We start from the raw sequence: 72089 nt of genomic DNA, 5'->3' as shown, positions 1-72089 counted from the left end.
CAATTTTTTTGCCAAATGGTTGTGTCACACACATTTCAGAAACACCAAGCACAAATTGTTTGTAATTGTCAACACACCACGAGTAAAGTGCATATGCTGATAAGTACAGGGACATACCTACACTCTTTTGGAGTCATCTGCAGACTAACCCACTACCCTACTTATGGTCTACACTGACTAAGGAAGCTTACTGACATCATGTAGCCTGGGATAAAGCAACATGTACTGTGATATGAGCCACAATAAAGCACAACAAACCATTGTTGCCTTCTGAAGGGTAAACTCCTTTGACCTAACTGGACAGACATATTTACATCCAGCCACATTAACTCAATGCATATAGTCCCTACAGTCAACTAACATAGTACAGACTTCACTCTAAGATGTAAATGCCAAGACAACGAAAGGGCTGCCATGGGTGACACAGAAAGTATCTTCCCTTTGCATGTGTGGACATGTGGGCTACCTAAAGTAAACTCATACCGCTTCAGGGTGGGTTTGTATGGTATGTACTTGTAGAACAGAATACATCTTTTACCTTATGTGGCAATCCTACAGATATGGCATCCAACATACTAAGGTATCTTTGGTCTGATTGTTTGCATGTCACCAAGCTAATGAGTCACATGTCATGCTCTATCCTGAATCAACCAACTATCTCACTGTTGGTTTATCACTTGTGCAATACACCTGTACTGGACAAATATGACTTATGTAAAGGTGACAATAGAGCTGTGGGAGTAAGAGACCTGTTATACGTAAATGACACACATTAACAATGAGGCAAAATGCACATATTTATTAGGTCAGGGAGTTATCTCAGTACCCATTCCTAATGTAGTCAATGGACAAAGGCATTCAGGCCAAGTCTTGCTTCTGGAGACTCATTTTGGCCACATGCCAAATGGTCTACAGGGAGTGGGCCTTGTGCCACAGTTGCATAACCACAGTAATTCTATCCCAACCTGACCCATGTCCCATACTGGGAGATTCATGCCCTGATCTCTGTAGGCTGAGGATACAGACCCTACATTACACTCACATTCCATGCATGACAGTACATCATGTGCCCATCCTCTATGTGAGTTGTGGCTTGTGTGGCACTTAGAAGGGCGCAGTGAGTTTTATATGGTTCTCATACAACAGTTGGCAAGGCCAGATGTGAGCTGAGTGATCTGTAACACTATACACATTTCTCACAAGATACTCAAATGACACAAACCAGGACCAGCTTTAGCGCTTGTGGCTCCCGGTGCAGCAATCTTTTTTAGTGACCCGACTCCATGACCACCTCCTCGGATTGCCTCACTACCACCCAGCAAAATTGCCCCTCAACTCTCCATAGCCCTTCCCACATGCATTTCATTTTTTTTAAATGCTCGTAAGGGCTGGCTTTAACTAAGCCACTCAGCTATCTACATAAAACATAGTTCTGTTCTTTACAGCAGGCATATTAACCCTCTGCACTACTTTATGGCGAGTCAAAACTGCCACTGGACAAAACTCAGATCTCTCTCTCTAGCAAAAACATTACTCACACGAGTTATCTTGACATTTTAATTGCTTCCTGAAGGCTGGACACACAAGGAACTTTTCAGCAGGTGCTTTTAAATCACAAGTTTTGTAAGTCATTGCTAAACGCAGTGCCCCACTGTGGTCAGCGTCCCCCCCATCGAGGTCAGCACCCTCTGCAGCCGCACCACTCTCACCACCCTAAGGCCGGCCCTGACACAAACAGTATACATACACAGCTCATGCTGTGATGCACGTATATGTCATTTGACATTTACAACCATCATATTCAAAGATATGTTATTGTATGGCTGTAAAGTCTCCTTCCCTAAATATATGAATGCGACGCAAGGAGAATCAAGGCCTTATCACACATCACAAAACACAATGTTAATGTGAAGTACATCCCATGTATGGCACACAAAATGTGACAACAGGCACCCAAAAAGTCTTAATGGTACCTGCTCCCCTGGTGAGCCAAAGAGTTGACCACACGGGGAAAGTGCCTCCTCAACAAGCCTCTCCAGCTCCTCAGGAGAGAAGGCAGGGGCCCTTTCACCTGCTTGGCCTCACATGATTTCTCCCAGAGGCAGCACAGAGCAACTGAAGTGGTAGAGTTGTTGATGACAGCAGTGTCAGGAGTTTAGTGAGTGAATTAGCAAAATGCGCCACACATGTACGTCATGTAACCAGTCATCACTTCCAACAGGCACAGCAATTGGCCAGCAACCATCACAGGCAATAACGTAGGCCTATGGCTGTGTCTGCCGTGGTTGAAACCTCCGGCCACATAGTCAACTTCCGCCAGCTGCTGTGGGCGATTCCTAATGTCCAGTGAAGTAGGTCCGGCATCCACCATTTTGGCCATTGGAAATACAGTATTGGGTCCTGATAAGTACATCACAACACCAATATATGTGTCTGATCATCACAAACATTCTAGAGCAGCCTTGCTGTGTAGGTTCTACTGCACAATCACCAATGTAGTGTGTTGCTGTCCACATATGGCATATTACAGTGGTGCACTGTCCACCGCTGCTGACTACATGTTTGGCAGTTGGAAGAGACTGTTAAATTTCATGGGGCATTTGAGGAGCAGATAGTTGGGTGTCGGCCAAATCCATGTTGTGGAGACGTGTAGATAACCATTGTGGTCACACTTGGCCATTGTGTAGTTGACAGCTGGATGTGTAATGGGCATAATGTATTTCCTGTGAGAACTGCTTTGTCAGATGATTGTGGTGCTCTATATTATGTGTGTTGGTGTGGACACAGTGACTAATGCTCAAACCCATGTAATTTCACAAATAGGTACCAGAGGAGAGGGAGGAGGTGACAACCTCCAGTGTACTGTCCATTGCAGACATCCAAACCATGGAAGAGCATCATATCATCAAACAGTAACATCTGAATAGGCAAACAATTGTGGATTTTTGTTGTCAGTTAAAGCCAGATCTGATTCCTGAAAACACTAATCCAACATGGATGCTACCCATTGTTCAATTTGTGGAAGTATTACACTTCCTGACCACAAGGTCCTTCCAGTATATAGTGGCCTTATCCGGTGGTATGTCTCAACCTATGTTCAGTGGTATGTTAAGAGACGTCCTTTCAACAGTGATGAAACACATTGACAGCTATATCATGTTTCCCAGATGTGAGGATTTAGCCAATGTGAAGGCTGACTTCTATGGTTTTGCTTGTCTCCCACGTGTGGTGTAAGCCATTGATGGCATACATGTTGCCTTGGTATCACCTCAGGCCAATAAACAAGTCTAATGCAACAGGAACCACTTCCATTCCATCAACGTGCAAATTGTCTGCTTGCCAAATCTCTACATCTCAAACATCTGTGCCCTGTTTCCAGGTCCAGCCCATGATTCCTTAGTAATGAGGAACAGCACCATACCCCAGCTGATGTCACAGCTGCAACCAGAGAGGGCCTGACTTGTTGGTAAGTCACAACTGTCCTGATTTTGTGTGTGCAATGTCAGGTGCAACAATCATGAAGTGAGTGACTCATTGTGGCACTTATGTCTCATTCCTAAACAGGAGGCTCAGCATATACAAATTGTTCTTGGTTATTGACGCCATTGAGGAATCCAACTACGCCAAGAGAAGTCCGCTTCAATGAGGCCCCTGGAAGAACACGACAGACAGTGGAGCTGGCTTTTGGGCTCCTGGAGGCCAGATTTCGCTGTCCGGCAGGGCTGAGGGAGACGTCCTCTACTCACCCAAGAAAGTATGTCAGGTCACTGTGGCATGCTGCATGCTACATAACATTGCACTACAGAGGAATATCCCTTACATCCCAGAGGAGGGGGAGCCTTTAGTGCCACCGGGTGAGAATCCTGAAATGTCAAATTAAGATGATAGTGGTGAAGAGGAAGAAGCAGACTTGCAACAAGATCTCATCAACAGCTTCTTCTTATGAGTGTAAGTGTGTCATGCAATGTCATGACATTGACTGTGCAATGAACAGTAGTTGTGATAATGTGTGGAGTTTATTATTGGATATAGTTAGGGAGATGATATTCAGACAAAATCAGCCAAAGGGTGTTTGATGAGATAGACTTTTGACATATCTACATCTTGATGATTTTGCTTTGTTTGTGCCATTTTGTTTATAATGTACTTTCGTCTTCAGATGCTTGCTATATGACTTGTGTTATGTGTATGGTATCATAACTAAACGCCTTGTTTTGTTATTTGTTCAGGTATCTTCACCATGACATCTTTATGTGGGCATTTCACAGTTGTGGCATTGGCAAAAATATGATGCAGTTTGGACATACGCAGTGGACATGGATTGTTCCTGGGAATGTAGGTCACAGACTTTGGGTGTACAAGACCTGTGCCAAGACAGCTTGCACAGTGATAGGATGGCAGTTTGGAAGACTCCATTGAACTTGTTCCTTGTTGTGTGGTGGCCATGATGCAACATGTGTGTCATCATATGATCAGAAAGTATGTAGTCCTAGGCCAAAATCATGTTAATTTCTCTTCACATTGGCGTAACACTCTTTTTGTATGAACTGTATGTAGCTGTTGATGTGTTTTGTCATTGTAGGCCAAAGTGCCTGTAACACATCACTGACATTTATTTGAGTCATACCACCAGATGCTGAAGCAATGGATTGTCATGACCCTGTGATCAGATACTGTTGTATTGCCATCTGTCTGAGTCTTGCATTATACAATGTTGAATTCCTTTTGTGTGGTAGGGGAAATGGCTCCAGCTGATGACCACTTTAATGTGTGCCAATTCTACAGGACAATGTCTGATAAATTCTTTCCTTCCACGGTTCGAAGGTTTGTACCTGTAAATTAGATCATTTACCCAGTATGATTCAATCATGTATGATTTGCTATGTTTCAGACATATTGACAGCCTATGCCCTGAACAATTTTGTTGGAGGGTGGGTCATTAGTTGTGTGGCCTGCACAAGTAATGGGCCCGCACTTGACAACCACTGAGAACCAAACACCCCATTGTAGCACTTGACTCTGATGGGGTAGTGATGCAGAGCAGTCCAAGGCTTACTCAAGGGAGGTGGTGTGGGCTAGTAGTCATCATTCTCAAGCACACAAGAATAACACTCAGTAAATGATTGTCCAATCTGTGCTCTTTCTTTTGGCAAAGTAAAAGTACATTTATTACACACACACACTACTTAATACTATGCAACAATTTACAAGTGTACACATTCTGATGGAATTACTTTTGGATGACACTGCGTAATCATACTTGTCTCTCCCACAAGGAGATATAAACCAACAACCCACATGGCAAAACATTCACCTGTATTCCGAAGCAATATTTGACTGTAACTTGGAGTCAGAGCACCCAATCCTGGCAATAAAGCATTTCTACTTTGATCACGAGTGGCTGTCAGTCTCAAAATTCAAACATGCATCAACAAGAAACGTGTATAGGCAGTTTAGAATGATTTGTGCTGTTAAGATTACTCTCAGCATGATCTATGTAGTCTAACCACACCCCAAAATGGTGTGGGCAAAGGTTCATCATATTCCACATGGAAGCATTCAACATAAAATTGATGCACAGTTTGCACAGTCCCTAAAGGACATCACTTGGTGGTTAAACATTGTGTAATACCATGTTTCATCCCAAGATGGTGCCTTTTCATATGATGCTACGCATGTCATATCATTGGCTACAATACTGCAGCCACACATTTTTATGCAACTTAAGCACAACGTGCTGCACTTTAACCATAGTCCATAAAGGATTCATTTTCTATAAAAACGACTGCAATTACAGTCTTTCACCCCTAGAGAACGTTCATCATTGTAACAATCTGTTGTTATCACCATTCCAGTCAAAGGACTTCAGCCATGATCTTCACCCCTAAAGGGCACAGTTCCACCACCCTAAAACAAAAGTTCCTCCAGCTTGAGGGGTTATCCTTTCCAATTCCCCTGAAACTGATGGTGGGGCAGTTGATAACTCCTTGGTGGGAGGCTGCAGTCATCCTGCAGCTGCCCCCACACTTGATGAGGATTGTGGGTGGTGACTATACCCTCTTGGGCTCATCACCATGCCAAAACCATCCCCTTTTGGGCTTTCTGCATTACTGCTTCGCAAAGCATTATGGGGCGCTCCCTCTGGAGCGTGCATAACAAATGAGCAGCACTCCAGATGCTCCAGGGAGAGCCACGGTGGCGGTTTCCTTCATTCTATTTTGGTGTTTTTGGTGAGGGGTGTCCGGTCCCACCCAGACACCCTGCGGTCTTCAACAGCATTGGAAAGCAGCTCAGGGAGCCCACCCCAGCTGCTTTTGCAGCTCTTGCTTCCCAGCCAGCACATTCACGTGCTGCAGCGGGAGCCGGCTCTTCACTGGGAGTCTGCCCGCTCCAGCAGGTAGACCTGTTTAGTGCTGCAGCTGGGCTGTCCACATGGGGGAGTGTGGCGACACTCCCCTCTCCTTCTACATCCATCGGCGGCCCCTCTCATCATCTTCATGGGGGGGGGGCAAGTTCGTCTCCTGACTTTCCTTCTTTGTGGACCCCAGGCCAGGGTCCGGTGCCCCTCTCATCACCTTCATGGGGGCACAAAGGCATCCCCGACATTGGTTCTTTGTGGGGCCCCGAGATGGGGTCCGGGACCCATCCCCTCACCTTCGAAGGCATGCAATGGCGCTCCCTCACTACAGCATTTTCGCAGGGAACCTGAAACTGCACTCCCTGGCTTCACTCATCTTTGGGGGCAGACCTTAGGCCCTGGCCCACCTTAGGGGCAGGATTCCAGCACAGTGTCAGAGACCCATGCGTTTGCCACCCAACAGAGGTCAAAGCTCACCAAACTTTCTTCAGCTCATTTTGCTCCTGATGGCTAGCCCTTGCTACCTGGAGCACTTTCTTTAGGCATCCTTGCCTAGAAGGTTCCCAACTTCGTAGGGAGCCAGTCCCACTGACTCCCTACACCAACCTTTCATCAGGGTGCCTTCCTTTGTTCTGGGCAGCGTGCTCTCCTTGGGCCAGAGCCAAGTCTTTCCCCAACTGTTCCTCAGGGGGCATAAGGGGACCAGCTTACCTGGTCCTGGGGTGTGTACCAAAGGGTCTGGAGTCATTTAGGGGCAGAGTGCTTTACCATTGGGCAGTCCGGGGGTTCTTCTTTCTAGTTGTCCATTATGCCCGCCTTCAGTCCCAGTGTTCTGCAGAGAAGCACAGCGAGAGAGGCCAACCCCTGTGCAAGACCTTTTAAGTGGGGGCAGAAGGCACGTCTGTGCCTCTGGCCTATCCTGATGTGCCACACCACTTTTCCTCCCCTGTCTCAACCTTCCTGCACAGTCTTCTGGGATAACTCAAAAAGGCACGGTCCAGGAGTCAGTTGACACATCTGTTCTAAGAGACTCAGCCCCTCCTCCCTTACATTCCTGCCAGGGCCCCTCCCAATAATTCCTCCAAGGAGCCCCTCCTGGCTGAATAATTCAAGGTCCTGCTTCTGCAGCTGGACAGAGCAGTAATTTGCCTTAATCCTTAACTGAGTTAGAGAAGGATGACATTCATGGGAGACCCATAAGCTGAACAGATATGTTTTTGTAACCTACTGCATTATTCTTTTCATACAGGTTACAGTGTAGATTGGTGCGATCTAAAGTCTGTGGACCCTGGGGAACTGGAGTTGCGCCATAGGCCAGCCTTTCTGATTGACAGATTATGGAGTGTCACTACCATGAAAACAGTAAGCACACTGACTATCCCTAACATGTGTACACCCACCTCATAAGCCTACTCCAGGTCACCACCCACTCTGTATGGTCCCTTCTGCGTCAGGCTACCTAGATGTAGTTCTTGGGCTGTGCACGACAGGAACCCTCCATGTGCAGCCCTCACATGGGTACATAGGGGTGTGCACACGTGATCACATGTAACCAGGCCTGAGTCTCCTACCCTTGCTGCTTCTCAGCAGCCTTCGCGTATCAAGGCGGCACCGGTGGTAAATACGGGCAGTCTATTTTACCATGAGTTGACTGTGGGCGAGTCCTAAACTTTGATGCTCCATCACAGTAACAGTTAAAATATCAGGTGATCCAAAAGCAAAATATCAGGGTGAATCAGGTAGTCAGAACCATCCTCTCACAAATGTAATACATTTTCTTTTTTTTGACAAGACACTTGTATGCATGTGTTTATATGGAGTGTTGTAATCCTGAGCTGGACACTGTATACATGCAATATATCCCTGCTTGCACAAGTACCTTGGATCTTCATCGTATGGTTCCATCCATACGACACATCCACATAGCTAAATGTTACTGCAGACAGCAGATAATGAGTTTGTGATGTGTGATTTTTTTGCAATGCTACTCCATTAAAAAAGTGTGACAGAAATAAACAAAAATTTTAAGTGAAGTGGTCAGTCATGGTGAATGAAGTCATTGGAGTAGATGCCACACCACTGGAAGTCCAAAGTCCAGATTACTCCTCCTATTGAAAATGGAATATGGTTCAAGATCAGTCCACAGAGTGCATGTGTGCCACACAAAGGAGGACATTAAAAAAGAGGCTTCTTGCTGGCGGCCGTCAGTGTCCGCCCATCTACACCGCCTGGATTCTTGCATGGACGTCCCTGCTTGTTGGGGGGAGCAGCTGCAACAAAGGCAGAGGTGTCGGTGATTGGCTTGTGTCCCTGTGGCAGGGCATCCCTTCCCGTGGCTACTGCAGATGTACTTGGGACTGGTGTAGTTGCCCCAAAGGAAGGGGAAGATTGGGTTGGAAAAGCCCTGTTCAGGGTTGTATGGATGCCCCTCAGCACCCATGTTAGGGAAGCCATGTTTGAATTGTGGGCCTCCATTTGTTCGCACAGGTCCGTAGGCATTTTCCTCTGCAGCTGCTTCACCTCCTGGAGTTCAGTCAATAACCAGCCCATCATGCCTTGGGACTCATGATAGATTCCCAAGATTTGGCTGATGGTATCCTGGTCATACGTGGCCCCAGTAGCCTCACTCTGCCGGCTCAGAGCATCCGTCCCACATACCTTACCCTCATGAGCCTGTGCGCTTGTCACAGGCTCATGACTGGGTCCTGGAACCTCAGCCTCAAGAGTGTTGGTTTGGATCTCAGGATCTAGGACTGGGACTCACAAGATGTCGAAAACTGTGTCAGGTACACAGGTTGTGGGGTACGTTGTTGCCTGTGATGTTGATGCAACAGGTCTGGGAGGTATAGTTGTGGGCACAGTGAGACTCACATCTGATCAGGTTGCCCAGATGTGCTAGAACTGTCCTCCACCTCCACAAGTCCAGGAGTGTTGTGATAATTGAGGGCTTCATTCAGGGGTTAAGTAGTAGTCTGGTCAGTGGATGAGGTCTGCCAAAGGGTGTAATGCCAGCTCCACCTGTTGAGTGAGAAAGTACATTATTATTAGTTGAAATGTGCCATCTACCTTCAAAGGTTTTGTGTCACAGTAAGTGGAGGCAGTCTTAAGTTGTAGTTTAGCCCATTGTCCATATTACCATAGTATTAGAGTACTTGACATGACACGTGTGAAGCTTGCTTAGACAATTGGACTCAAGCAGCTCAGTAGATGTGCTTGATCATTTGAAGTTTGGATACGGAAATGACAATGATATTTAACCAACAGTGATACCAACACAGTGGAAAGGCAACATATGCATTTGACCATTTGGAGGCCTAATTGAGTGTGATACAACTTTGTAGTATCTGTCTCTGCAGGCATCATGTGTGCAGCGGTGTGTCAACGTGTTTGCACCGCTACCAATCTACTGATGCAGCTTAAGACCTTGGAATACTTGGTGTACAAGCTCAGTGAGGTGTCATTCCTGTTGTCACTAGTTTAATTTTGGGATACCAGGTCAAGATGGAGTTATTTAGACAGACACGTCTCTGACTTGAACATGATCTGTATTTTGCTCACTCCCAGGTGAGTCGAAGTCATTTGGGATTACAAACATAGGTATCTTTGTAAAAGTAAACACTGGGCTGGTGGTTAGAGTTACAGAAACAGGGCCTTTTGGGCTTGGCAGTCAGGTCACTCCTTCTACGTCACACACTAGGCAAATGGCATACTCCCAGGTGAGTAAACTTCACATGAGAGTATACACAAATGTGTCTTTGGAAAAGGGAACCCTAGGCTGGTGGATGGAGTTACAGGAACCAGGCCTATTGGGCCTTGTAGTCAGGTCAATCTATCTACTTCACACACTAGGCAAATGGTATACTCCCAGGTGAGTAAACTTCATTTAAGAGTACACACACAAGTGTCTGTGAGAAAGTAATCACTGGGCTGGTGGTAGGAGTTACAGGAACAGAGCTTCCTGGGAGTTGTAGTCAGGTCACTGCCTCTATTTCCTCCCAACACTTGACAAATGTTGGGTATTATAGATCTGTTGCTAGACTGCATTTAGGTTGGAGCATAATTTACAGGTTGAGACATACCACGAGTCCTGGGATGAATCGTTGTCATTAAAACAATTATAGGCACCATTTCAACTTATGGCATGTGATGGGCCTTGGTAGCTGTGATGTTAGGTCCTACAATACAAATTGACAGTCTTACATCTCAGATATTCTGGGTAAAGAATGTTGTTAGAGTCAATTAACAGCACAGTGGCAAAAGCTGAGCTGTGAGCATGCTTGCATTGCAGTTTTATGACTGTTTTTGTGTTGTAGCTCACCCGACTGAAATAAACGTAGTACACTGTTCCATAAATAAGGAATATGGGGCCAGATGTTTGAAAGCATTTTGCATTCGCAAACGGTGCGAATGCCCGTTTGCGAATGCAAAATGCCATTTCAGAATGTATGAAATACATTCTGAACGCAATTTTAAGGAATCGCAAAAATAGCGATTCCTTAAAATTGCGACCCTGTTTAGAGAGTCGCAAATTGCAACTCTCTAAATAAGAAATCGCAAATAAGGATTCCTTATTTGCGATTTCTTAGCACATGAATGAAGCAATTCCTAAATGCGATTTTGGCATTTAGGAATCGCTAATTACCACCAAATTGAACTTGGTGGTAACCATGTGCAAAATGTAAAATTGCATTTAAAATGAATTTTTTAATTGTACATGTAAAACACACATACCCTTTTGGCATGTGTGCACCTTACATGTCCCCAAAAACAATTTTGGGGTGCAGCAGAGGGGGCCTTAGCCCCCCAGCACCCTGGTGTTTAGCATTTCCAAAATTGCGATTTCTGGTTCAGAAATCGCAATTTTGGAAATGCAAAGAATTGGCAGATATGGGCCAACAGGCCCATAGCTGTGAATGGGGCCGGTAACACAATTTGCGATTCGGTAATAGCATTTGCGATTTTTAAGAAATTGCTATCACCGATTCGCAAATGTGATACATGGCACTTTGCGAGTCAGACATAGCAATTTCTTAAACATCGCTATTTCCGAATCGCAAAGGGCCATGATGATACATCTAGCCCATGGATACACATAGGGCTAGTGATAGTCAGTAGTTAAGGAGAGCCCTCACACACCCAATAGGATGTCAAGCTTCATCACTGGGCAATCTCCTTGTCAGACCGGCGCTTCAATGCCTGGCGGGCCACCCCTATTACAGTGGCGGTACTGAACCGGAGATCATCTGCCAAAATAGGTCAGACCTAGGATGAATACTGACTATCGGAATATGTAGGAGAGAAGGAAAAAAATAAAATTGGCTCAGAACCATAGGCATCACGTTTAATAAGTCAGGAATAGGTTCAGGCCAAGATTAAAAGTAAAAAGGGGGAGTGCTGATGGAAATAATGTTCCGCTGCACTCCACTCAAGGGAAATAGTTAGTGCCCCAAATCCTAATAATATTTGGTCAACATGTTTCGCATCTGAGTGGTCGCTATGATCCCGTGACGCTTCTTCAGAACCGTTGCTACTACTTCTCCTATACATATGTGAAAAAATAAGTGCTGGATGGTCACTTACTTAATGAGGACTGCCCTTCATAGTCAGTTGGTCCGCCAGTGGCCCTGTGTAAAAGTGAGAACAGAAAGGTACATTAGTGAAGGAATTAACGTGCGTGGTGAAAGACTAAAAAGAGTGATCAAACGATTAAAAAAACAGTCCCAGGCGTGGCAAGTAAGGAAATAACAAAATTGGCTCACCATCCCATTGCAGAGTATGGACTTCATAGGGATGCGCAAGACTCCAACCAAGAGAGTAATACTAGGCACAAAAACATTAGGAAAATCCAAAAGTTGGATGCACATTAAAAAGCTGCCACCTAAAGGTATCATGGTAAAATAGCTATAATCTCAGGTAAATCACTGTGTCCCTCCTAAATCAAATGCAAATAGCCATTGTGAGGACAGAACTAGTAAAGCCATGTCCAATCTTGAACAGCTGGGGTGGGTCTTACTAGCAGCTGTAAGCCGTACAGTCAAATTCATGAAATCACGGTTTGTGCGACAAGTCGAGTAAAGAAATAAAGGTAAATAAATAACAGCATGCTCGTCCTCTCAATCCAGAGCGAACATGGTCCTTAAGATAAGCGTTCAAAAAGACAGACAGTACTCACTATCTGTAGTCCCTGGTCTGCGGTGTAGACCTACCCTGGGCTGCGTCCCTGTAGACAATGAGGGAGCGCGGTCCCGGTGTTAATAAAGGAGAGCATGGGGACAGGATTAATCGTGTAAAACTAGGAAGTAGTTCAGGGCGTCGGAAATGCCGATCTTAACTCACCAAACTCCGCTCCCCAAGGTATTACTGTCAAGTCCTTAGGATGCAGGCTGGGCAAGGCTTTCCCTCCCAGGGAAAGAGTTGTAATGGAGCACTGGGAGGGCCACCTCAAGCCCCGTTTGCCTCTATCTGTTGAATGGGGGTTAGGGAATGCACCTTGCCCCACAGGTCATTCCACCTCTTCCTTATGTCCTTCTTTGTGCACAGGGTGGTGCTTACAGCAGTCACTCTGTCGACAATCCTTTGCCATAGTTCAGTTTTCCTACTGAGAGGAGCCTGCTGGACTTGGGCTTCAAACCATTGTGGTTATACACTATGATTTTATCCACCATGACTCTCAACTCATTCTCATAAAAATGTGGATTTTTGGTGCATGAAATAACGGAAAATAAAGTGGGTGACAATGACAAAGTAAATAAGTCAAGTGATATTGGGTACAAAAAATGAAAAACTAGTAGAAGTGTGTGAAAGGTGAAAAATGGATGGGCAAAACGGGCTAATTACAAAAAGTAATGTGGTCTCTGTCTTTCTCTGCTGCAGTGGAGAGATAAATATTCATGGTCTGTGAAAGGGTGTTGTTTATAGTGTGATTTGCAGGTATGTCTCCTGGGCCATAATGGTCAGCTGTGTTGTATTTGAATTAATCTAAAGTGCACTTGTCTGTTACTTTGCTGTACGCAGACCGCAATGGTCGACCGCCATTGGCTAACCGCTGCAAGGGGACAGCCAAGTCAACTGTGTGTTTATAATAGGCTCAGTGGTTGGCTGTGGCATTAATGGAGCAAGAGTACAGCCCACCATGGTAGCAGACTGCTGTGCTGCTGGCTGTCCGCCCTTTGGCTTGGTGGGTGGAGGTTCTGCCTGTGTATATCGTAACATGGTGATCTGAGGACTGCCAGCACAGCTGCCTTGTTCGGACTGTCGTCTTGGCGGTCTGACTGCTAAATTCATTCTCAGGCCCTTAGTCAGCATTCCGTTTGTGGTGATGTGGTGGACATGTGTGGGGGCTTTGTGAGGACATATGCACCTGCTGTCATAGTTTGTGGTAAAGAGACATTTATTTTAATGTCTTGTGGTGTCATGTGAGCATGTGTATGAGGTAGTAGGTAGAAAAAAAGCACTATGATGCAAATGCATACATGGTATATGAAGTGTGGCATGGTGTCATGTGTGGTTGTTTACTGGTGATGTATGGCAAAGAAGTTTTGTGTTGGTAACTACTAATTGTATAGAAAAAGTCTGAGCTTCTGGGTGTGTAAGATTTGTGGGGACGTGGCAGCATTGAGGTATAACAGGAGTGCAAAGTGTAGAGGAAGAGGGTTGGTGTGTTACTGAAAGAGCTTTAAGGAGGAGGAAGGTATAGAGTGAAGAAGTATGTTGGTTACAAAGGGATGCAAAATGTCCTGCAGTGAATTGGAAGAAGACAGTTAAATTGTCCTGCATAGGAGAAAGTGGTAATGAGGGAGAAGGAGAGAGCTATGAGAGGATCAGAGAAGTGTGGAAAAAAGAGTAAGGTAGGGTATGATGGTTAGAAGACAGGAAGAGAATGGGGTAATTTTAATTGAAATAGTTGACAGAGTATATAGAGAGAAAGTGGAAGGTCACTGCAGTGAGATGGTACAGAGGGAGAGAAGGAGTGAGAATGAAGACTGGTGGGAGAATGTATGTTACATTGATGCCAAGGGGAAGTGGTGCTGTAAGAAATTGGGTTAATGGTTGAAGGGGGTGAAACCCTGCTCAAGTAGCAACGACAATCCTTGTCAGGGTGAGCACAAGCAAACCCCAAATTAACCTGTGCTCAATCCTATGGTAGCTTAGCACAGGGCAGTTGGGCTTAACTTGGAGGCAATATGCAAAGTATTTATGCAGCACTTGAAACATAAAAAAGTGATATCATAACACAACTAAAATTCTATACCAATTTAGAAACATATAGCAAAATGTAACAAATAATTTGACACCAAAATGGCAAAAATCCAGTCAGTAGAACCAGAGACATGCGGTTTTAAATATGTACATGAAAATAGTGCCAAATAGTCTAAAGTGCACTCACGTGCGAGACCAAGAGAAAGTCACAAGTTCAGGACAAACAGAATGGCGCAGGGATAGGTTACAGGGCTCAGGTTAGTCCTACACAAAATGTACTTTCTCAGTCCAGCGCAAAGAGACGACTTCACCATGTAGGGGGCCATGAGGGGCAGGAAAGTTTTGCTGACTGTCATCGATGTAGTGCAAGCAGGAGGGCTGCCGGCTCGGACAGTCGTCACTTTAGAACAAAGATCCTGTTGTCGTCGCAAATGGTCGGGCTGGAGCTTTACATTGGTGCTCCTCGCAAGTAGTCGATGCTGTAGTGTGAGAAGAACCAAGTTAACAGATCTGTGGGTTGGCAGGCAGTGCACCCTACATGGTTTTGGCACCAATGGGCCCATTCATGGTTGGGGAGAGCATCAAAATTTCAATTTGCCATCATTTCAATTTCGTATCATTGAGGCTAGGGTCCAGGACCTGAGGAGCACCACTTGGGGAACAGGGGCAGACTCCAGCTGGATCTGGGTGCTGGTTCAGGTGGTTAGGACCCTGTTTTGCCCTTGTGACTCTGAAGAGAAGGCCACCAGACTAGCCTTTGGGGTCACTCTGGGAAACCTGAGTTCAGATACAATCCCTGTGACTCAGGCAGGAGGGCAGCAGGGCAGCAATCCAGCAAGGTGGCAGTCCAGCAAGGCAGTAGAACAGCAGGGCAGCAGTCCAACAGAGTGGCAGTGCTTTCAACAGCACAGCAATCCTTCTTGCTAGCAGAGTCTCCACAGACCAGAAGTGTACTGAAGAGTTGATGTCTGAGGTCCAATAGTTATACCAGGTTCCTCCTTTGAAATGGGAGAAACTTCTAGAGGTTTACCTTTGACGTCACTGATTTCCTACCTCTCCTACTCTGGTTCCGGACTACAGGGGGTATGCAGCCCTTAGTGTGGAGGCAGGACAAAGCCTATTCAAGTGCAAATAGGGGGGCACCCAGCTCCACCCTCTCAGTGATGGCCCATTTAGACACACCTAAACTCTCTATTATGTGTGGTTGTCTAGGAGGCATACACAAAGCCCAACTGTCAGCTACACCCAGTCATGTGACCAAGAGACAGACTACATGCTCTAAATGGCTTAGGCAATAAAATGCCAACTTTCTAAAAATGGCATTTTCAAAAGTGTAATTTAAAATCTAACTTCACTATAAGAAAGGAATTTTCAACACATTTCCAAAGACACCAAAAATGAACTGTTTACCTGTTCCCAGATGGAGGTTACAGGTTATTAAATGTAATAAGGTAACTCCAATGTTATCCTATGGTTGGGGTAAACTTGCAGTAGTGAAAAACAAATGGAAGTGTTTTTCTCTGCCGGGACATTTAAACGTAAAAGTAAATGTACAACCTTTTAAAAACACTGGACCCTGCCCTCAGGGCTGTCCAGGGCCTACCTTAGATGTAACATATGTATTAAAAAGGAAAGTTTGGGTCAGGCAAAAGGTTTCTTTTGCAAGGATGAAATGGCAGATTAAAACTACACACATAGGCTGCAATGGCAAGCCTCAGACAATTTACAAGGGCTTCTGAAGTGGGTGGCACAATCAGTGCTGCATTCCCACTGGTAAAATTTATTTTACAGGCCCTGGACTCATGAGGTACCACTTTACTAGGACCTACAAGTAAATTAAATAGGCCAAGTAAGTGTAAACTAACTCTTCCATGTTTAAAGAAGAGAGCACAAGCACTTTAGCAATGATTAACAAAACAAATTCAGAAAACAGAAGGTACAAGGCAAAAAGGTTTGGGGATGATCCTGCAGAAGGGGCTAAGCCCATCAGGTGCATAAACAGAAAGTGGGAGGGAGGGCACTTAAAGAGTGAGAGAGGGTGCTGGAAAGTAAAGAGTGAGAGAAAAAAGTGAGAAATGAAAAAATGAAAGAGATTACTGTTGCATGGTATGTAATTGTAATGTTTTGGGCTGAATTGAGACAGAATTGTGATGTTGATGCATAGGGGAGGTTGGGGCAGATATAGGTTATCAATGGAAATGTATTTGTTTATGATTAAACAATGACTGACAAAAGTAAGATAAGAAATGAGAGAGAAAGAGATGAAAGGGGTGTAGAAGGTTGGAAGGAGACAGTATGGCTTGTTAGGGGCAAGGAGAGGGATTATTGACATGTAAAATCCAAACATGTATTTGTTCTTTTGACCACCTTTTTAATTGTTTTGATAGAGGATGTGAATAGTATTACAAAGGATGGTAGTTAGCCAACTCTTTTAGTGTGGTGGTGCTTTTCTTAGGAAAATTTGAATTATTGCATCCTTCATTACATCAGATAGTAAGCTATCATTCAGGTTTGAATGTGCGAAGTTTCACATTTCGTCCTGGGCTATGGTTGGAGAACTGCATACTTTATTAAGTGAGCTGAGTTTACCAACCTGGCTTTCTGGAGAAGTTTGATAAATATTTTGGCCACAGAATTCTACTGATAAAAGAAGTGCATTGTGGATTCTGGGGACTTGGCTGGATCTCTTTTTGCTTTGGCAGAATGAGGTGTTTTCTGCACTTGCTGGACTGAAATGCCTAGGTATTAAATGTGGATTACAGCATGTCTGATCTGATAAATTTTCTGTTTGAAAAAGGCTAGGATTCCATACCATTTTGACACACAACGTCAGACAGTTAGACAGTCACAGGCGATCATTTCAGTCACTCAGCTGTTCGACCTTTGTGTCCAAGACGGCACTTTTCTTTGCTTTCATATACTGTGGATCAGACTTTCATAAAATCTAACTCTAAAGTCTAACTTAGTCGAATTCCAGTTCAGACTCAGGTTACTGGTTTCCCAAAGTGTTTATTTATTTACTGAGAGTGAGTAAGAGGGTGGAAGGCATGAAGGATGGATTATGATCGGTGGCCGCTCCTCTACTTTGGCAGAGGAGCGTTGCCCCCCTTTGCCAGCAGCAGCAGCTGCAAAATGTTTACAAGAAAACAATAATAAACTACGTTTATTAAAGCTTTCTTGTAAAAGGGGCGGGCCACAGGCTGTGGCGATCACGGAAGGGGGAGTGCACAGCACTCCCTCAGTGCGCATGTATGAATGGCCAGCCGTCTAGGGCCAACCAACACACATGCCCATTAGACTCTCTCTAATTTGGCAACACAGGCACTGTTGGAGGCCCTGGCAGCAGCATGAAAGCAGAGTTAGGATTGGACACAGGTTGAGAGCCTGTTCCTGCAGTCGAGGACAGAGGAGCAGGTTAGCTCGACAATAAAGGTAAGTTTTTTATTTTTTCATTAGTATATTTCCCTGCCCCCCACCACGCACCGCGCTACCCAACTCCTTTTCCCTCCCCTGAGCCACCACTAATTATAATACTAGACTCTGCAAAATGAATGGTTTATTAGGTCTTTTTGCATTTGGGATTGAAAAAACAAAGGCCGTGCTAATTTATCAGTTTGTCTTAAAAGTACTCAGAAGTAAACAATTTTGTTTTACTTTCTGAAGTGTGTATATATCTTCCCCTCACGTAGTCAGGGGAGAGTGATATCGTGAAAAACAAATCAACATTTTGTGAGAATATTTAGCAGCAGACATATTTGGGAGAGAAAGGTTTTCCCCTATCTGTAAGCTTTAGTGGGCTTTTCTACCGCAAAACGTATCTTGTTTTTTAACTATCTTATCAGGACATGCACTAGTGATAACAGAAGATGATGCATTAATACCAAATTCAATTCCAGCTGGAGAGGTCTGTTGTGGATTTTTGGTGCTAGAGTCTGTGTGCTGTAATGACTGTCTGAATCTGTCATGCCAGTGGCTTTTCCCCAAGGCACCAGCCCACCATCTGTGAAGGGTGGTACTGATATTGCTAGCAGAGTCAAAGCCCCTCATTTAGTGGGTCCGTTCATCAGCGCCTAAGATATTCATCTTTAGTTCTACCAAGTATAGAGCTTTTGCTGATGGCAGCAAGACCCAATACCAGATACGATTTTAATTTATTGGTTAATTTGCAGTTTCATATAGTGCGAACAAGATTTGAACTGGTGACAGAGCACGTCACCTAAGATCCAATACTATACATAAGCACATAGGATTTGCTGCATTGTAGTGTACTCAGTTTCCCAGGCATGCCACATGATCAAAATCTCAATGAGGTACAAAGGGGAGATCTTGTAGAGATTCAGCAGTCAAAAATTAGGCAAAACCATAGGGCCCTGATTTATACTTTTTGGAGCAAAACTGCACTAATGTAGTTTTGCACCAAAAAGTTTAGCACCGGCTTGCACCTTTTCTGAGCACCAGCCGGGCACCATATTTCTGGAATGGTGCAAGCCGGGGCAAAGGGTAGACTAGCGTAAAAAAAAAATAATGTTAGCTGGGTGTGCCTAAAGTCCTGATTTATACCTTTTGGTGCAAAACCGCACTAACGCAGTTTTGCACCACAAAGTTTACCACCGGCTTGCACCATTTCTTTGCACCAGCCGGTCACCATATTTATGGAATGGTGCAAGCCGGTGCAAAGGGTAGGCTAGCGTATTTTTTTTTTACGTTAGACGGGTGGGGCTGGCGGTATGAAAGAAGGGGCTTTTGCACAAAAAATTGACGTTAGGCAGGTTAGAGTAAAAAATAATGACTCTAACCTACCTAGTGTCATTTGCTGATGCAAAACCATCCATACCACATGACTCCTGTCTTAGAAAAGAAAGGAGTCATGCTCACCACCCCAATGGCCAGCACAGGTGACCAGGGTCCCCTGGCATTGGCCATTGCACCCAGTGCCATGTAGGGGGCCCATTTAAGAGACCCCAATGGCATTTAAAAAAATTAAATAAGATACTTTCCTGTACTTACCTATACTTACCTGGGATAGGGTCCCTCATCCTCTGCTGTCCCTCTGGTGTGTGTAGGGGTGGCCATGGAGCCTGGGGAGGGAACCTGTGGGCTTATTCCATGGTGCTCCACCATGGAAATAGGCCCACAGGTACCCTAACGCCTGCCGTGATCCAGGCATTTTTTGACCCTTCCTCCCTCCCGTGTGTGATTTTAGCATGGGGGGATAAATATGGCACTCGGGCCATAGAGCAATTTTTAGCACGGGAACGCCTACTTTGCATCTCATTGACGCAAAGTAGGTTTCCACGTCCAAAACATGAGTAAAATCAATGACGCAAATTTGGGGCAAAACAAGCATAAATATGCCCCTAGGTATTTTATTTATTTATTGCACAATTAATAAAAATCATTGCAATTAGCGAAGAAAGTTTAAAAAAAATTAACAAATCTAAAACACTATAAAAAGAAACATCTAAAAGACAGGATGAAATATTAAAAATCCAAAGACAGTTAAAAAAGAGTGCGCGTTCTGCAATGTGTATCATCACAGGGGCAGAGAGCATAAAGGAAATAACCCACCTCTGCTCCTTACCAAAATGGAGGTCCTGCGTCATATCAACTCACTGTTTTATTATACCTACTCATGAGTCTAGCCAACAATAATTAAGTCAGTAGCACACTGACATGCTGTGCAGGTTTCTCATGCAATGAGGTACTTGAACAGCAGTAGAATCCAAACATGAGATGAGCAAGTTAGAGTGTTGAGCTCCATTGTCCTTCTTGGTTATTTGTCACATGCTTAAAGAGGCGTTCAACTTTCAATATAAATTTAGCAAAGCATGCCATATTTTGAGGTGTCAACCCTTTAAGATAGAACAGAATTGCATGATGGCATGACCTAATGCTGTTGGCATGGATTTAAGACGTCTGGCATGTTGAGGCCAATTTCTTCACTTTAATGAATTTAGTTACCTGTCTTAGCAGCAAAGCATATGTGAAGAGGAACCATCTTGTAACAGTGCTTGCTCTTGGAGACCAAATTCCAGTCTGATTTGCGCTAGAGAGGAACTGTGTGGCAATGAAAAAATAGGCAAAAACTTGACTCTGCACTTTCTTCATGAAGTAGTCAAATTTGTTGGGAAAAAAATTCAGTCTGTATGCCAGAGTGGGCAGAAACTTTGACTTGATCACTGTGAGCAGTGGAATCCACGTTGGACTTTGCAATTTAATAGACAGTGCTTGTAAAGATGCGATTTGAGAAGCCATCCTTGCTTTCAGGGCGTTTAGGTGCAGGCAGTGTAGCCAAACAACGAGGTATTGCTTCTTCTGCCGTCTGGCCGATCCTCACAGAGCCATTGGTTTTTCGCACAAAATACAATGAGAACATCCAAACATGTTGTTTTCCCTTTTGCTACGCACAGCCCTCTCATCACCAAAGAGCTGCAAGCAGTACTCCCCAAGCTGCACAGAATGTCAATGTTCAAGGCCATCTAGACACTTGAGCACAATTGTTGTATTCCAGAATTTTTCTATTTCTAGAAAATGTGGTTTGGTGTTTGGATTGATGGGCAATGTTTGTGATGTATTTTATATTATAGGTATGCATTGTTTTACTTCAAGTAATAGGTTGCTTCTTTCAAGCCTTGCACTTCATCCTACTTCTTCTGTTTTGCACTGCACCAACTTTCTACCAGTACATGCACTGTTGCTGTTTTCTTCCTGGAACAGTACGATTCCTTCTCATTGGAGAATCTTCACTGCATGCTCTTCTTCTACCTTTCAGTACATACACTACATCCTCTTCCTTACGTGACTTGCAGTGTATGTTATTTGTGTATCCTACCAGGACATGCACTGAATCTTCTTTCTTCATGTTCTTTCTAGAGTCTACTGTCCTTCCACTATTTGGACCTGCACTGTTTGGACTTTTTCCAGTCCCTGTACTGTCTACACTCCTAGTTTCCTCCCTCCTGGACCTGCACTACTTGTAACACCTCTAGTATGGAGCAATTTCCCTCAATTTCCAGCCCTGCCCTCTACTCCTCCTCACACTATTGTATGCAACCTCTTCTTAAAAACTGCCTCTCTTTTAATGTTCATAGTGGGTATTGGAGGCGGCACGTTCTGGTTGGTTGAGGCGAGGATCTAGCCAGGCAGAATCTAACAATACCACCAGGGGTGGGGGATTACATTCATTCTGTAACCTGCGCTCACCCCTGGGAAGCTTGGCACAGAGCAGTCAAGCTTCTCACAGAGGCAATGTGTAAAGCATTGGCACAGCACTACCACACAACAATTACACTGAGTGTCACAAAATAGACTTCACACGCGGTGTATGTAAATACATTTTGTATTAACCACACATTAGTTAACACAACATGAATTTCAAGTATCTCTGGGCATTAATCACATTCAGAAATAAAACTAGTAGTACTAGGCCCAACTGAGTGTATACAACACTAGCAGAATGTACATGTGAGAAAAAATAATACTTTCCCTCCCAGCACCCTCACATGATGCAACTATATTGACAGCACAAGAGCCACCCTAGCAATCACTCCAATTCAATATCAAACAGTTACAGGAGGCATCCCGGTTCCAATGATAGAGCAAGACATACATACAGGGAATCTCAGCACTTTTAAAATAGCTCGGCAGCCTAAGCTGCACAGTTAAACTTCAATGTCCACTGTATTGGTAAATAACATGCACAACATTCCTGCCATGCGGTATAGTCAATCCCAGAAAATCACTCCTGCACACTCGCTCCGTACCAACAGTGTCATGCAGACTAGTATGCATGCACTTGCACACACTCACTTCCAGCACCCTAATGCAGTGCTCTGACATTCGGAAGGTAGGTTGTCAACGAGTTTGTAGACCCATCTTGGACCCAAACCTCTGTGTGCACCCCACAGTTCAGGGTCCCTGTCCTGCATTTCTGCCTGTGTCTCTCTAAGTTGCGGAAGTGTGGTACTCCTAGTTATACTGAAGTGTGCCTTTGAAGTTGGGAGAGGTCCAATGGGTTCCCCTTTGAGCCACAGATATCTCCTCTGGATTTAAGTCCTGTCTGCTATGGGGCAGTGGAATGAGAATTTTAATCTTTAGTGGGGTCAGATCTGGCTCTGAGAAGTCAACTGTCAAAACCTCTCCTTCTAATCTATCCTGCCAGACGCTCAAATGGCAGAGGTCTGTTGTTCCAGTTACCCAAGTTTTATAGCTGTTGCTGATGAATGCACAGATGTGTTTTCCCTCAGCCTCCAGAGAAATAAAGCTGAATTAAAAAGGCACTTCAAATGAGAACACCAATGTGAAAGTGTGCACCTACTGGTATGTGCCACTTCCTAACATATGTAGGGAGGGCGTGAACACTTTTACACTGTAGTTACAGTTGGAAAGTATCCACGGGCCTAAGGCCACTCGAAGAGGATGAGAAAAACCTCAGGGAAGAGCTGACCTCTTCGGTAGGGAAACCCATGTGGGGGTTCTCACTCCCCTACCAGGGCATGGGACACACTTGTGTACCTGCCCTGCCTTCTGTCTACCACCTGCTGTGCCCTCCTGGGGTGTCTAGGGGTAGCAGAAGGCCTACTCAGGGTTGGCTAATGTAAGGGAGATGCAACCTTGAGTGCAGGCGCACCTTCACCTCCACTGGCCTGTGCGATCCGGCCTAATGCATGTTGGCCAGGCTATTTTGGTAGGTGGCATATTCAGTGCAGCATCCCACTAGTGGCCTGGGCCGTACCTGCCCTGGATATGTGGTGTACCTTTTCACAGGGCACTCCTGGCTACACCAATCACGCAAGTGCCCCTTACTGGCATGGGTACGAATGGCACACACACTTTCCTGCTGTAGTACAGTGGGAAAGTGCTCAGAGTCCTAAGGCTATGCAAAGAGAATCTGCAAAACTGGGAGGAAAAAGCAAAAAGTTTCAGGGAAATCCCCTAAGAAGGGTCAATGGATATGGCATCACAGCTGTCAAGAACCAGCCTCGGGGCTCAGGCACACCAGCAAGAACAATCCATGAGCTGCCATTTAGCAATATCAGTGATGTCCTACAGACCCTTATCATAACTGATGCTGAGGGGTCTCAAGCACTTTAGGGTTCCATCAACATCACATCCTTCAGCTCCATGTCCCAGGCTGACTCCTTGTCAAGTATAATTATGTAGTTTGAAATATTTGCCTTCGTTACTGATCAAAAAAAGACCATATAATAGCTATAAAAGGAAGAGCAGTCAGTTTAAAATGACTTAGCCCAACATGGCCGGCTCCCACATTTCCCAAGGGAGCCACAGGGAACATATTCTGAAAAAGACCCAGAATGGCCTGAATTCTCCCTATTGCGGAGGCGCATGCCAAACACCTCAATCACCAGGATCAGCAAAAATGTCTCCAGCCAATGGGGAAGTGTGAGGTGTCAAGAAAATGCTGCCTCTCTTTTGCATCAATCTCGGCAACCAAAGCCAAAGTTACAAAGTTACAATAAGCACAGAAGCAAGCTACCCATACACAAGAATATAAGGAGATATTTTAAATAAACCGCACAATATGAATCTGCACACAAAAAAATCTACTCCTATATGTATACACCTTTGTTTCAATTACAGTTTTCAAGAATTAATAATTTTTGACACATCTAAGAATTCTCAAAGACTAGGTTGCAGCTCTCACAGCCATCTCAGGGCCCTGGCTCTCCTCCTCTGGCATGTGAGGGATAGCCTGTCTGAGATTCTAGCCATTTCGCTCAATGCAGAAAAGGCACTTGACCCACACAAGATGTTGAGGGAATCACCACAGCTGTGGGCAAGGTTAAGGCACTGCTTTACGCAGACAACATCCTAGCTCTCCTGTTCAACCCACAGACCACCATAGCGATGATGATGTCCATTATTGAAGGCTTCTCTGTCCTCTTGGGTTGCAAAATTAACCGGCCCAAAAGCGAGGCCCTTCCTATCACTAGAGCTACCACTTGTTCCTGTATACGGGGCTATCATATGACATGGTTGCCAGAGGGCCTGCAAAACACGGGAGTCTGTGTCAACAGAGGGCTTTTTTGAATGGTGGAGGATAATGTCCTTACTCTCCTTCAATGCTCCAAGCTAGACTATCTGAAGTGGTCGCACCTTGACTTGTCCCTGTGGTGTAGGATCCAAAGACTGCAAATGACTGCGTACCCCAATTCAACTACCTCTTTGATATGCTCCCCCTTCAGATCGTCATGGCACGCATTGAGGCAGGCATCAGATACTACATATGGAGTGGGCGGAAAGGCAGGCTACACTTGGACCATTTGAGGGTGAACACGAGAGTAGGTGGCTTAAGACTACCTCACATGAGCTTCTACAGTCTGACCTTCTACCTATCACAGCTTGCTCCATATCTGCACCCAGGCCACGAGATACCATTCCACCGAGAGCACTATCTTCTCCACTGTCCCTGCTAAGTATTGCCACGTTACCTTTCCACAGCCGATCTAATTGTATCCTTGAACTATTGGCATCATTTAAGGGTCCCCAGGAGTCGCAGTTGTGACCCCTGGCTTAGCCTCATGGGCGTAACAATTAGTGCCAAAAACACAGTGGAGGCTTGCATGCCCGGCACCAGGCTCCAGCCTCCTTTTCTGCTATTATTTTTAGTACAATAATAGTGATGAATGATCTATCATTCACTATTAGTGTAATACAAAAAGTGGAGCAGCAGGATCTGGAATGGAACCTTCATTGGCATCTTAGGTAAGTAAATTGAAAAACTTTTCAGTTCATGCTATGTGAGTGCAGGTGTGTGCAGGTGTGTGAGATGGAATTTGGGTGGTAGAGTGTGAGTGTATGTGAGCATGTATGTTAATATGTGGGATAGTGTGTGTGTGTGTGTGTGAAAGTGAGTGAGTGAGAAAGTATAGGTGAGTGAGGGTGAGTGAGCAAGAGAGTGCAAATGAGTGAGTCAGGGTGACAGTGAGTGTATGAACTGTGATGTCATGAGGGTTAAGGTCATGTGACATCACTTCCTGTGATGTCATTAAGGTAAACGGGTATATGATGTCACTTCTATCACCCCTAGCATTTTGGTGAATCAACGCCCATGGTTTGAACCTGCTGTTGGCTGCAAGAGCAGCTGCATGGAGAGATGTACGCAAACTAGTGGATATTTTCACCTTCTTACATCACAAGGCCCTCTATGGCTTGACTTGGACTTGGCATGACTGGGGATTGTAGCGGATTGATAACCTCTTTAAGGAAAGGTGACTTAAATCAGTCTGACCCCTTTGCGCAGGATGTGGGCCCGGACCAGTGGCCTGTGGAGTTACAACCAATTGTTTTCTGTGTCTGCAGCCTGCCCCAGTGAAACTGCATTTGTCCCCTTTTCTAAGTTACCTCCAGATACAAGGCCAATATGAGAGAGTGATATTGGGCCTTAAGGGGGATCCTCATCAAACTCCTCCATTCTCTCCCAGTCCTTACTGTCACAAGACTGCATTGGCAACCACTCCTAGGAAAAGCTTATAGACCAGATGCTTGGGGGTCCATGCTCCTGGCAAACACAGAGTCCTACAGTGAAATTCCTGTATTTTAAATTCTGAATAATTGGTAATGGTCTCCCTCAAAACTGAAATGGGCTAAGCTCCTAGTCCACAAACGTTGCTGGCAATGCAATGAAGATCACTGTGATTTGTTCCACATCCTTGGGTTATGCCTGGCTCTCTCCATCTTTTGGATGCAGTTGTGGAATTTACTTAGGCACTGTAATGTCGCAATATTATTGCCTTCCCCCCCACAATGGTGCTTGCCTCCCCCAGAGCATGCTCAGACGCACTTCTCCTAGTGATGGGTTGGATGTTCACAGTTTTTTGCTGAAACGGTCAATGTGAGGGCACTGGCCGTCAGCTTGTTCCTCTTCAAGATGTTATGTGGTCAAGAAGACCATTCTGCCTATTTTTGTACTATAGTTTGGACTCTGGTTGTAAACCTGAATGTTATGTACCGTGTTTTTGCCCGGGAACTCAACCAGACATTGTATGTTGTTACTTATAAAATGGATTCAAAAATTATACAAAAAAATAATTCTCAAATAATTTGAGGAGTACTCTGGAGAAGCTGCAATAGTTGCACTTTCCATGTGTATTCATATATGTTAAGATACACAGTGCACATTTGCAATTGTGTAAACACTTTTTTAGAAATGCAAAAAGAAGAGATGGTGGACAGAATGCTGAGCAATGCAAACATTCACCCCCAGTCACAAAAATCTGGATTTAATCCATTGTGGGCAAAAAAACAATGGCTTAAACCCAGATCTTTGTGACTGGGGGTGAATGTTTGCATTGTTCAGCATTCCGTCCATCATCTGTTCTTTTTGCATTTGTTGCCCCAAGTGGGAAGGGAATGCCCAGACGTGGGTCCTGTGATCACTGCACCACTGGATTCAAGCTATCCTAGCTGACGAAGGGTGATACCCTGAAACTGGTCCTAGGATGCCTGTTTCCAGTCCAGTGTGGACCTGGCTTGGCATTCCGGGCTGGGCTGTTCCCATGAGGAACAGGGTCAAGACTGATTTGCGTATGGTTCGGTCCAAACTGGGGTGGCGTGGTGAGCAAAAAAACATTGGATTAAACTCAGATCATTGTGACTGGGGGTGAATGTTTGCACTGTTCAGCATTCCGTTCATCATCTGTTTTTTTTACACTTTTTTCAAAAGCAGGTTTGTACTTACTATTTTTTAAATTCTTTATTGAGAAAATAGATTATGCCCTCCCTATACACCCATACCAATTTCGGGGCCGTTTACTCCCTATTTACACCATGGAAAACGACATAGGGCCTCATTTACGAGAGCCTAGTGGCACACTGCTCCACCGGAGCACCATTTTTTTTTTACGCTCCGGTGGCGCAGTGTGCCAGCCCATATTTACAAAGCCACGCAAAGCCACCTTACATGGCTTTTCAGCGTCTTGTAAATATGGACCCTTTCCACGCTTTATATTGCGTGAAAGGTGTGTTCCGTGGGTGTTGCTTGGGGTCTTCCCAAGCAACACCCATGGTACCAGGAGGAATCTGACGTATTCCTAGATTTGCAAGTCTGGAAATGAGTTAGATTCCTACGCCACCTCAAGGGTGGAGTAAGAATGACACAACTGAGAAAAATATCTTTATCTCTCCTTGTTTTTTCCTCTTTCTGTGGGGCTTATTTACAAGTATTCCCTCCTGCACAAAAACCTTCATCCCCACAATGCATGCACCCTTGCACCATGTTGCAAGACTGACTGTGTTGGCGCTAGGCAGCAATTTGTTCATTAGTGCAAGGGGAGAGGACAGAAAGGTGCCATATCTAGTCTAAATGGCGCTTTCCTGGCTCTCCCCAGTAGAGCACGGCAGCAAGGCATTCACTGTGCTGCCTTGTGCCATGCGCTACGTCAATGAGGCCCTGTGTACCGGATGACAAACCATCGTCCATGGCCAGGTCACATGTAACTGTACAAATGTCCAATGCTATGTCAAATAACTCACATCTCACATGTGAAGTATAATGCTACACACAGACATCACTTGCCATGCTACTGAGGCAGGAGCCTTGGATGGAAGTTCTTCATGCATACTCAAAATACATCCTGAAATCTAAGAGGTACACATGCAACCCCTAATGCAAGTGTGAATGTGTACTCGCTAAGCAAGTCGTGTGTAAGTCCAGGTGTATTGGCTCCAAATTGGAAGGAGGCCCCAAGTAATGTGTACCAGTTCTTACCTCAAAAACGTAAATGGAAATTGTGCAGCTGGACTGCAGATTAACACCCCCAGGTATGCAGGATACATGCATTGTGTGCACTCGTTGGGCACAATTCCCTCACACATGTACACAATGTCACTGCACTGTGACATGCAAACATGGATTGGGAAATGACAGTTGTCACATGAGGTCACTCATTTTGGATGTGCAAGTGCATACTTGGTGGATGGCATCATGTCAACTATCATGGACAATGTGGGCCAGTCAAAGGCATGGGCAAATGTAATGTAGGGCAATTCCAATATCTGGGGAGAAGCGGGGACCCATACATATGTCTGTGTCACCCATGTCTGGTATGTCACCAACATCCTAGGATGGACTAACAAAAAAGATTGGCAGGCACAACCTGCTGCACCACACATGTAGTGGCAACACAAAAAATAAGTGGACTAGAGGGATGGGAATCAGACACCATCCAACCCTGCTACACAAATATGGCAGTCAGGAAGTTGATTGTTATGCTCCATCTGCCCATACACTGCATTTGACCTCACAACCAGTGAGTGAACAGGTGCCTGGAAACTGCACCACACTGGCATGACTAACATATCATGTGGTCATAATTGTCTGAAATGCATAACAATACCAATACATATGCACACCTTGGCAGGGTATTTGCAAATGCAGTAAACTAAAGCAGTGATGCTTCTTTGTTCATGTAACATTTAAAATTATCAAGGTTACGACATCCAGCCAGGGGTGATGACCCCATTTGTTAATCCCCAAACAGATGCGGAGAGGGCCTATAACCAGGCTCATGTCAGGATCCAGAATGTTGTTGAGAGGTCATTTGGCTTGTTAAGATCCTGCTTCTGCTGCCTGGATGTATCGGGTGGGTGACTACTTTATTCACCATGATGATGATGATCCTGGCATGTGCTATACTGCACAATATCTGTGTGAAAACAAACATCCCCATGGATGAGGAGAATGAGGCTTCCCGTTAAGTGGAGGAGGATGACCACGCAAATTATCCAAACATTCACAATGCTGCTGTTGGGGCACGGCGACGTGCTCATATTGTCCAGCATCTTTTCTAATAAATACATGTGGAGTAAGGCATGACTGGCAAACATGTATATAAATCATCCCATACAACACATGTCTTGGAGTGTTTGACACAGTCCTAATTCCCCCGAAAACAATATTCAGGAAACCAAGAGTAGGCCCCAAGAGTCGTCAATCTAGTGTGAACACTGTCATCATCCACTAGGTACCAGACACAATGCACTGAGCTCAGAAATGTGTGGTGTGTAATATTTGCATTTCCCGCCAAACAAAACTATTAGACTGAAAACACTAATATCTGCCATTGAACTGTTGTTCCAAAAGGAAGATAGATAGGAATCACTTTGTGATGCACCTCGTCAACACTATGTCAACGTCTGTAAAAATTAGTCAGGAACTGCAACAGTTGATCAGTGTGAGATATATGTCAAATCATTGGATGAAATATTCATAACACTGCTGACAACTTATAACATCCACATCTTTTGCACCTACATATATCACAAATAGTAAGTGTATCACAGAGGACAGTACATCTGTATGTGAAGCACAGTGTCCAACAAATCAGTGATCATCTTGCTTGTATGGCAGTCAATGTCATTGCATGTCTCATTCTGTTAATTATGGGTCTGAGTACATCATGACACAAAAAGACATGTACATAGGTGTGGGTCCATTGGCTGTAAAAAGCATGGCCCCAAACCTCCCCTACTCACTGTGCAGCTGCCAAAAGATATTGGGCCTCATTATGACCCTGGCGGGCGGCAGAGGCCGCCCGCCAGGATGCTGCCCTCCATTATACCGCTCCGCGGTCAGAAGACCGCGGAGGGTATTATGAGTTTTTCCCTGGGCTGGCGGGCGGTCTCCAAAAGACCGCCCGCCAGCCCAGGGAAAAACTCCCTTCCCACGAGGATGCCGGCTCGTAATCGAGCCGGCGGAGTGGGAAGGTGCGACGGGTGCTACTGCACCCGTCGCGTATTTCACTGTCTGCTACGCAGACAGTGAAATACTAGCGGGGCCCTCTTACGGGGGCCCCTGCAGTGCCCATGCCATTGGTATGGGCACTGCAGGGGCCCCCAGGGGCCCCACGACAATCCCTACCGCCATCCTGTTCCTGGCGGGTGAGCCGCCAGGAACAGGATGGCGGTAGGGATTGTCAGAATCCCCTCGGCGGAGGATTCTTACGGGCAGGGGAAAACCGGCGGGAGACCGCCGGTTTTCCCGTTCTGACCGCGGCCAAAGCGCCGCGGTCAGAATGCCCACGGGAGCACCGCCGGCCTGTCGGCGGTGCTCCCGCCCCCGTTGGCCCTGGCGGTTCTCTACCGCCAGGGTCAGAATGAGGGCCATTGTCTGTAGCTGTGGCTGACTACTCCTCGCATACACACCCACAGGAAAGCCCAAACAGAGTCCAAATCATAGCCTTTACAGGGCCTCCTACATTGTGGAGGGGGTTCCTAGAGTGCACCAATAATACTCCTAGAGTCATGATAGGTTGTGGGACCATTTACCCAACTCCCTACCAATATCAATTAAAACAATACTACTGTGCTGCATATTGCCAGACACATGTGCAGGACATAATCTCCCATGGCCTAATTACAACGAGGAGTAGGAACAGCTGGACAATGCGTATGTTGAAGATGGGGGGAAAGCACAAAATGTAACATCAATAGGAGCAACATTGCTGAGTCCACAATGTTTAGTCTAGTGTGTGGCACATGCTTGAGTGACTCACACAATGTCAGAAAAGCGTGATGTCAAGACTGTACCTATTTGAGATAACACATAGCATCACAACCAGTGTGTAGCTAAATTACCTGCACAGTTACAGTGTGAGAAAGTCATCAAGTTTGCACATACTTCAAATTGTGAGTCACTGAAAATGGTTTGGATTGACCCTGGCTGTACCCTAGGTCTGCTATCCAGGCATAGGGGTACTACTCTGAATGTAAGGCATATGCTACATTGGCACAAGCACAATTGCCACTGACAGATTCCTGTAAGTCCCTAGTAGATAATAGGGCAAGGTTGAATCCAACTACCTCTAAGTCCCTAGTAGATAATAGGGCAGGGTTGACTCCAACTACCTATAAGTCTCTAGTAGATAATAGGGCAAGGTTAACTCCAACTACCTACAAATCCCTAGTAGATAATAGGGCAGGGTTGAATCCAACTACCTATGAGTCCCTAGTACATAATATGTCAGGAAAGTTTTGAACGTCCGCTGCATGTCAAATGTGGTACCAGGGGCAGATTCCATATCCTGTGGCAAACTAGCAGTGTGTCCCCTGATGGGAGGCCCCTGAATGGGGGGAACATGATCAAATGGCAACATTCACATATCCATGCACATGTGTGAACTAAGGCCCTGATTTATACTTTTCGGTGCAAAACTACACTAACACAGTTTTGCACCAAAACATTTAGCAGCGGCTTGCACCATTTCTGAGCACCAGCCAGGCACCATATTTATGGAATAGTGCAAGCCGGTGCAAAGGGTGGGCTAGCATTAAAAAAATGACTTTAGTTGGTGGGGCTGGTGCTATGTAAGAAGGAGGATTTGCACCAAAAAATGACGTTAGGCAGGAGTAAAAAAAAAGACTAACCTGCCTGGAGTCATTTTCTGACACAAAACCATCCATACCACATGACTCCTGTCTTAGAAAAGACAGGAGCCATTCCCACCACCACAATGGCCGGCACAGGGGACCAGGGTCCCCTGGGCATGGCCATTGCACCCAGTGCCATGTAGTGGGGCCCATTTCAGGGTCTCCAGGGCACTTGAATAAAATGCAATAATTACCTGTACTTACCTGGGATGGGGCCCCCCATCCTCCGCAGTCCCTCTGGTGTGTGTTGGGGAGTCCCTGGGTCCTGGAGATGGCACCTGTGGGCTTAATCCATGGTGTTCCAGCATTGGAAATAGGCTCACAGGTAACCTAATGTCTGCCTTGACCCAGGCGTTAGCAAATGGGGTAAAGCAAGCTTTACATCATTTTTTGACCCCTCCTCCCTGCTGTGCACCATTTTTGCATATCCTGTCTGCCATATTACAAGTTCCATAGGATATACTGGACCTTGTAATACGGCGGACAGTAAATCCGTCACATTTGTGATGGAGTAATCTCCTCCACCGAACTAGTAATGAGGCCCATATTGTCCAGTGTCTGCGCTGTCCTAAATATGGGTGTGTGGCCCACATTCCAGGGCTAGTCCATGGCATCCCTGGGGACAAACTAAGCAATGGACTCAGGGGTCAACAAATAGTTAATACTTGGGGCAACCCTCTGAAGGTGTGGTGTCAACGAAGCATAGGAAATGTGTCCTTCACGTGGTTTGATCCACGTAATGCATGTACTTACACCCATGTACCCTTACAAAATATACATCAGACATATAGAAAGAGAGGGATGTCTCACTAGGAAAATGATTCCCACTAGACACCATACACATATACATTTATTGCAGGTCTTGCGTCGAAAAAAAATCAACGATTTGCCCCAAGGAGTGTATTTTCCAGTTATCTTATATGCAAAAAATTGATGCATGCCACGCATAGTTTCATGCATCCTCCAAAATCCATACATAGTGGTGGCACATAAAAAAACATGCATTGGCCAAAAATGTACTGCATCAGCCCAGAAAGTAATGCAATGGGTCAGCCCCTGGAAACCAGGAACTGCGAAGTTACTTTCACTTTTTCTTACAACTACTTTAACTGTCACTGTCTGTGGTTGAGAGAGGGGGGGTGTTGTTGGAGCTGTGTAGAGGAGTGCTGTTGGAAAAGTGTTTTGTGCTGTCTACTGTCTCTGTTGTGTCCCTGGTGTCAATTTGTTCCTGTCTATATTTATTTTGTATTGTTTTGAGTGTGTATTGTCGGGTTTTCATCCTTGGGGTAGTTTAGTATGTTGGGGTAGTTGGGGGTAGTTTGGGGTACTTTTTCATATAAGGTTCATTTTGGATTTGGGTGGGGACATGTCGGGGAAGGCAAGGGTCCACAGGAGGAGTTGGGTGGCTTTGTCTGACTAGTCACCCACTACCTCCCCAACAGGCTGGCCATGGGCGTCTGCGTCATCCAGGGCTACCAGACCGAGGCACAGAAGTTGCGCTGGGGGAAGGTCCTGTTTCACATGTGGAGGATCTTCGAGGTTGACCGGACGGCCCACCAGCTGAAGCATCGGTGGGCAAACATTGTGTCACAAGAGTGGGACCTCCTGGATTACCTCGGGCTTGAGGTCGATGGAACTGTCGTTAAGTACATAATCTTTGTGAGGGATCCCTGCATTGCATTTACTATTAGATGTCTGGTGCCCATAGGCCCTCCTTTACTAAGTTAGGACACCGGGCAGGGCAGCAAGTTGTGTTGTTGTGACCAACAACTTCACTGGCAAGTGCAGTAGGGCACCATTAGCATTACCAATGACACATTCCTGTCCTGGTCCCCTGTGCCTGCCCACAAACTTCTAATGATGACCAATGCAGGCAACCTTGTGTCATAGTGCAAGAGTACATGGTTGCCAGGGACGAGTGTACATGTTCAGTAAGGGGCACTTTCCTGCCCATACACGATCATCAATGGTGTTGAGCTTTGTCTATGTATGATGAGGACAGCAGCACACATAGAAAGTGCAAGCACATGGATAAATAAGGTTTTTCATTGTCATTGTACCACTGTGATACTCCGTCCGAGGTGATGTATGACTCTAGTACATTGCCAGCCTTGTGCTCAGGCCAGGCACACTGTAACACATAAACTCACCAGACATGTTGCTCTGGTGATGCAGGGTCACATTTGACCAGCTAATTGTGGGCCTTTATGTCGGTGGTTGACAAATCTCAGATCTCACATGCCAGCACACACCAAATAAGACATGTCAGAGTCAAGGCATTACAAACAGGTTTCAGAATACTGGGCAGTCCTGTGCCCACAATGAGCAGTGTTCGAAGCATACCTGTTGGACACTTTCCTGTTACCACCATGGTGCACATGTCAGCTCATGCACTGTCTGCAGCCTGAAAATGTGTGCCCCTTTCCAAAACAAGGCCTGCTGCCCGTGCACATGTCAACATGTGTCACCCTTGGCGATGTCCCTTACCATTATCAAACCAGTTTTGAGACACTTCAGTGGATCATGTCTCATGTAGATGAGGCAGGATGTATGTAACTCTGTACATAGTCACAACATGTGGAATGGCAAGCACATGTATATTTCCCACACATGTGTAGCAGAAAAAGGAGGATGAAGTGTTGGGGTGGTGGAGAAAACATGTATGTGGGTTGTGTTTGGCCATGCAGCAATGGCATCTAAGGATGTCTGACAAACGGGGGGACAAGGTTTTCTAACTACTGTTGTATTTTGCATAGTCATTGACATGTGACGATAAGAGTGATGCAGGACTAATAAGAGTCATGGCTGAGTGCATTCTCTGAGTAATGTCGGTGATGAGTACCTACATTTAGTAGTAAGTCATTTGAAAGCCATAAACAATGCACCTGAGACATGTATATATGGTACCATCACATATGTGTACATATCAGCCTGGCCTACTAATGTATGACATTGAGACATGTCCACTGGCCTATTTGAGCTGCCAGAACCATTAGGCTTTTATGGCCATTTGCAAGTCACATGTAATGTTCAATATCTGACCACAGTGTTCATTGTGCAAGATTCACAGTGCCGTGTCTCATGTTATTTCTTGCAGGTGGACCCAAGCCATACAGGAGAGGAGAGGTGCACAGCTTCAAAGTCCTGAATGCTACCAGTGAGTGACATCCTGCATGTGTAATGGCTAGTATAAGGATTGAGTGTGAGGTTGTATGCTGAGTGCAATGCCATGTACAAAGTACATGTATACAAAGTCAAACTCTATATGCTATGCATGTTGTTAGACCTGACAGCCTTAGGGTGGTCACCCCTAACTTTTTGTCTGCCTCCCTCCACTTTCGAGATACTGTTTTTGCTGGTTTTTAGACTCTGCACACTTTACCACTGCTAACCAGTGCTAAAGTGCATATGGTCTCTCCCTTTAAACATGGTAACATTGGAACATGCCCAAGTGGGCTATTTGATTTACTTATGAGTCCCTAGTAAAGTGCTCTATATGTGCCCAGGGCCTCTAGATTAAATGCTACTGGTGGGCCTGCAGCACTGGTTGTGCCACCCACTTCAGTAGCCCCTTAACCTTGTCCCAGGCCTTCCATTGCATGGCCTGTGTGTAGTTTCACTGCCAATTCGACTTGGAATTTAAAAGTACTTGCCAAGCCTAAAACTCCCCTTTTTCTACATATAAGTCACCCCTAAGATGTGCCCTGGGTAACCCCTAGGGCAGGGTGCTGTGTAGGCAAAAGGCAGGACATGTACCTATGTAGTTTACATGTCCTGGTAGTGTAAAACTCCTAAATTCGTTTTTACACTGCTGGGAGGACTGCTCCCTTCATAGGCTAACATTGGGGCTGCCCTCATACATTGTTTGAGTGGTAGCTGCTGATCTGAAAGGAGTAGGAAAGTCATATTTAGTATGGCCAGAATGGTAATACAAAATCCTGCTGACTGGTGAAGTTGGATTTAATATTACCATTTTAGAAATGCCACTTTCAGAAAGGAGCATTTCTCTGCACTAAATGTTTCTGTGCCTTACAATCCACGTCTGGCTGGGTTTAGTTGACAGGTCCTTGTGCATTCACTCAGACACACCCCAAACACAGGATACTCAGCCTCATTTGCATATATCTGCATTTTGAATGAGTCTTCCTGGGCTGGGAGGGTGGAGGGCCTTCTCTCACGCAAAGGACTGCCACACCCCCTACTGGGACCCTGGCAGACAGGATAGAACTGAAAGGGGACCTGGTGCACTTCTAAGCCACTCTTTGAAGTCTCCCCCAATTCAAAGGCACATCTGGGTATAAAAACAGGGCCTCTGCCCCTACCAACTCAGACACTTCCTGGAGAAGAGAACCTGAACCAGAACCTGCATCCTGCCAAGAAGACCTGCCTGGCTGTTCAAAGGACTCACCTGTCTGCTTTCTGTGAAGGACTGCTGCCTTGCTGTTGCCCTGCTGTCAAAGCCCAGCTCACCTGAGTTCTTGTTCAGTTCTGATGGAGGTTGAAGACAATCCGACCCCACCCTGAAACTGCTTGTTCCAGCACACTAGTTTTTAAAACAGTGCACTAAGAACAGAAGCTCAAGGGAAGGGGGGAAGTGGATAAAATAAAAAAAAGAGAGACAACACCGTTCTTGCGTTTCCACTGTTGAAGTGCTGCACAAATCTGCGGCCCTTTCTGACTTCTGTAGAAACTGGTGCCTAATGAAACATAAACAAAGAACAGATAAGTGCAACCTATTCCTAAATGGGTTCCTGACTATCCCTTTATTTTTTAGAAATTCACTTCTAAAAGTACCTCTTGGATCCTGGTCTCTAGTTTCCAGGTTTGGAATGTGTTACTGCTCTGGGATGTGTTTTCTATTACTGTAAAACTTTTTTCCCATATTTCCAGAATCTTTTATAAAACAAATACTGTACTTTTACATCAAAATACAGCATGTAATTTGTGCAAGTCCTTGATTTACTGTTTGCCTTGCTGTTAATGGTTTCCACTGTTCGATTCTTAAAAGTTCCATGAGAAAAAACAATGTTTGCTTCACAAAGTTCTGCAAAATATTCTTGTAACAAAGAGTTTGAATCACAATGTTCGTGGAAGGTATTTCGTTTCAAATTGTCTATACACGAATCCAGAAATTGTTGTCAAAGTTCTTTCAGGTAATAAAAGGTTTTGCACTTACTTGTTGCTGGCAAGAGATACTGATCAGTCTAACCTTGTCTTCTTTCTCTTTTGCAGGTTACTCATAGGAGAGAGGCTGAAGCAAGGAGGAACCGGAAACCGGAAGAAGGAAGAGCCAGAAGCTGCGCCCATTGAAGTCAATGAAAGTCTGTAAAGAGCAGGAGTGCCAGCGCCGAGGGATCTGTTCTCAGGTAAGCGGGAGGTAGACGAGCACAAGCACTGGGTGAGGCTCGGGGGATGCCTTTTATAGACAGGGCTGGGTGTTGTTTGAAGGGCTGGGTGTGGTCCTCACATGCTGCACATGTTCTTGGAAGGTGTGCAGAGCTGGGTGTGGTTTGAAGAGCTGGGTGTGGTCCTCACATGCTGCACATGTTCTTGAAAGGTGTGCAGAGTTTCAGTTATTATGCAAATGAGTTGGATTAACACATGGCCTAGGGAGGAGTGTTTTAAAGAAGCCTTGGTAAAAGCAAGGCCCAATGTGTAAACAAAACAGCACATTAAACAACATACACAGAAGCCTAGGGGGGGGGGAAGGTGAGATAACAAGAAAGGCTTTCAATAGTAAGTTTAAAAGGGAGCTATTACAGAACCCACTAGTGCAGTGAGAGGGGACATGCTCTTTGCTGTGTACAAACCCTAACAGTTGCCCCCCTCAAAGGCCCTCCTACAGGACGGGGTTTTCCTGGATTTTTTAAATAAAACCGTCTAATCAGCTGTGGGGCATGTACATATGATGCTGGTTCCCATGAATTCTCAGATTCATCATATCCTTTCCATTCTACTAAATAAAATAGACGTCCACTAATTCTTTTTGAGTCTTTTATGCTTTTCACTTCATATTCCAGATTTCCCTTAATTGGTATGGGTGGAGGTGGTGGTTCAGGTCGGGTTTTTGAGTTGTACGGCTTAAGCAAGGACACATGGAATGTAGTATGTACTGGATATTCTTTTGGTAAATCTAATTTTACTGTTACCGGGTTTACTATGGCAGTTATACTAAAGGGTCCAATGAAACGTGGTTGCAGCTTTCGGGATCCCTCTATGTTTAGGTTCTTTGTGGAGAGCCATACCTTGTCACCAATTTTATACATTGGGGCCTCAGACCTGTGTTTGTCTGCTTGTCTTTTCATGCTTTCCTTGTACTTTAATAAATGTTTCCTGGCTTTGTCTTGTATGTCACCTAACCTCGTTAGTCTATCCGTTACTGTAGGCAACAGGGAATCTTCTAACAAAATGGGTATAGTTCTTGGATGATACCCCTGCAAGAAATAGAATGGTGAGCAAAGTAGAGCTGAATGCTCAGTATTATTATAAACAAACTCTGCTACAGGGAGAGCTTCCAACCATTCACTAGAATAATCAGCCAATAAACAACTTAGCGTTTGAAGTAAGGTTTGGTTCAGTCGTTCAGTCTGTCCATCTGTCTCTGGGTGGAAAGCAGTGGATAAGGCCACATCTATTTTCAGTTTTTCACATAATTTTTTCCAAAATCTGGAGTTGAACTGGCTCCCTCGGTCTGAAACCACTTTGCTTGGCAAACCATGTAAATGCACAATTTCCCTTATAAAAATATCGGCAAATTCTGCCGCCGTGGGTAATTTCCGTAATGGTACAAAATGTGCCATTTTAGATAAAAAATCCACTATAACCAACACTGTTGTGAAGGATTTTACAGGTGGTAAACCTACAATAAAGTCTACGCTCACAGTGTGCCAAGGTTGTTTGGGTGTTGGCATTGGTATTAACAAGCCGTCAGGAGCCTTATGAGAAGATTTATGTCTTGCACAAATTGGACAGGTAGTGACAAATTGCTTAATGTCCTTTCTTATAGTGTCCCACCAAAAGTGTTTTTGCACATTTTCCAGGGTTTTTACCCAACCAGGATGACCTGCCAAGGGTGAGGCGTGATGCCAAATTATCACCTGTGTTTGTAATTCAGAGGTGGGCACTAACAGCGTGTTGTCGTGATACAATAAACCTCGTTGTATTGTGTTATGGGAATCCTTTAACCAATCCTGAGGTGCTATTTGCATGTGTGCATTATATAGATCTGTGATTAAATCCTTCTGTTGTACTGGTGCCAACAACTTTTGGGGAGGAATAATGGGTTCTCCTATTTTATCTTGTTTCATGTCTGAGGTATGTCCGTATCTAGATAACACATCAGATTGAATTTGTTGTGCACCTGGTCTATAGGTTATAACAAAGTCAAATGTGCTAAAAAAAATTAACCAGCGCATCTGACGTGGTGTTAGTGCTTTAAGTGATCCAAAAAACTGTAGGTTCTTATGGTCAGAAAAGATTGTAACTGGGTACTTGGCTCCCATTAAATGGTGCCTCCATTCTGAAAAGGCTACTTTGATAGCTAGTAGTTCCCTTTCAGCCACAGTGTAATTTTGTTCAGCTGGCAATAACTTTTTGGAATAGAAGGCTATAGGATGTAACTGGCCATCTACTGCATCTCGTTGAGAGAGAACTCCTCCTAAAGCTACTTGTGAAGCATCCGCTTCAACAAAAAAGGGCAAGTCAGGATCAGGATGTTTCAGAATTGGGGCTGAAGTGAACTTTTGTTTTAGGAGTTGAAAGGCGTGTGCCGCCTCATCAGTCCAAAGAAATCGTTGCCCTTTCCGCAACAAGGTAGTTATTGGGGCCACAATGTCTGCAAAATGTTCAATAAACCTCCTATAAAAATTGGCGAAACCCAGAAATTTCTGAATATCTTTTACTGAGGATGGTTCTGGCCAATCAGCAATAGCACTGATTTTCTTTACATCCATAGTTATTCCTTGAGGTGACAGGCAGTATCCTAAAAAGTCCACCTTGTTGACATTAAAAGTACACTTTTCTAACTTAGCAAAAAGATGATTTTCATTTAACTTTGATAATACTGCACGAACAGGTTGGGTATGTTCTTCTGAGTTCTTAGAGTAAATGAGGATGTCGTCTATGTATACTATGACACAAACGTCCAGGAATTCGTGTAGGACCTCATTTATAAAGAACTGAAAGGCCGCAGGGGCATTACATAACCCAAAGGGCATTACTGTGTACTCAAATAAACCAAACTTTGTCTTGAAAGCTGTCTTCCACTCATCCCCCTCTTTTACTCGGACCAGGTGGTAAGCTCCCCGCAGATCTAGTTTAGTGTATACAGTAGAATGTCTTAATTGATCCAACAACACAGGTATTAGAGGAAGAGGATATTTATTCTTTATTGTAGCCTTATTTAGTCCTCTATAATCGATACACGCGCGCAGGGATTTATCCGGCTTCGGGATAAAAAAGAGTGAAGATGACACCGGAGATGTGGAATGACGGATGAACCCAGACTGTAGTAGGTCATCTAGGTAGGTTCTTAAGTATTTGGTTTCTTCGTCAGTCAAAGCATATACTCTGTTATTAGGTAAAGGGGCCCCTGGGATAAGATCTATACGGCAGTCATAAGACCGATGTGGGGGCAGCACACTAGCCTTTACTGGATCAAAGACGTCTTTAAAGTCAGAATATTCAGGAGGGAGACTTGGTTCATCTTGTGTAACACTAGCACAGTGTAATACTGTGCTCCGTTCTGTACCTGCTTCTTGATAGCAATTGGTTCTACAGAAAGAGGAATCCAAAGTAACAGTTCTATTCACCCAATCAATTTTTGGGTTATGAGTTGTTAACCAGGGTACCCCGAGAATCAAACCAAAATTAGGAGTATCTATCAGATCAAAGCTAATCACCTCTGTGTGCCCGTTCTGACAGACCATAACAAGTGGACTTGTTTGTTTTGTGATTAATACAGAGGTCAATTCTGACCCATCCACTGCACATACTGCTTCTGGACAAGGCTTTAGGCACATAGGAAGTCCTAAGATTTCAGCTAACTTATTATCCACAAAATTTCCTGTCGCGCCTGAGTCCAGTAGGACAGGGAGAGAATGCTTCACTTGGGTAGTAACAATTAAAACGACCTGAATTATGAAATGTCTAGGTATGTGCGGTACCCTGAAGGCTGCAGCATTAGAGGTTTGATTAAGATGTTTTCTCGAACAAGTAACCTCTCCCCTTGTCGAGCTTAATCGTTTCCCGATTCAGTTGAGGAGGTGGAGGAAACAGCACCCTTTCGTGGAGTTTTAGGCTTTACTGGACATTCTCTGGCAAAGTGACCTGCCCTGCCACAATATAAACATAATTGAAATTTTCTCCTTATTTCTTTTTCCTCTGATGTGAGTGGACCTCTGAGTGTCCCTATTTGCATAGGCTCTGGTTCAGGGAGTTTATTATCTGTGTCTTTCTTCTCGTGTCTAATAAAAGTTAACCGTGATTCCAGTTTGTATTTATCTCCCTTTCTTTCTCCTAGTCTATGTTCTAATTTCACAACTAAATCTACAAAGTCTGAATAGTCTTTTGGCAAATCAACGATATGAGCCAGCGCGTCTTTTAACTCGTCTCTCAAACCTTTATAAAAAAGGGAGACACGCTTTTCTTCTGGCCACTGTGTCTCGGTGAGCAAACGATTAAAACTAGTGAGATAGGTCAATAAGTCCTTGTTACCTTGTTTAAGATTTAAAAGCTCATTATCACTTGCCTGCATGAAAGTGTGTTTTGCAAAAAGGCTGGTCATGGTACGTTTAAATTGATTCCAATTATGGAGGATGGGATCATCTCTATCCACGAAAGGAATTGACCAATTGGCTGCTGTGCCACCCAAATAAGACAAGACGAATGCCACTTTCGTATCATCAGTAGGGAACTGTTGTGGCTTACAAATGAAGTGTAATTGACATTGATTGATAAAAACATGGAATTTGTTACTATCTCCATGAAAACGTTCAGGTGCTGCTAAGGGCAGGGGTACCAGTTACAAGGGACTTACCTATGGTAATACCTACCGGATTGATGCAGCTCCTGTGACTTCGTCCTAGCAGAGCTGGAAATCCACGCATCGTCCCCAGGGCATCTGAAAACTCCGCAACCCAAAGAGGATCCATGACCAAGCGCCGGAAATCGACGCACAGCCGTCCCTGTGTGAAAACTAAACGATGCATCGCCGCGTGTGGCCTGAGAAATCAACGCACACCCTTTTGTTTCCACCCATCTCCTCCCCTGCGGCCCTTTGCAGAGATTTTTCACGCAAACCAGGTACTTTGTGCTTGAAAGAGACTTTGTTTGCTTTTAAAAAACTTAAGACACTTAGGGGGTCATTCTGACTTTGGCGGGCGGCGGAGGCCGCCCGCCAAAGTCCCGCCGTCAGAATACCGCTGCGCGGTCAAAAGACCGCCGCGGTAATTCTGAGTTTCCGGCTGGGCTGGCGGGCGACCGCCAGAAGGCCGCCCGCCAGCCCAGCGGGAAACCCCCTTCCATGAGGATGCCGGCTCCGAATGGAGCCGGCGGAGTGGAAGGGGTGCGACGGGTGCAGTTGCACCCGTCGCGATTTTCAGTGTCTGCTTGGCAGACACTGAAAATCTTGGTGGGGCCCTGTTAGGGGGCCCCACGACACCCGTTACCGCCAGCCAGGTTCTGGCAGTCAAAACCGCCAGAACCAGGCTGGCGGTAAGGGGGTCGGAATCCCCATGGCGGCGCTGCCTGCAGCCTCGCCATGGAGGATTCCCTAGGGCAGCGGGAAACCGGCGGGACACCGCCGGTTTCCCGTTTCTGACCGCGGCTGTACCGCCGCGGTCAGAATGACCCCCATAATATCACTTTTCAGTGATATCTCTACGTTTACTTATTGCATCTTTAATCGTTTTTACCTGCATTTATCCAGATAAATATTATATACTTTTCTAAACACTGTGTGGTATATTTTTGTGGTGCTATATTGTGGTATTGTATGATTTCTTACACAAATACTTTACACATTGCCTTCTAAATTAAGCCTGACTGCTCAGTGCCAAGCTACCAGAAGCTGGGCACAGGATCATTTGGATTGTGTGTGACTTGCCCTGACTAGAGTGAGGGTCCTTGCTTGGACAAGGGGTAACCTGACTGCCAACCAAAGACTCAATTTCTAACACATGTTTATGGACAGTAAGGACGAGGTTCACCCCTGGATGTGCATTTGCATCTGTCTTGTCACAAAAAGGTTCCGATTGCCATCGCTGAGAAGCCACCAATGTGCTGCAACTGGCAATAAGAAATGACTACAGTGTCAGGATCTGTGAACATATGTGGTAGTTGACTCATAAGTAAACATGGCAGGGCACGGGGTTATTTACAAGCCCCTTGTGCTGCAGGTGAATCACTTTTTCTATGGGAAAAAGTGACACAAGAGAGGCACAAGGGGCTTGTAAATAAGCTCCTGGATACCTGCGTACAGCATTTCATATGCACGGATGGTCTGTTGTCTCTCACGGTGCAATCCATGTCTGATGTTTCTAAGTAGCCAACATACATGGGGGCCTACTTACAAGCATTGTGGTGCAGTCCAGCGCCGCACGGATCTTGCTGTGTTGGCCTGAACTAGCGAGAAAGGGCAGAAATGCTGCATATCTACAAGATGTGGGACATTTCTGTCCTCTCACCCTGTGCTAGTGCACAAATTGGTGCCTAGTGCCAACACAACCACTCTTACACCATGGTGCAAGAATGCCTGGGTTGCAGAGATAATGTTTTTTGTGCAAAAATTGACACCTTCCTGCAGATAAACTATTGCAAGAGGCATCTTTCTCATAGAAGGGGAAAAAAGGGGAAAAATTAAGAGATTTCTCTCTGTTGCATCACTTCTACACCACCTCAGAGGTTGCATGGGAATATGATGAATTCCCACACTTGCTAAATCTGGGGATGTGTCAGATTCTATATAATTCCAAGGGTGTTTCGTGGGAACTCACTCAGCAACACCCATAGAACGCCCCTTTCACGCAGTTTCATGCGGGAAAGGGGCCCATGTTTACAAGTCAATGAAAAGTCAAGCTAGCAGCTTAGGCATGGCTTTGTAAATATGGGCTGCCACACTGTGCCACTGGACTGTCTATGAAATGATGCTCCTGTGGCACAGTGTGCAGGTAGGGGCTAGTAATTGCTGGCCATGTTGTATGATTCACAAGACAATGCTGACAGTAAGAACATGTGCAAGAGGTACAGGGTCCAATGCATCTATGCAGGCTGGCAGTGTGGGTTCTCAAAACATGTTCCTACTGTGTGTGCCACAGGAACATCACAGTTAATCATGAATTCCCAGGACTGAGAACCACGTGACAAAGCCCCTATGTTGAGCAGAACAGTGGTTAACATGACACACTTGAAATTGATGTTGATTTGCCCACACGTGAGTTGTGATGCCACATACTTTACGTCCTATGTAACAACATTTCTATCCCCTGTCAGCCTCAGAGATTGGGAAATGTGTGTTAGAATAGAGGGATGTCCATACAACAGTGTAAAACGCCATGCAAATTCCCAAATAATCTTCAGATAGTGCTGGCCCTGAAATTCTACAGGATGTAATGAAAACAGGTCGCTATATTGATCTTCATTCAAAGATCCCTGTGCAGATGTGATGTAGGGCATGCATGCCCCCACCAATCAGATGGTTGTGCTATGTGCTGGTATGCTGCAAGGTGACATGAATTGTGGACACATATGTAGAGGCAATAGGCTGCATAATGGAACCCACCCAGTTACTCAGGGAGTATGCTAGAAATCATGGCACGGCCCAACATGTACTGACATGAGAGGCTATATAGTTTCATGCATCTCTCTTGTGATGTGAGTGGACTATCCACCCTCCATACTCACATATGATACCTGCCACATGTAGATTCCATTGAGCAATGTGTCCAGATATGTGTACATGCCAGATCAAGCCCATAATGTTGTTCGACATGCCATCTAACTCATAGTCCTTCCAATGGAATATGCACAATTGACATTGATGAGCAATGCAACATGATGGATTTGCATTGCCATGGTCACAAAGAAACATTTTTCATAACCATAGTCAATGAAGACATGGTAATTCACAGATGTCTTTAGATGGGGCATTGCTAGTGTGTAACAGTAGCTTCAGCTTGGTACCTCGAGCAAAATTAATATGGAGAAGATGGGTATTGAGCAGATGTATGTTCAGTTTACCCTTCCAGATGTTCCTGTGAAATGTGATATGCATCATGTGGTGACTGCAGATTGTGTTTACATGACATGTTTGATGTTCATTTACCAAATAAACCTTTGTCTGGTATACATTCTTTTTTTTTCTCCAGAAACATGAGCCCATCCCAGAGGTGTGCCTTAGAAAAGAGGAAGGACAGGTATACTCACATACACCAATTGAAGAAAACTTTCAGGAAGATGGGCAAAATGTATGAGCGTGAACGGGAATCGGGGTCATGGAGTGCCTTCACCAAAGGAGCACCCACAAAGCAATAGGGCACCTCCACCCAATGACATCATGGCAAGTCTAGGGGCGCCGACAGGGGTAGGCCTGCACAGGCAGGTCTATCTACGTCAACAGCACCACCCACTGCCACAGCCACAGCCCCAGCACAGCAACCAGGACTTGACCAGTGGGCTGAATTTCAAAAGAACAGGCACCAGGAAATAGCTGATATTAAGCTTAGGATAGCAATGATAGAACATCATCAGGAGACGATAATTGTGATGCTACGTGTCATCCAGGCTGTCTTTGTGTAAGCCCTAAAGAGCTGGCTGGCCCATTTTGTTTTACATCCCTTGCCCTTCTATATCATTGTTTTATTGTGGTGTTTCTTTAAGCTAGTTAGTGTTAGGTAAGTTAGTGTGGTCTAGTTATGTTTTAGAACATACTTGTTTTTATTAGGGGTGGGTTCTTTTTTAAGGGTTTCTTTTATTCGAGGGGTTTAGGGGAGAGGATAATGTTTTAGTTGTTTGTAAAAAATATTTTAAAAAATGCAAATTTTTTGAAATATACACAAAAATGTATATAAATGTATTTAGGCATAGATGTTTAGTTAGCTTATGCATAGGTGTAATTGCTTTTGTCCTTGTCTACCAATGTGTTTTAAACGGGTGTGGGGGGTTGATGTATGTTCTGTGGTGTTAAATGTTTAGGATAGGTTAAGATAAGTTAAGTGAGTAGTAGATAGTATAGGTTTAGGTAGTGTAGGTTAGGATAGTTAGGTTAGTTAGGTTAGGTAGTTGGAGTTAAGTATTCTTATTCTTATTAAATTTGTTGTTTCCTAGTTTATGGCCTCCATCATGACTTCTGCCTCTGATTTCGCATGTCTACACAGGTTGAGTTAGATACATGCCCTTAGCTTTGCAGGCAGTATTTTGAGATCTATGACAAGATGTATAGCCTATGGGCACATCAGTGTCATGTTTGCAATGGGATCCAATCAGTCATCTACAGGCGGCATTGATGAATGTAAGTGCCAATTTGAATGTTAAGTTATACACATCTGAAAATAGGTATTCATGTGTAACTGCTCTGTGGTGGTTATTCATTGGGAATGCATTGGTGGAATGTTGTTATTGCAGTCAGTCTCCCTAACTCATGTTTTTTTACTCACACACTTATGCCTGCCCCTTTCATAGTGAAATTTGCATCATTTGGTTGTCACATCAATGTAGAATTGTTACTATTCTCCTGGCTTTGACCAGCCACTTGTAGTGTGAGTTACATGAGCTGTCACAGTGACTGCATGGTATCTGTTGCATTTCATGCTTGAGAGCTTCAGAAATTGTTTGTTTATCATCATACATTCACTCAATCTGTGTGGTTTTGTCTTGCTTTGCAATCCACACATATCCCTTTGGTGAGTGGTCAGTTTTTTTGCATCATACAAAGCAACATGTTTACGTTGTTCAGACACACATAACGCAAAAAGGTTGTGGTAAGTGAATTTATTTACATGTGCAAAGGTAGGCGCAGGACTGATATACATTATGTCAGGACAACCCACACAGTTGAATAGGCCCATTGGATATCCAGTGAGAGTCTAGGGGGTTGGACATGTCATTGGATATGTGGTGGAGAGGAGCACTTTAATAAGGAGGATGACCACATTGCCATTAGGGAGGATTGGGCACAATGACAGTCCACATATGTGAGAGGTCAACAGTGGGAGAGGCCAATGTGGGATAGTGCCAGGTGTTTGGACACTGGCATGATCTTAAGCACAGAACAAAGGAGAATGGGGGCATTTGCCACACAGAAATGCTATTGGGCAGTTCTCCTGGTGAAAAATGTCTCCTCCACATCTTTTTCCTCTTGTGTGTGTGGTGCCTCCCCTGACAGTGTTGTTGAAGGTGGTGAGGTTGAGGTGGCACACACGCATTAGGGGCAGAAGATGTGAATGGCCTGTCCATGGTAGCTCTCATCTGTGGCAACACATGAGGCAGCACAGCAGAGAGGAAGATCTGCTGGTTCTGCAACACAGCAGAAATGTCCCAGTGGCAGGCACCCATGGTGGCAATGAGGGAGTCCTGCTGCCGCTTCACAGACCATAAGATGTTCCTTATTGCCCCAAGCTGGTTGGCCACCTCGGTGGTGCCACTTTGACCAGGAATTTTATTATGTCTCTGCCTCATGACACCAGCGATGTCAGCCAGGGACATGTGAAGCGGAGAGTAGGAGCCTCATGTGGCAGCCGAGTTCTCCTTATTCAGACTGAGGCACCTATGGACTTATTTAAGGGTGCCCTCCATGGTCTCCATCACCGCCCTCACCTGATCTGCCAGCTCCCACTGCACTCCTACCACTGTTTGCTGGAATTGTAATGTAAGGTAGTGGAAGTCCAAGGCTGTGTGTGTGCTGGCATCTGTTCAACATTGGGCAGATCACTGTCAATCCACCTCGTATCCAGAGATGGAGTACGTATGGCGCCCAGGGGTTGTTGGAGGGTGTCAGGATTGATGGTTGGAGGCTTGTCATCCACATCATTGTAGAAGTCCAGGACAGTCAGTTGGCCAGGAGGTATGGAATCATCATCTGCAATTAGATAGAGATGTGTTGATGTGGGTCTCTGCTAGATGTTGACATGAGCAATCATGTTCACAATCAAGGTATCCAAAGATACACTTTCAGCCCCTCAGTTACATGGCCCTAGCAACACACAGCACAACCGGATTGTCAATGTTTTGTCTGCTCGGGTGGCACGGTGTGCAGGCCCCATATTTACTGGGCCACACCAATCCACCGTGTGTAGCTTTTCATGGCCCTGTAAATATGAAGCCCTTTTACACATAACACTGCATGCTTGGTTAGTTCCAAGTGTATTGTTTGGGGTGTTCCCAAGCAACACCCATGGAATCCAAAGGAACCTGGCACATCTATAGATTTTGAAATCTTGAAATGTGTCAAATTCCTACGCCCCCTCTGGGGTGGCATTGAAGTGGTGCAAAGGAGGAGACTGACCTAATTCTCCATATTTGTGTTCTCCTTCACTCTGTTCTCTATTCTGTAGGACACATAGAAAGTGGAATTCGGTATTCGTGGTGTTCATATTCAAGTAAGTGTCCTTACCAGCACATGGGCAACCATCCCTGCAAAATAGGCACCCTTACACCACGGTGCAAGGGTACGTGATGGTGGTGCTAGGCAGCAGTTTGTACACCATCATTGAGGAACGTGCAAAGATGCATAGCTTTTTTTGAGGCAACACCACATTACGTCATTTCCACAATCATGGGTCTCTGAACTGAAAATTGATATGTTTTGCATCTGTTGGGCATGGGTTTAGATCCCCAGTTTACAAATGTTTCCATTACATAGAGATTGCTGCCCCAAGCACTGTGTGCCTGCTCTGCGGGATGTGCCCTGTCTTACTAGATAGTTTAGCTCACTTACATTCCTCTCACTAACATCCTGATGTGAGTTGTTTTTCTGCAGAGTGCCACACATATTGTGACTCTGGCCCACATCAATGTAGGTGTAGAGACCTCCTTAGATTACCCACTTTTGGGTCATGGTACACATGTGAGTGACACACTGCGTTCCTACCCAGATTGTACCTAAGTTCTCACATGCCTACAACACATTGATCATGCATGACCATATGCAGTGGTACTACATGCTGTTTTGTTATAGGCAGTAGTTGTTTGTGTGTCACTCCCATTGTATTAGCAGTGTGATTAGTATAAGGTACCTCCATCTGAGTCCTACATCATATGCCCACCCACTTCAGCCTGTGTTATTCAATGGGTCCTATCATTTATGATGGCTAGGTGTTTCTTGGTATCTGTTGTCAAGTCCCTGTTTGATATCTTCCAGATTGAACATATGGAACCATGAGACAATGTTGCATCATACTCCCTCCTGTCATGTGCCACATGTTTCCCCCAGTCCATATGACATGTAGATGATAGTCCCCCACTGGTCTTTTCACAGCAATCCCTTCCCAGGTATGCCACATACATTGCACATTTAGAGCAGGTGGCCCAGGTGTATTTCTGTAGGTCCAATGCAATACACATTCCCACATCCCCCGTATGCATAGTATCGCACTTCACATGAAAAGCCCTTTTGGCATTCTCAGTTGGCACGTAGCATGCGGAACAGTAGCAGTGTCCCACCATGCCCATATTTTATCATATTTTGTCCACACATGGTGCAGTGGTGTGCATCTCTTGGATCCACACCCCCCCAATTGATGATTTGGGCAGAGTTCCTGTGGTCCCTTCCCTGGCAGCTGCCACCTGTGTTCACTCACCCTGCACGCCATGTCAAATGTGAGCAATATAGAGACTTATGTACAGGCCCCTTGTGCCATCAGTGTGTCACTTTTCCTATGTGTGTAAATGACACACTGGTGGTGCAAGGACCGAGTAGATGAGCCCCTGAGTTTCATGACAAGTAATGCCTCCCTGCAGTTTCTATTTAAGACAGCATGGCAAAACTAGCGTTTTTTCTGCACTGCAGTGCATTCATTTTTGGTACATAAGATACAATGTGCGGTAAACGTGGACAGATGCTGCACTTCAGACATTCAGGTGGGTGAGGTGATGGTTCTGGACTGGTGTGTGCAAAGTATGTGAACTCATTGTGCATTACATGTCTTTGCTGTTTCACCACAGGAGTGCCAGCATATTAGCCTTTGTCCTGCAGAGTGTGCATTTTTTCACTGGGAGCTAGGTGCCTCTACCTTATGCTATTGGGTGGTTCCCACATTGCCCCTGCTATGACTTACCCTGTGTTTCTGGTATGTCTTCATATGCTGCACTGTCATGTCCCGTGACTCCTGCCACCAACTCCTCAGGGATGATGGCTGCCACCATCTCTTCAAACTCATCCAGGTGTTCCTGGGGTGCTGGACTTCCACCTATAGTCTGCAGTTCTGCCTTGCAGTTGCTGGACAGTTTCTCCTTTGTTTTGTGCTTGCAATCATGTCAGCTCTTTTTACAATCAGTGATTATCCGATTGACCTCGGCCACACTGTTGACTTTGTCCACAGTGGACTGTCATATAGCCTCTTTCTTCCTTAACAGCAATTTAGAGGTGACGAAGAGCTGGTGTTGATGCTCCACCACCTATGTGATCAAGATGTTGTTCTCCTCCTGACTGAACTTGCACTTCCTCTTCCTTTTACCCTTCTCCTGCGACTCTGACTTGACATCCTGGCTGGTACTGGGGTTGTCCGGGGTCTCTGCTCTCCTGTGTTCTCCATTTCAGGTCTTGCTGTGTCTCCTGTATTTTTGTTAGTGGTCCAGCCTCATTTTCCAGCACCCTTTACAACTCTTTTTGGCTCAAAAATGACACTAGCCAGACTAGCAGCAGTTTACATGCCGCTAATCAGGTTAGTGCCACTTCTGTGTCACCTGTGTCATTTAGTTTTTATCGCCGTGGCCTGCAGGCTAACGTAATTGTTTTTTAAGCTAGCCTTTTCCCCAACGCCATGCAGCGCCATTTTGTAAATATGGTGCTAGCATGGTGTTAGGAAATAACAGTAGCCAGCGTTAAAAACTTCGAAGCTCAGCAGCATAAATGTAAATGAGGCCTGATGTGTGCTGCATTCTGCAGGACACATAGAAAAAAGAAAACACCTGTTGTGATTGTTTTTTTTTTCTACAAAGAAACAATCATCCCCACAACGCAGGCCTCCTTGCACCATGGTGGAGCACAGGGCGGTGGAGCAAGGCACTTGCTGTGCCGACCTGTGACACGGGCCTTGTAAATTAGGCCTGTAGTCACACCCTTGACAGCATTTATTCATCAATCATAATCAAGGTTGGAATGTGTCTTGAAAATGTTTGAAAATAGTGTTTGTTAACTTGTCATGGCATTTCCACCGTGAATTCCTGCTCCCCACCTCTGGGACCAGGTGTATTCATACTAAGTATTACGGGTATAAATCAATGTTTTGTGAATACGAAACATACATTTGCACTCATACATAATGCTATTTCGTACATATATATTGAGTTTAGATAAACCAAGACTTTGAAAATCGGGCGAGGTTTAGCAGTTCCAGCAAAGGAGGTAGCTAGTGAATAAAAAACTTTGTGAACTTCCCCCTTGCTCTTGTGATACGAAATGAGGGGCACTGGCTTATTATCTGAGGAGCATGGAACCCAAATTTCAGGAGTGCAAATTCTCCTCTAATATTATCTCTGTGTGCTTATCCTTAATTAACACATACGCAAAGAGGTGGCTCAGTTAGTACTCTGTGCTTCAAACCACTCAGCACCAGTGATAATGGGGACCTCAGGACATCAGTCATATTGCTAAATAACAGATCTTGGATTGTTCTTGCTGGTGATGTCATAGCCTGCATGAGCGTCAGAAAAGAAATATTTCGCTGCAGAGGATCCAGCCTCCAGCATGGGTGAAAATACCTATTTTCCTGTTGCCATCCACTACATTAACACCACCTGTATCAATTCTACCCAAAGCCAGACCTTATTTAAAATACGCCTCGGGTTAAGTGGGAATAACCTTACCCATCTTCACAACGGGAATACATTCCCAAAATTGGAAGAAGAGTTTAAACAGAAGAAAGTTGCAATAATACCTCTTGCAATAGAAACTTGATAGGAATCTGTGATAAACGGCCAAACACTCCTCAACTTCTAAACATTCTTTGCACCACTCATAAATCAATAGAAATTAAAGCAGGTGGGTTCATTAAAATCCACTACATTAGTTTGCAGTATCTGGCTGAACTTGCAAGTCTGAGAACTATAAATGGGCATGTAAATAAAAAATGAACTGAGGAGGAAACTGGTAAGTAATAATAAAACGCAGAGCAAGGTTAGGGAAAAATCTGTTTTAGAAATAGAAGCTGAATATTTGACAGTCATGTCCCACTTTCGTAGATTGGGTTTGTTTTCCCTGATGCGGCATAGGGCAAATGGATTTTCAAAATTAAGAAGGTTTCGGCATAGCCAACAGATCGTGTCTTTAATATGATATGGGTGATTTGTGGAGTTGTTTTTATAATGGATTGCAATGTCTTTGAATATGTGCATGGCGTTTGTAAGTTTGAGTGAGTGTTAGTTTTAAAGTTGAGAGTTTTAAGTTTTACATCTCCTTGAGTAGTTGTTTGTTTTATAATTTGTAAATGTTTTTAGTGTTTCTCTTTGTAATACACCCCTATAATAATCCATAGACGTATTTTTGTAGTACGAAAGGTAAAACAGGTAACACAATAATTTAAATTACATTGGCCCACAATCTTTTATTATTTTAGTAATACAGCCTTTACAGAAAAAGTCTTCAAATTTAATTATTACAGATATTGCATCACTACACCCACTATGTTTGTAACAAGTGGATCAACAAGATGAACTCATCCACCATAAGGTTACTGTTAATAGACACTTAGTGAGCACTTTTTGCTTTAATCACTTGTTTAGTTACATTTTATTCTCACTGGTATTTTCAATCCCTTAGGTGTGATTTGTTTAATGTTTCTATCTGTAGTTCTGTGATCGGTAAGGTATTGAGGAGAGATTTGTTAATTTGTATATCTTCTGCATTGTTACATTTTTGTATATTTGTATTGAGTTATTCTTATTTGTACTTGGCTGGGCTTTATTGAGTTTAATATTTTTTTCTAATGTACTCGTGTACAGTGACATTAATTATTTTGATGCATTCTCCAGTCTTCAACTGAAAATAAGCTGTTTCTTTCCATAGGGTAATTTTACCCTATAGAGTCTATCAAATCTTTTATTGTAATGATTTTGTAACCCCTTCTTCTCAAGTAATAAATGCTGTTTTCAGTGGTTCTTCTTAAAAAAAGAAAGTGAAGGAGTTATTTAAGCATTCCAACGACCAAGGAGCATAACAATAACATTTCTGTCACACACACTAAAGTGAATGCTGCTGATAATGTTGAATGGGGTTGTGGTGCAATGTAATCCAGTGTGATATGGTCATTATTACAGCACCACTAAGTTTAGTAGCTCGGGTTATTTTGAGTGAGTATTAGTAGCTTTTGTAATAGAAAAGTTTGGAGATCTATGGTGTGGATATTAATGTGGGGTTATTTGTGTATTTGAAAGATTGATTAATTGAATGGCGGTAACATGGAGTAGTTATTACTATGGGTTAAAGGTATTAGTAGGAACTTGTTTATGAACATCAGTTAAAGATTAGAATAGTGAAGCATAAAGTGAGACAGAATATTTTAAATGTATAGTATTATTAGTTAATTTGTGAATATATAGTAGGAGGTTTAGTTGCATGATTTTTAGGTAGTTGGAATGATTATTAGCGACTACTTCTATTGTACTTGAAGTGCTTTTTTATTTTTTTGGTGCAAATGTGCTTGCTTGAACAACATTTCCTGATGCATTTATCAAAGTTTTGACATTTGATTGTTTGTTTTAACTGGTGACGTTGGAGCAGGAGGTTGCAGTATATATTCTGCTTGTTGTTTAATACTGTTTGGTAGAGAGATAGATGGTATTCCTATGCCTATGGGTTGTTTCATAATGAGAATAACATTTGTTTCACAAAATAATTGCAACAAAATGAAATAAAATACATTTATTAATGTAGCAGCTTCCGAGGAGGAGGCTCCCCTGCGCTTGCAGTCTCTGAACGCACACACAGCTGCAACACCACTCGAATGGAAATACCTGATCAAATAGGTAGATCTTAAGAAGTTTCCAAAAAACAAATTCAGAGGAAGCCAAACAGAGATAAGCAGTTAAGGAATTCCACAGTTTGGCGGTCAATTAAGAAAACGATCGAACGCCTCTCCTTGCCCTGTTAACCCTCGGCACAATAAGCAGGTTCAGTCCACTAGACTGAGTCATTCTCTCCTGCCGAGGGCAGCAGTCTTTTCCTCAGATATCCAGGTCCTTTTAGCCACAGGCTCTATAAGCAAAAGAGAGAGCTTTACATTTAATACAGCCACCAATAGGTAGCCGACGCAGCCTACACCGGGAAGACGTGATCGAGGAACGAGCTGGAAGCTTCTGAACCAGTTGGGCTGCTGCATTCTGAATAATCTGTAGGGGATGGAGAAGCTAGGGTTGTTGGTCCAGATATAGATTATCGGCATAGCCTAATTTGGCAGTTATCAGGGCATGAATATTAGGTTTGCCGAAATCAAATGTATCAATTTCCATACTGATTTCAGGATTAGAAAACAGCTGGCCAAGACAGCTCTGACCTCGGGTTCAAAGGAAAGATTGGCATCAAATTTGACCCCCAGATTCTATATCACAGAGCCAGGGACAGGCATAGGCCCTAAATCAGAAGGCCACTTGTTGGAGGCTTCTGGATGTTGCTAGGAGCGTAAAAAGAACAATCTTGGTTTTATCTGAGTTTAACTTAAGGCAGTTTGCACTCACCCAGACACCAACATATCTCAGACAATCCTTGAACGCAGCCAATGCCCCTAACACCTTTTCCTGGAATGAGATCATCAACTGCGTGACATCTACATAGGAGATAACTCTTATACCCCATGCTTCCACAAGGTGGGCAAAGGGGCAAAGTTATTAAAGAGGGTTGAACTCATAACTGAGCCTTGAGAGACCCAATAATCCAAAGGTTTAGCAGGGATGTAAAAAGGGGGCAAGGAAACCCTTTGAGAGCAGTCTGCAAGGATAAGATTTCAGCCAAGCACCACCATGAATGACCACTTTCCATAGTCTACCCAAGAGCCTAGAGTGGGAGACCGTATCAATGCTCCTGACAGATCAAGAAGGACTACCATAGCCGCTAAACTCTGATCCAGGTTGTCCTTAATGTAGTCATCGACCTCCAGGAGAGCTAATTCATTATTGTAGCCTCCACAGAATCCTGACTGGGAGTCATGGAGAAGGCTGTTGTTCTCCCAAAAAATTGATATTTCCCGGCTCACCCACTTCTCCAAAATGTTCATGTCGGCTGGAAGTAGAGAAATGGGATGAAAGTTGCTATACACTTTGGGATCTGCGTTGGCTTTCTTCAGCAAAGGGGGAAGCATTGCTTGCTTCTTGCTCTGAGGTACTGTAGCAGCCTCCAATGAAGCATTCATCAATTTATGCAAGATGGGAGTAATTAATGGTGCAACCCGTCTCAAAATTTCTGGAGGACGAGAGTCCAAAGGAGATCCTGATTTACAGCTAGCCAAAGAGAAGGATACATCTTTAAGCATGAGAAGGTCAGGAGGCATGACTGAGGCTCTTTGCGGAAGAAAGGTATCATAAATAGCTTGTATTTTATTTTAAAAGAAATCCGAAAGTTCTTCGCACATAGAAAATGAAGGACTGAAGGCGGATCGCAATGCACCCAGAGACATAAAGGAATTCACAACCCTAAACAATTCACAGGGTTTATGGTCCGTAGAAAAAATGGAAGCAGAAATATACATCTTACGGGCTTTGGGCACTGCCCTACATCAATTGCCTAAAGCTGTTTTATAAGCAGTCTTAGCGATAGGATTGTAGGACTACCTCCATATGCTCTCAAGATTTGTGCAAAGTGTTCTTTCTGCTTTTAGTGCATCAGTAAACTACCGAGCAGAAGGCCTGGATCTAGATTGAGAAAGTGATTTTTTGGGGGAGTAATACAATCGAGGGCAGAGATTAGCCAATTATCTACCTTGGCCAAGTCAGTGCAAACAGCACCTCTAAGGTCAAATATCCTGAAGTGCTTCCAAAATCAAAATTTCCAAAACTTGCTTGCAAGGACTGGAGATTTTCTGGAAAGTGGGTTGTGAATTCATGGAGTACGGCAGGCCAACTTTGAACATTACTAGAAAGTGATCTGACCATAAGACTTTAAGAATAGAAACCATCTGTATGTTCAAAGAAAGGTCAGGTAGAGAGTGGGCCCAGCATTTTGAGTTGGCCCAGTCATGTGTTGCGTCAGATTGAAACCTTCTAGGGTATCCAAGAAAAGATTGCCCCCAGGGCAATGATGGTTGTCAATGTGCGGATTAAAATCACCCAGCACCGGGAAATTAGAGCAGAGGAGGAATAACTCCCTTATCAAATCCGTTAAAGAGTTAAGAGAGTCAGACGTGCCATTAGGAGGTCTATACACTAAAATTCCTGTAATCGAGGAGGAGTGGTTGGGGTAATTGTAAAGAATAAGCTTTCAATTACCCCTACATTATAGGGTTTGGTAGTAGCACATTGGTAGGCGCCTCTGACCACTGTAGCCCACCCACCACCATGTTTATCCAATCTGCTGGATAAGAAAACCTGATGGAATTGAGAGGGCAATATCGGAACTCAGAGAGGCCAAAAGCCAAACTTCTGTCAGGAAGAACAAATCGTGGGAGTTTCCTGACAGAAGTTCAATGTCTTCAAAGGAGTGCTTGGAAAAAGACACAGAAGGATGCCGAGTCAAGGAGGAGATGGAAAGAGGTAAATTAAAAGCAAAGCCACACTGTTGGCAGGACTGTGCGGCCCCCAGATTTAAAAAAGCCTCAGACAAGAATTTCACACTGTGACTAGTCGAGGTGGGTTGGGAGTTTAATGCAAGTAACTCTACTTTATTATAGGCTAACAGAGAAGACAAATTGCTAGCCTCACCGGCAGATGGCTGGCGCTGAATGCCATCTGGATACAGACAGGCACAGAAAGACTTGCCTTTGGTGCACCAGCGCGGATCCGCTGCGCATCCACAGCATCACCGTCTTTTTATTGTTGAAAAGACCTGCCCTTCCAGCCACTAGAGCGAGACCTAGCAAAAATGCCACCTCTTTGGTAAAGACCGATTCAAAATTGCACAAGCCTCCCGGAAAAACATACCAGCTGCTCCCAAGCCCAGCATTCCCCTTCAAATTAGCACAAAATTGAATTAAAGTGGCAGAGTTCAGATATTACGCTATTTAATACAAAGCATAAAAAAGTGGCTTTAAAAGCAATTAAATGTGTCGGAGTCCGCTGCGCGCATCACAGTGTTTTTATCTTGGAAAAATACCCGCCCTTCCAACCACAAGAGCGTGACCCACTACAAATGACATTTAAAGGAATCATATGCGTCTGAGCAATTACACGCAAATGAGTATTCTGTAATATTCCTTATTTCGGTTGTAAATGTCTTCGTTATCGCATGTTGCTTTGATTCGTCCTCTATGGTCGGCCAAAGCTAGATGATGTAGTACTTTGCCCTTTTGTTTAGCATTTTTGTAGTATGTTTTCTCCAAGCAGTTGATTATATTTGCTTTTATCCATATTTGATGAGCTTTGTTGGTGTTGTTAATTGTTTTGCTGATAATGACATGAATGTCTTGAATGTCATACTGAAATGTAAATTGTTAGTTTGATAGTTAATATTGTATAATACATTTTATTTTTTAATTGCAACCCACAGTGTTATGTTCTCACTATAGCATGATTCTGAGTTTCCATGGTTTTGTAAGGTTGTTGTGTAGGTTCTCATTATGCTAATGAGACTACTGGATTTGGGAGACAGGATCACATGGATTGCGGCTACTAAGTAGAATTCCACACCACATGACGCCTGTCGGCCTAATCCGGGTTCTCTGGCTAACTAGCAGAACCTCCTCTCTGGCCGAGATGATTGTGGCAATCGGGCGCATGACAAGAAGACTCCTCAGGGGAATCGTGGTCGATCAGATCCCATCCATTTCTCTCAGTTACCAAAAAGTCTCATGCAGGTCAGGACAGCAGAGGCATAATTTAGTTAAATAAGGGTTTATTAAAGTAACTGCATCTTAGATAAGCATTTATTGCAATAACTAGGGTGATAAAACACAATGAAAGCAAGCAGGCGACTAACAGTTTAAAACGGCTGACATTCTAAGAAATGGTCCCCACATATGAGTATGTGTTTTCTGTGAATGTTGGAGACACAGCGTCCCACGCTTGTTGGCAACCCTGTCTGATAGTACCCTTGGAGAAAGCACTGAGTGAAATAAATGTCCTACTAAGAATGTACTGCTTTCCTACGCGAAGGTACAATGAGATAAAGAAAATAAAACAGCGCCGCAAATATTGCTACAAAAAGAAAGCAATGCTGAATAAAAATTTAACAGGGTTAAAGTACACAACTGCAGGCCTACTTAGCATAAAACAACGTGTCTAAAACATGGCTAAAATAGCTATGCAACAATGTATCATAAGAATATATATGTTCTAAGGTAGATATGTAATTAGTTGTGCAATTATTTATTCATAGTGAGCATTGGAATTTGTTCAGCATAAATGTGAGAGAGCGTAGTTAAATAATACATATACTAAAATAAAATGCTTATATCAATGATCAACGATGTTGCATAGAAAACAACAATAATAGTGATTTTGCTTAAACGTGCATTAGAATTATGACTATGATATATGTGGCCACCAATGTGTATGCGAACTAATGACAATAATGAGTAAAATTGTTTATGCTATAGTTAATCAAGCTTATATTAATGTTTACGATATTGCATTTATATTGAAAATCTTATAGGCCTTAAGTTAGCGTGAGCTGTGGGTTTTAGTTGCCTGGCTCTCATATTAAAAGCATTTTTCTGTTTTTCAGTGTGCTGACTCGCAAAGGGCCATGACCCTGCAAATGTTCTTTTTCTTCAACCCAATGTATCAGTACAATCCTGTTCTCATCTGCATGCTTGCTGCTTTAGTATGAGTTTATACACGAAGTTGAAACAAATGTAGATGAATGTAATGAACAAGGACGTTTAAATCATGGACAAAGGAACTCATGACCCGAGAAGACATGCCAAGCTGTGAAGTAACCTCCGGATGTGCCACCTCCGAAGACGTCAATTATGAAGACCAATCAAAATGTTATGAATTATCGTGGGGTGACAATTAGAATTACCTAATGTATAATTTGATAGGTTAAAGATAGTGGGGTATAGTAAATGTCCAATAGAATTTTGGGGGAAGGTATTACGAAAAAGGGATAAAAACCCATGTCACAGAAGGGTCGTCAGAACTAGGTAGCAAATGCTATTGATTTTATCCAGAAACTCTGTCACTCCGTTTGGTGACTTTGAGACTTATTAAACCATCCTCACCCATAGACTGCCCATCTATGCTTCTCCTCCTTATGAGGGAAGTGTCCCCTGTCCTTCATACTAGTTTAGACCGATGGCGTTTTGACCGATGTCCTGAAGACGAAGACTGATCCTGTGTGCTGACCTAATCCTTGGAGGGTTATGATGACAATGCAATTTGTAATTTGTCTGTTTGCTTTTCCTTTCTAGGTACCAACTGCTCATTTTGATAGAGGCCATAGCTAGGTGTTTTCCAAATTGGTGTTCTAAATTGTTTTGCATGAAGCCCAACATGCTGATGCTAATTAGTTGTTAAGATAGGAGTTCACGTTGACAAGACGCAAATAGACAAATGACTGATGTTACGCTATGCTGAACTGAGACATATATGACATTTGCTGTATTCTGACCTATGTTCACGCCGTGCTATGTTCTTATGTTTATGATTCTTGCATTAATGAAATCTTATCACAGTTGTCATATCGTGACTATGCTCTTATGCTTCCTGGTATTGAGATTAACTCTTCTGCTCGTAGATTGTTATCAATAGGGAATAAAATTCATAAAATTCTATTAAAGGTGTGGTTATTCATGACTGAGAGGTCATGGTTGCGTTGACAATTTGATTAATGTCTTTATCCAAAGTAAAGTGCATTGTGGTGGTAAATATTGATGACATTATTGATATATTGCTTGACATATTGATCAGTTATCTCGTCCTACGGTGTCTCTCCACTGGGTCACAAGATTCATTGGCCTAAAACGAGTCCTAATGTGTAATAAATTGACATAGAAGGACACGTTATCAAATGCATGCAATACATGAGCATGTTTATATTTTTAGTGATGTCAATGTTATAGGTATAATTCAGGTAGAGATTAATAAATGTTTGTTAGCAATTGTGAAAGTGTTTGTATTGATATTTGTGCAGGTTTGTACAATGCAATATTTTTTTTATTTGTTAGTAGTGTAAAATGTAATATTCCTTCATGATATTCATAAATTGGTGGTATAAATAATGTTTTTTTAAGTACGTATCGATAACAAGAGGAACAGTGCATGACATCGCTGGACGCAACCTAAGCCTCAGGGGGTTAAAGCCTCTTGAGCCGCACCTTATTCAACAACCGAAAGGCAAGAAGGCAGAAACCAACACAAACCTCCTCTTTTGTTAAGCCTTGTCTTTAATCATGGGACCTCTATAGTTAAAAGCAAACCCTAAAGAGGATCATCCTTCCTCCCTACTTGACGTATTAATTAATTTAGAATAAAAGTGAGGAAGGGTTCCCAAATCTTTACTAACCTCTCTGATCCATTGGTGCAATCCAGTCTACCCCTACTCTTCCCAGAATTCATCCAATCCGTAACCAAAGGAGAGGAATTTAATAACCACTTAGGACATATTTCTCTGCGAGCAATTAAGATCAACAAAAAAAGTAATTGTGCATGACGATTCCCCAACTCTATTCCCGGCCTTCCCCTTTCTTATTTACCAAATATAACTAATGCCAGGCTTACCTTGACTGCTGGTCTTATTACGGCCTTTATCATCTTACCAATGATTTTGCCAAAAGGTTTCGATAAATGTACACTGCCAAAACATATGAACATCACCTGCATTTTCAAGGGCACACCTCATCGTCTGTCCTCCCACTTTTGTCAGTGTTTACAGAAACCAATAGGCCCCGTAAGAAGTAAACAGATGGTTTCTCCTTCGAGGTGCAATTTCAGATCAAAGCATAGACCATGATACTTGCCAAAGGTGAAATAAATCCAGTTTTCCAAACTTCTTCTGGCAATGTGGAGGGACCATCCTTCACCTGCACCAAGATCCAATAACATTTGGATCTCTTCTTCCTTAGTGGCCTGGTGCTCAGAAACTCTTCCTCCCATTCCACTTGTATGCCTACTTTAGATGTAGTCCAAAACCAACTTGCTATTTGGAAACACTTAAATCTGGAGAGGGAATTATTTGTGAGCCTAACTAAAGTGTCCCATTGTGCTTTAGCTAGGCTCACAAAGCAGCTCTCCCCATCTTAGGTGTCCCCCTCAAGCAGCTGACCTATCTTAGAATTCCCGCTTCCATTAATGGAATGGCCATTATGTCTTGAAAGCACTGTGGGGTTGCAGGAGAGTTCCATGTGGGGGCCTTAACACTGTAGTACGGTATGACCACGATCTCTCTAATCCAAAACCACACCAAGCAGGCTGCTGATAACACTTTAAGTTGAATTTTCTTAAATTACTTAGGATGACCAAATTTAGAAAGGAAGTGTCTACCTTTGTCTCCAAGGTCTGCTGATAATGCCTCATAGCGAAAAGGAAACAGTTGATAATCCTTAGAGAATAGTATCCTGATATTTTTTAATTGAAAAGCCCAACAATAAAACTGCAGATCTGGTAAAGCAATACTTCCATCCATTTTCTTTTTACTCAATTTCTTCCAGACAATCCTCGCTTGTCTTGTTGGCCCAAAAAAAACGAGCTCATGCCCCCTGTAATCTCCTAACCACTCTGCTCCAAACAGTAGGGGTAGCGCATAAAAGATAAATGTAAGCCTGGAGAAAATCATCATTTTTATCAAGGTAGACCTTCCTAAGATGGAGATTGGAAGGTAGGACCATAGTTGCAAATGCTTCTTAAATTCTGCCATCAGTCTGTTAAAATTTATCACAGCTATCCTTTCCAGATCTTCAACCACTTGAACACCTAAATAGCATTTTTCTTCCATTCCACTTCATCAGGTCTTTTTTTATCTGAATTCACTGAATAGCCTGAAACTTTGCCAAAGTTATTCTGAATATCCAAAATTACAGCAAAGTATTTTTGAAAGTCTTGTGTGTAAATCAGGAGATCATCGGCCTAAAGCACTTCTTTTTTAATCCAGTAGTGATATTGGAAGGAGAGGATCATCTAGTTTTTCCTGATACATCTGGCCAATGGTTCGATATATAAGTTAAACAAAAAAGGAGAGAAAGGGCACCCTTGGCGTGTACCTCTACAAATTTGACACTGTGATGAGAAGGTACCATCAACCAGAACTCTTGTGGATTTTCAGGAAAACTATTGCCAGTGTTGTTAAGTTCTTCCCTAAGCAAAAATAATTCCCCTTTTCCTTGCACCCACGTTGGTTGCAGCGCCGTCCTTACTCCCGGTGGCTCTTCCAGAGGGCTGTTCTTAGAACTAGCTTCTTCAGGTTTAACTGCCACTCAAGATGGTGGCTGCAAATCTTTGTGAGGTCAGCTCTCTAGTGTTTCAACCTTAGTCTTGTGCTGAAGCTTCCCTCCAGCTGTTTCTCTCTGGGAGCTGTGCACTTCAACTGTCACCCTGAGGAGAATGAGCAGTGCTCCTGAGGCGCTTTGTTTCATAGAGAATTCTTCCAGTTTTGAGTAATTAATTCTTTTTCTTGTTACGGTGTGCACACCAGCTACTTTTTCCCTTCTGGCGAAGCTGAATTTCTTCCTTCTTCCAACAACTGGCTATCAGCTTTCTGAGGAGAATTTGTTTTGGCTTCACAGAACTTCAAGCAACTGCAGTAAGAAATCTTTTTGTATGATTTCCAGACTTGCCAACATATGTGTACATATATATTCAAAAACACTTTGCCTTGCAGACTTGCCAGTCTTAGAGACAAACCTCAGTGCTCAGACTAATTACTAGAGACTGTGATTGAAAAAACTGTACCTTGAGAAGGAGTTTTCGTTTCCTGTAAAATACATTAGTAGATTGTATATTTGTGAGCCTTTGAACTGTTCTCCAGAGTACCTTGGGTACCTCTGACTCCTGGAGAAAAGAAGATATTAAGTTAACATTGTTCTCTTAGAGAGAGGCTAGTCTCTCAATAGATCCAGGTTAGGAGAACTATAGAATTGGGTGAATATAAATGGCTAAACAGTTGAATACACAGAAGAAATGTATTTATCTATGCTCTTATCATCTGACTGCAGGTCCTTTCTTTAAAGAAATCCCAATAAGAAGAAAGGTGCTGGTTACAGAAGCACACACTAAATATCCTATCTTCAAGTGGGAAACACAGGCTGGAACTGGATCAGGAGGCGGTCTCTCTTTTTCTATTCCCATTCCCCTTTCTCCCTAGTGGATGCAGGGTTCAGATAATCAGTAAAGTCTGAGCACGCATCTGTTGGAGGGAGTTAGGTAAAAGGCATCTGCTCCTGTGGAAGTTTGATTTAACAGGTAATCTCCTGACATGGACAGTGTTTGATAGACGGTCCTTATTGCTTTGAGAAAGCTCTTTTCTAGCCCATTCTGCTTAATTACTGCATATAAGAAAGGCCAACTCACTCTTTTGAACGCCTTGATGGAATCAACAGTCATTACAACCAGGGAGGAATTTGTCTGTGTTATGATGTCTATTACAGTCACTAATTCATGAGTCAATTCATGAAGCAATCTGTTTTTCATGAAGTCTTTCTGATTGTTATATACTACCTCTCCCATAACTTTCTGTGATTTTTTGACTGAAGTTTCCATAAAGATCTTATAATCGCTGTTAGGCACAGACCCACTCGACTGCATCAATCTACTCCTATTCAATCTCCCTAAGTGCCCTGCCAACTAGTGATAGTGACACAGATGGGAGAGAAGGGACGTCTATGCGAAGCATGCCCACTAATAAAATACTGAGGATCAAACAGGGAAATCAGGAGCAGAACAAGAGAGGAGATTTCAGAGGAAAACCCAGAGGGGAAAGAGAGGACGTGGTTCCCAGAGAGTGAAGGGGCATGAAGACAAGGTCTTGGGACAAGAAAGTGGAGTAGCAGCCTCAGACTAAGGGGTGAGTGTAGTATATTTATTGGATAAAACAGTCACACCAGAGCTGAGTTCACTTTTGAGTAAAGGATTGGGATTTTGTCCAGCTAGCATGGGTGAGATTTGCAGGTCAAAGATTGATCTTTATAAATTTGTCAGACGTCTTAAGCTGAAGAGGTTTTTCAAATAACCCCTTCACTAAATAAAGATTCACGTGCATCAGCACAACAAGTGGAGCACAGTGGACTTTCTGTACAAATGCACATGACACTATGACATTGACACTCTGATATTATTACTGATTATGAGGATGATCCTGCAGTGGTATCAAGAGTACTGAGTGATCTTAATATTCAATTGGACTTGTATGTAACTAGTGGCTTGAAAAACAAATCCTGTTGAACACCTGGAGCTTCAAGATTTTTTTAATAAATTGGTCTGCAAAGGTTGAATATGTATGACACAAGAGGAAAGGTGAAGAGAATTAAGAGCAACCTTAGTCATGGAGAACAGGAGGCTTTAAAAATATTGCAGGATGATAGTAGTCTTATGATCAGACAGAATGATAAAAGGGGCAATATTGTGGTCATGAATCATCAGGACTATGAACATGAAATGTATACCCAACTAAACAATGGGACATGTTACAAAAAAAAGGCAGATAATCCTTTCTTGGTTCTGACGAGTAAGATCAATACATCTTTAAAGGTATGGCACCAACAATGCTTACCTACAAAGATGAATATCTATACTTGAGGGTGGACCGTCCCAGATTTCTTTGTCTCTATACCCTTCCCAAAACATTGCAGGATGACGGTAGTCTTATGGTCAGACAGGCTGATAATAGGGGCAATATTGTGGTCACGAATCATCAAGACTACGAGCAAGAAATTTATACTCCACTAAATGATGGGACGTGTTCCGAAAAAATGGCAGTTAATCCTATCTTGGGTCTGACGAGTAAGATCAATCATTCTTTAAAGGTGTGGGACCAAGAATGCTTCCTGTACGAAGATGGATATCTATACTTGAGGGTTGACTGCCGCAGGTTTTCTTGTCTCTATACTCTTCCCAAAATCCATAAGAATCTTTCTTGTCCTCCAGGAAGACCAATTGTCTCTGGCATTGGGGGCCCTACTGAGAGACTATCTGAGTTTGTGGATTTGTTTTTATAGCTGTTTGTAAATAATCTCCCATCCTACATCAAGGATACTAAGCATAGTTTGAGTTATTGAGTGATGTCCAATGGGAAACAGGCATGATTATGGTAACACTAGATGTTCCTGCACTATATATCAGTAAGAGACATGATGTTGGTATGCAAGCATTGTGCCACATTCTTAATAAGAAATCTGCCAGCTTATGGGAACATGCAGAAATGTTGCTGGATATGATCAATCTGATTCTGAACAATAATTATTTTCTTTTCAACAAAGATTGGTACAAACAGAAACAAGGAGTGTCTATGGGCTCCAGGTTTTCTCCTTCTTCGAAACCTCTTTATGGCGTGGTTTGAGGAGGGGTGGATTTGGGGTCCAGGGACCACACAATGGCATACGTCTACTTCATATTGAGGCTGATATATAGATGATTGTCTTTTGATATGGACTAGCACCACTAATGAACTGATTGTATTTTGTGGCAACAATTATATCAATGTTGGATTTACTTATTATTATAGTCCAGAGGATATTGAATTTCTAGATGTAGAATTGTTCATTGAGGATGATAAGATTCAGAGCAGATTATATCGAAAACCGACATCTTGTAATTCTATCCTACATTCATCAAGTGTGCACCCCAAATATCAGATTCGAGCAATACCATATGGTGAAATGGTGCGTGCTAGGTATAATTGTAGTAAAGAATCCGAATTCCGGGAATGTATACAGGATATTGGATTACGCTTTGCACAAAGAAATTACTGTGAACAGGATATAAAAATGGCACAGGACAAGGCAATCAGAATACTCAGACAGGATGTACTGAGGTCTCACCAGGTTAAAACTGATAGAACAAATACATAAAGTAAGGATGATTACAGACTATTCAGGAATTTTACATAGTAGTATGAGAAAACTTTGGAACATTTTATTAGCTGATATGGCTCTGAAGGATTGCATTTCAGAGAAACCTAAAATTACTTGATGGAGGGGAAGATTGCTGAGAAGTATTCTTGGCCCCAGTTATCCAGTGTAAGAAGCAAAGGACCATTGGTTATCCAAATACACTAAGAGTGTCTTTAAGTGTGGTCAGTGTGGTGTCTGCAAGTGGGCTTTCCAGGAAAGAAAGGAGTTTGGAATAGCTGGAAACCTGATGTTTAAGATTCGGTCTAACATTAATTGCAGCACCAGCTTTGTAGTATACATTATATTGTGCAATTGTAAACCTATATATATATTGGCAGCACAATTGTTCCCCTCAAAGTCACAATCAGTGAACATGTGAGGGCGTTTAAACAGGATTTCCAATAGTATTGCATTTGAGAAGGTGTGGTGCATAAGACTTTAAATTCTTTGGAATTGTGGTGGAAAGTGGATTATTGGTAAGGACAGGTAAGTACCTACACTTAGCAATAGGCCACTAACCTCCACTTTCGTCCAGTTAGGTCTCAATGAATTAAACCCACCTCAACCTTTGGTAGATTGGCAACAAGCGACAAAGCTTAATTTAGGAGACAAGTATGTAAAGCATTTAAAAATCACAAAACAGTAAATAAATAAAACACAAAACACAATAAAAATCCAACACCAATTCATAAACATATATTTTCATCTTTAAAATGACACCAAAACAAATAAAATCGGATAAGGGGAACCAGAGATTTGAACTTTTAAAGAATTGGTGTTTTTTAGCACCTAGAAACAAAAAGCATCAATCTGGTCATCTGGTCGCACCTCGACTGGGGCAAAGTCAAAGTTTAAAGCTGACTGTGATGGAGCCCTGCTCGGCTACAGCTAGTGGGAGGACTTGTCAAAAGTTTACCTTCGGACATAGTCATTTTCTTGAATATTTTTTCAGCAGGACGAAGTCGCCAGTCCGATCCGACCTCCCGGGAGCCCTTCCTCGGATATGTGTCGCGGGAGCCCTCATGAAGATTTCTACATTCAGACTTAGAACATTTTTCTAAATGAAAATCCTTCGACTAGGCTGAACATGAATCTTGATCCGACGTCCCTGGAGACCATTTCGGATACACTGCTCGGGAGGTCCGGGTCAACTTTCTACATTTGGACGTAGTCACTTTTTCTCAGATTTTCTTCAGCAGGACAAACTTGCAAGTCAGGCCGGGTCGCGGTTGAGGCAAGCCGGCTAGAGTTGCCGCTGTGGGTCAGTCCCTTTATAGAGCTTTTTCTAAAAAATTCTCCAATCTTCTCAAAACGTCTGGATCTTCTTCCAGAAGGTCTTTTAAGGTAATTTAGGAGTCCACAGCTCACCCCAAGGTTCCAGAAGCTCTGAGTTGCTCCTTGAGGGGTAAGGACTGCAACTCCCAGAATGCACCTGGATCAAACTCCAAAATGGACACTGACAGTGGTCAGCTGGTCAGTTTCTTCAGGATCTGAGGCAGGGGATTCTGGATAGCTATTTTTCATCTATAGCAAACAGGGAGTCCCTCCTTGAACCAGTTGAAGCCAGGTACAGTCCTTCTTGTGGTGAAGCCCAAGTGTGTAGCTGGTGCAGTCCTTCAGAGTGCAATGTCCAAGTGCAGGTCAGGAGTCTAGCAGGGCAGTCCTTCTTCTTCTGATGTTCTTCTTTGTAGGGATCTGAGGTGTGGGTGCAGCTCTGCCATATTTATCCTTCCTCCTGGTTGAAAAACAGAGAGGTCCTTGTTCTCCAATCCGATGCAGGGTCCTTCTCCCTGTGATGACCACTTCCTGGGAAGTGTGGCAAAAATCAATCCCAGGGAGCACCATTCTTCAAAAATCCATCATGGCTGAAAATGATTTTTGGAGGTTAGGTCTGGCTGAGCCCACCCACTGGTGTGGCTATAAATCCTAAAAATACCCCTCTCCTGCTCTCTTCTAATCTAATCAAGAGGGCACCTACTTGTCTGGGATTGCAGGATGTGAGGGAGGTGCTGGGTTGCTCCAAATTTCCTTTCCTGACTTTGAAGACCAGTTTTGCAGTCCCCCCTTTCCTGCTTCCCAATCTGCTGAGGCAGATCTCCTCCCCCAGGCACATCTTTTGTGCCAAGCCCATGCCACTTCACACCTCATCAAGGCAGCCTGGCCAGACTGACAAAGGCGTGCCAGTCAGAGAAGGGCACAACAGAGCTGAAGTTGGCAACTTTTCAGGTAGAGTTTAAAACTCTTTACCTGAACTAGTTATACTAAATCCAACAATTGTAAGTTGTGGGATTTATTATAACAATTAATTTGACACCAAACTCGAGGTGTCTGACACTTAAGGGGACTTTGTTAATTAAAATAAACTCTCCCCATTTTAGCCTATGGAGGCCATTCACTACAGTGAGGGAAAAAACGAATTTGGTTATTTTACCTCACCAGGTCTTATGAAACAATTGTTTTAAGGTCCCTGCTTATTGCTACATGGCACCCAACCTAAGGGACACATAGGGCACACCTTAGCGGTGACTTATATGTAAAACTAAGGTAGTGTAAGACTTTGGAAGTACTACTAATACCAAAGTCGAATTTGCATATAACTTAATTTAAAAGCAGCCAGAAAGACAGGCCGGTCTTTAAAATGACCCTGGGCACCTCAGCAGTGCACCTATGGGTGCACTACCTATGCTGTAGCAAATTGGTCTTTGCGTCATTTTTTTGGATTCGCTTCCTTGGTGTGTGTCGTTTTTGCATCGGGAGGTAAATATGGCGCTAGAGGGCTAGCGTCATTTTCTGGAAGGGAACGCCTACCTTGCATTTCATTATTGAAAAACAATGCAAGGTGGGTTGGCGCTTCCAGAAAATGACGCTAATTCAGATATTCTGACGCTAGACATGTCTAGCGTTAAAATATAAATATGGAGTTAAGTTAGCGCCGATTTAGCGGGGAAACAAATGATGCTAAGACAGCGCTAACTTTAGAGAAATATTGGCCTAAGTGTCTGCCCCCCTGAGACGCACATTTAGCCTACCACCACCTTCTATGTCACCTGCATCAGTGGCACCAGCAAAGAAAAAAATCCAGGCTGCCATTACTGCCATGTTTAGGCAGAAGGGGCAGTATGAACGCAACCACCCAACAGCACGTTTGTACAATGGAAACCTGGCTAAAATGCTAACATTGGACCTTCTCTTTTTTTCTTTTGTGGAAGGAGTGGGTTTTCTAGAATTTGTGGCAGCTATCTGCTCGAAATAGAAGATTCCCAGCTGGACCTATTTTGCCAAAGTTACTGTTTCAGTGCTACATCACGATGTGCTGGAATTGGATGGACAAGTTGTGCAGCAGAGTGCTGTCCACACAATCCACCCGATGACATACATGTGGACCAGTTGCCAAGCCACTAATTATATGTATATCACTGCACCATGGATCTCTTTTGTCGGGGTTAGAGAAATTATGTCTGCAGGTGTTGACACAGCTGAAATTTTTATTGGTGCTCGGAAGCATGCAACAGTAGCTATGTTCACCATGGAGAAATCTCATACAGCTGCAAACATCTTCGATGACTTTAACAACAAGGTCTTTGAATGGCTGCACCCCATAGTGCTTAATATTGGATTTGTTGCCACAGAAAAGGGCTGTGATATAGTTAAGGCCATGTCAGATCCTGGCTATTTCAGGGTCCTGTGTTTGGCGCACTGCATAAACATCATTATATAGGACTTTCTCAAAAAAGAACCCCGAGTCAGCAACTTACTGTCCACATGCAGAAGAATATGCACTCATTTTAGCCATTCCTTTAAAGCCTGCAAGCAAGTGAGGATTATCCACCGTGATAATAGAATGCCAGTTAAAGCCCTCATACAGGAGGTGCCAGCATGCTGGAATTCTACTTATTACACGTTACAACATCTGTTTGAGCAGTACAGACCAATAAATGAATATATCATGCAAAGAGGGCATGAAACTGTGAACGGCATGGTCATTGAGATGGACCAATGGGACCTGGTCAAATGCCCGACAGATATGCTGCTTCCTTTTGAAATTTTCACACAGGAAGTCAGCAAAGAGTTCTGTATAATGGGTCAAGCTATCCCATTGGTGCATAAGCTGCAGAAACATCTAAAGGAGGTGCCTGAAATGTACGCAGGTGTGGATGAAAAACAGATGAGCAGGAGTTGGCGGAGAGCTTAATCCTTCTCTTGTCTATTAATAGTAGGCTGCATATATACATTGTGTCATCCAAATATTACATCTTTGTCACAATTCTTAACGGTACAAACAATTACTGGCCACTTTCATTCCTGTTTCAGACGAGGATGTTTCAACCTACAAGTCGTGGACTGCTGACCAAGCCAGAGACCTAGAAAAAGGGCGGGTGGAAATTAGATGCCCACTCATGGACAGATGTTCTGGGGTGCAGCATAAAATTTCCATAGAGCCTGCGGACAGTGCTGTTGGCTCACAGCAGCCCAAATCTATACCAGCAACAATAACAGGAACAGGAGCAGCAGCCCTAAAATCAGCATTTGATTGGTTGCTAAAGGCAGGGCCTAAGTCCACTGCAGAGGCAAAAGCAAAAGAGCTCAAACAAGGTGGAGCACCAATGACTATTGAGAGGATGGTCCAGGCCTATCTGGATGGCCCAACAGAAGTCTATCTGGATCAAAACCCATTGGTGTATTGGTATGGGATGAGGTGCCATTGGCCAGTGCTCAGCAGGCTGGCAATAAAGTATCTGGCTTGCCCTGTAGCCAGTGTGTTTGCTGAAAGTGTGTTCAATGCAGCTGGTGCAGTTCTCACAATAAGACAGACCAGTCTCTTGCCCCAAAGCATCAAGAGTTTGACCATGATCAAAATAAATCAGCACTTTATACCAACAAATTACAGCATACCTGAAGTACAACAGGAAGTGGATGAGGGTGATCGGTCAGACTCAGGTCATGGTAGTGTGTTAGCCAAATTCTGTGTGAACCACCTGAGTTTGAGGACGAGCTCTCCTTCATTGACTAGACCTAGGGCACCATAGAACTTGCTACTATTCATGAACTGCTTTGAGAAAAAAAAATAACTAGCTGGGGGAACCTTATTCTTTTATATTGTTTGTTTCAGTCTAAATGACTCTGAACCACTACTGTTTTAGTCATGTGTATGGCTGCATTGGAGTTGGACCAGTGTGCATTGAAGAAGACCCCAAACCTGCCAAAATCACTTCAAGAAGATTTGAGAGAAAATGCCTGCCTCTATTCTGTGCCTATTTTTTCTTTTTGTCCTCTCGCAGGACTGCCACAGATACTTGATTTACAACTCATTGGCCAATGTGTGTTTCATTTCCTGAATCAAAGAGGATCAACAATGTGCCACTATGCTTGATTGGAACAGGTAGTTAATGCTATGTGCCTCAATGATTGATATGAGGGATACTTGTTTCAATGTTAAGTTAGTTTGTGTGACTCATGCCTAGAGGTGGCAGATAGTGAGAGTAGGGTTTTATTGTTTAACTATATTATTATGCTTGCTTGTGTTTGTGTTATGTTTGGTTTACAGTGTTGATGGTATAATAATAAAGGGTGATTTTTTTTTTCTGGACGTGATTCTTTTCCTTTCCCCATTGACACTTAGAGAAATTTGTTTGCTAGCGTTTTCACACTGCTATGTTTTCCGGGGCTTTGTTTTCTGGTTCACATTTGTCAAAGAAGACCTGACCAGTCCATTTAGCTAACCAACAAAATTCTAGTCCAGAAAAAAAGTACTCAGTGTTTCTCTTGTTGTTAAACACAGCTATGCACTACAGGTCGCTCGATCTCAA

The 72089-nt window shown here is 43.7% G+C and overlaps 1 long non-coding RNA gene across 1 annotated transcript; it reads left to right on the top strand.

Annotated features, from left to right (window-relative positions):
- The first annotated feature begins 17927 nt into the window (after positions 1 to 17927).
- On the top strand, positions 17928 to 37224 carry LOC138283314 (uncharacterized). Its single transcript, XR_011201183.1, has 3 exons — positions 17928 to 17989; positions 35043 to 35102; positions 37178 to 37224. It is a non-coding gene; the product is annotated as an uncharacterized lncRNA (long non-coding RNA).
- Positions 37225 to 72089: the final 34865 nt, after the last annotated feature.

Source organism: Pleurodeles waltl, chromosome 3_1 (genome assembly GCF_031143425.1).
Source record: "Pleurodeles waltl isolate 20211129_DDA chromosome 3_1, aPleWal1.hap1.20221129, whole genome shotgun sequence".
NCBI lineage: Eukaryota > Metazoa > Chordata > Amphibia > Caudata > Salamandridae > Pleurodeles > Pleurodeles waltl.
This window is presented reverse-complemented; position numbering and strand designations above follow the sequence as displayed.